Below are 72,089 nucleotides of genomic sequence, written 5' to 3'. Positions count from 1 at the left end.
TAGGAAATTATCCTCTCTAGGACCTTAGGTTTCTCCTGCGCGTCGCTTAGGCATCCAATACATTTGGAATACGATAGGAAGAGAAGGTTAACTATTGCTCTAAGCTTCATGGCACGATCTAGAGTAGAATGAAATGAGACAATCCTGGATGTCTTGGTAGTTAAACATTTATATGAGTGGCCGACACACACATATAAAGGAAACTCCACTGGACATGGCTTCATAGACTCCCTAGGACTCTTGAACCTAGTGCTCTGATACCAAGCTTTGTCATGCCCTGAACATGGGCCTGGACGTAACATGACGCTCGGTGCCTGACTACATGTGACTGAACGAACCAACTGGTTGGCTGAATCAACCTGTGATATCATAACTTACTAAATGCGGAAGATAAATTAACACATGCTAATATACTGAAAGTCTGAATGATAAAAGTCAAAGTGTGGAAACACTAATACAATTCTGAAATATATATGTAGCCAACAAGGCTTAATATGAAAAGTCTGCGACTTTGTCTAGCTGTTACTCTAGTCTATGAAGCCTTTGATGAAGTACTAAAAACAATGACTGTCTGACAATACTGAAGTCTATAAGGTAATGATAATGCCCTGAAAGAATTATGGATCACCAAATAGCTGGTACGAGAATCCTAGCACTCTGAATCATTAACCTGTAAATCATTACCTGTATCGTGAGATACAGACCCCTGGCAAAAGGGATGTCAGTACATTTGAATTACACTGGTATGTAAAGAAACTGAAAGAAAAAAATTATAAATGCTGAAACTGAAACTAAGCTGATAATTGAGAATAGATAATTGATACTGAAATGATAACTCTTGAAACAGAAACTGAAATGGTAACTAATAATTGATAACTGATAACTAAAATGATAATTGATAACTAAAGTGATAACTAAAAGCTGAAATGATAACTAATAACTGAACTGAACAAAGGAAGTAAGGATGTGAATACTCCCTCTTCTGAATGATGAACAACTTGTTTATCTGAATATTAAACTGCGGCCTCAGGCCCAATATATGTATATGTGCACAACTGCGGCCTCGGGCACAAGTATATGTATACATAACTACGACCTCAGGCCCAAAGATGCATAAAACATAAACTGTGGCCTCAGGCACAAACATGCATAAAACATTAACTGCGGCCTCAGGCCTAAATATAGGGGTTCAACATTCAGGGATTTAAAATCAGGAACTGAAAATCATACTACAATACATGACAGTGAAATACTTAATTACACTGAGTTATATGATATTGGAATACTGGATCACACTGAGTTATATAATACTGGAATACTGAATAGGACTAGGTTGAGACATGTATTCTTGAACTAATTATGAACATTGAAACTTCAACTGTTTATGACATACTGATTAATCTATACTAAGACTCGGGGGCATCAAACCCAAGTCTATATTGAATACGCACTGAGCTCACAACGTTCAGAATGAAAGTCATGAATGAGTTATGAAGCTAAAGAATAGAACTTCTATAACTATTCAAGGAACTAGGCTAAACTATATTTCTGAGGCAATTAGTAATGTTGTAAAAGAAACATAGTGTAGGGAGAATCATTAACATTCCCAAACATAGAGAGTTAACCTTACATACCTCAATTTCACCCCTTAGTGCTACTACAATGATCCACAATACTAAGAGCCTTCAATCTACAATAGCAATATCCAATGGAACCAATATTAGTAACAAATTCCATAACTTAAGCCAATTAGGCATATTATCAAACACAATGTAGGCATAAATCTCTACATCTCATCACCATATAGTTAGTTCATCTAGTTACCACCATTCATCAACAATTTATCCCACCATCATGATTAACCAATTTATAACTTCCAACATCACATATATGACCATCCATCCACACCCAACCAATAAAATTCCATCAAATATTCATCTTTCAATCTCTACTATAGTTATGTAATTAAATTGGGAACTTATGGCTTCCAATAACCATAACAAGAGTTCTATTACTTATTCATACTCATATTCCCTTAATAAATCCATACATGTAAGTCTAAGGGTGTAGGATTACCTTTTTGGAAGAAATCTTGAAAAACCCTCCTTTGAGTTCTTGAAGAAATTTCTTGAAGATCTAAGTATTTTATGTGTAGATTTCATCAATACTAGTGTAGAAATAATGGAATTTCACACCAAGATAATGGGTATTGCTTACCTTGAAGATGGGAGGGGTTGGAGGTCTTGAGAGAGTGGAGGAAAACCCTAAAAGTCGTCCAAAAGAAATGGGGGAAAATGAATCCCGAAATTGTATTTATAAGCCTAGATTTCGGACGCGAACGTGGATGCTTTGCATCCGAGCAGTCCTCTGCTCAGGAGCTCGGATGCTACATGAATTCTATGGCAGTACTTCACTGCCAGCCACTCTTTTTGGACGCGGCCTCGGATGCTTCGCATCTCCGTTGTCCTCTGCCAGCCTCCGGTAATAACTTCTTGTAGGAAAGTCCAAACGACAAACGGTTTGAAGCGTTAGAAACTAGACTCGAAGATCTTTCATTTGATAGGTTGTGCACCACATAACACCTTATCTGTAGTTATGCTCGTCCAAAGTGTGGTCTTGTGCTGACCCATTTGGAATTTTAGTCTTTCATGTAGTTTTCAAACTTTGCTTAGACTTAGGTCTCTCCTTGGACCCAAAATTACTTATGATATACCTCATACACTTTTATCATATACAATTGATAACCATCATATAAATAGTCCTCATTCGCACACAGCTGATTCATATTTACGGAGTGTTACATTACCCATACTCATCCCGATAGGGCTTCACATGTCTAAAAGATCACATTAATACTCATCTAACATATCCACAACTAATCCAGATTTACGGGGTGTTACATTATCTCCCCCTTGGGATCATTCGTCCTCAAATGATTATTCTGGTTGTATCTTAGGCTAACTCCGGACCTTAAATTGGTCTAGTGGGAACATGAACTTTCATTAACACTTCCATACTAAACTGAATGAATACACGATTACTGAACTGATGAGATACTGAACTGGATAGGTACTAGAATGAATGACTACTAAACTGGCTAAACACTGAAAGACATGTAGATTGTATTATAAGGTCTGAATGAGAAGGTTAGATACCTTCGACATTTCTCCAAAATACCTATAGCTAACAAAGTATAACACTAGCTCCATAGGGCATAATAATATGCATAATATGATACATATACATGAATACTTGTTTGTTATGGGTACGTGAATTCTGAACTAACATGGATATATGAATACTAAACTGGCACGAATAATCGAGTGTTAAACTGACCTGAATATCTGATCACTGAACTCACATCAATATCTGAGTATTAAGCTTGCATGAATATCTTAGTACTAGACTGACATGAGTATTTGAGTACTAAACTGACTTGAATGTTCTAACATGAGATCTGAATACTGGAAACACAAATTTCGTGACATGAGATTTGAATAGTGGAAACTTGAATGTTATAACATGACATGTGAAACACTGGTGTACAACCGCCAATTTTGGTAAAACCTCTAACTCGTAAGCTACTTGACCGATACTTCATAGGATCTTATATGGCCCGATGTATCTGGTACTGAGCTTTCCTTTCTTCCCAAATCTTATAACACCTTTCATTGGCAAAACTTTAAAAAACACCCAATCATCAGCTTGAAACTCTAGGTCTCTATGTTGCATGTTCGAATAGGACTTTTGGCAACTCTGAGCTGTCTATAAGTGCTCTTGAATCAACTTGATTTTCTCCATAGACTGATTGACCAAATCTGGTCCCAGCAACTCCGCTTTGCCAACTTCGAACCAACTAATTGGCAATCTACACCTTCGCCCATAAAAATCATACTTTCAAAATGAGCGAGATAATCCTATTATAAGGTCCATATTTACCATCTCCCCTAAAGTATGTGTGTGTTCTGAGATAAACATTTGGTTTTCTGCTGCTCGACTTTCACTTGCTGACAATTCAAACACCTGGCCACAAAGTCTGCAACTTTCTTTTCATGTCGTTCCACCACTAAATCTCCTTAAGATCATGATACATCTTTGGGAAACCTAGGTGGATAGAATAATTGGAATTATGGGCTTATAACATTTTCCTCCCTCGCTAAATCTATCTATTGTTAGAACACACAATCTATCCTGTTACCTCAAAGTATCATCATCTCCCCCTTGTTAAAAATCCATCATCTTATGCATGTGAATCCCGTATTTCAGCTACTACAAGTAGGGATCATCAAACTGTTTCTCCTTCACTTCGACTACTAAGGAGGAACATGTCCTGTTCTAGACAACAACTCCACTATTTTGGTGTCCGAAAGTCGAACTCCTACCTTGGCTAAGCAGTGAACTTATTTCAACATAGTTCTCTTGTCTACCTCATTCATGATCCATAGTTCCCACACTTGATTATCTTTTTAAGTACTTCCTTAAACACTTATAGTATTGTTGTGAGCTAAGTCACTGACCACTACTCGGAATATTAGAGTCTCGTGTAATGGCACTACCCTCGTAATACATAAATGGGAATGATTTTATAGTATTTCTGTCCCATGCTAACTATGTGGGTTTCAAAAACTTACTGATGATTTTCACACCTTTCCCTTAAAACAAAGGTTAGGATCTTGTACTTGAGGATCATTCTCTTTTGTTGAGATCTGAATAACTTTTCTTATCTTCTGCAAATTTTTTTTTGCACTTTATGACGATGACGACTCATCTTTTAACTTACTCCTAAGAAATTTTTCTTACTAGGAAAAACTAAATTACTTATATAAGGGAAAGCTAATGTATTCACAACTATCATACACAATCTTAATAATTTAACTCTGCTTACACTGTCAATCTTGGGAAAACCTATTTTCGATAATTATTAAAGGCTATTCTTTTGTTGTTGATCTCTTACTGCTAGTTGATTTTTTTTCCACTGTCACTGCACTTCGGGTTTAACTTAAACTCTTTGGGTTCTAACACATATTTGATCTTTCAAACTCTCACCCACTCACTAGAGTTAACCTGGCTAAATGAATCAAATCTTACCTCTACTAGCTCTGCTGAAATTGCTAATCCACTATATTTACTCAAAAATTATTTACTATTCTTTTAGTAACCACCTGCTAGCATCATGTTTTCTTGCTGTACTTTGAATAACTAAAATGAAGAATAAGGTTATTCCTAACTTCCCTCACCATTCGAACCTATTCAACGGTTGCACACTATTTTTCTTTTGTACTATGTACATGGATCACACTTAGGAAAATTTCATCTATATTAAATAAAATTGGAATATCTAATTTCTATACACTTCAAAATCATGCCAAACTATAAACGTTTGGGGAAAACACTTAGTCACATACCTAAGGGGAACTGTCATATCTTTTATCTCACAATAATACCTACTTCTTATAGTAACTTACGAAGGTGGTACTTTCTAGTTCTAGTATAAATAAATCTGACAACTTAAAATAATTCCCTGAAATACAATATCGGCTGTTGTTGATTCTCACTACATACATCATGTCTTATTAGTCATATGCATGTGTCGTATGAAAAAAAATCTCTGGTAATATCAAACATTTCAGACTACTAGGAATTTTGCCCTTAGTCTTCTTTTCGTACAAAACTATAATGACCAATTCTAGGCCATTCACGGTTAAATTCTTAACCCGCTACACTGTAGGGTGTGACATCTAAATTATCATCATCCAATTTTTGGCTCAATTGCTAAAAATTTAAAATAAAATTTGTTTTGTTGTAAAAAAAAACATACGGATACACTACCACACACAAACATGTCCTTCAGAGTATATCATTATCGATAAATCACTTCCTACGCCATCCGGTGAGTCTTGGTCTTAATCCTGACCTAAAATATACGAAGATTTTGCTACAATCAATGTTATTTACATTTTCTTTTAGCACCCATAGGCATCATTGTATACTTACCAGTTACCAGAATTTTGATACACCGAAAATTGGAGATCTGGTAACTGATAATTGGCATACTGAAGAACCATAAACTTGCTAACTGAAAGACTGTATAACTGGTAACTGAGGTAAACTGATAACCATAAGACATGATAACTGCTTTTGTACTTTCTAATAAGGTTATGCTCTAATCTGTACTACTATACGTTGCATCCCACTTTAAACATCCTCTAAAGTCTCATATTTACCAACCTGTACTCCATATTTATACCCCAATAGGAAATTATCCTCTCTAGGACCTTAGGTTTCTCTTGCGCATCGCTTAGGTATCCAATACATTTGGAATACGATAGGAAGAGAAGGTTAACTATTGCTCTAAGCTTCATGGCACGATCTAGAGCAGAATGAAATGAGACAATCCTGGATATCTTGGTAGTTAACCATTTATATGAGTGGCCGGCACACACATATAAAGGAAACTCTACTAGACACAGCTTCATAGACTCCCTAGGACTCTTGAACCTAGTGCTCTGATACCAAGCTTTGTCATGCCCTGAACATGGGCCTGGACGTAACACGACACTCGGTGCCTGACTACATATGACCGAGCGAACCAACTGGCTGGCTGAATCAACATGTGATATCATAACATACTAAATGCGGAAGATAAACTAATTCATGCTAATATACTGAAAGTCTGAATGATAAAAGTCAAAGTGTGGAAACAGTAATACAATTCTAAAATATATTTGTAGCCAACAAGGCTTAATATGAAAATCCTGCGACTCTGTCTAGCTGTTACTCTAGTCTATGAAGCCTCTAATGAAGTTCTGAAAACACTTACTGTCTAATATTACTGAAGACTATAAGGTAATGATAATGCCCCGAAAGAATTAGGGATCACCAAATGGCTGGTATGAGAATCCTAGCGCTCTGAATCATCAACATGTAAATCATTACCCTCATCATGAGATGCAAGCACAAGGCAAAAGGGACGTCAATGCATTTGACTTGCATTGGTATTTAAAGCAACTGAAAGAAAAAAATTATCAATGCTGAAACTGAAACTAAGCTGATAACTGAGAATTGATAATTGATACTGAAATGATAACTATTGAAACAGAAACTGAAATGATATCTAAAAACTGACAACTGTAACTAAAATGATAACTGATAGCTTATAACTGAAATGAACAAAGGAAGTAAGGATGTGAATACTCCCTCTTCTGAAAGATGAACAACCTATTTATCTGAATAAACTACATCCTCAGGCCCAATATATATATATATATATATATATATATATGTGTGTGTGTGTGTGTGTGTGTGTGTGTGTGTGTGTGTGTGTGTGTGTGTGCACAACTGCGGCCTCGGGCCCAAGTCCAAGTATACGTATACATAACTGCGGCCTCGGTCCCAAAGATGCATAAAGCATAAACTGGGGCCTCAGGCCCAAACATGCATAAAGCATTAACTTCGGTCTCAGGCCCAAATATAGGTGTTCAACATTCAGGGATTTAAAATCAGGAACTGAAAATCATACTACAATACATGACAGTGAAATACTGAATTACACTGAGTTACATGATACTGGAATATTGGATCACACTGAGTTACATAATACTAGAATACTGAATAGGACTAGGCTGAGACATGTATTCTTGAACTGATTATGAACACTGAAACTTCAACTGTTTATGGCATATTGAGTAATCTACACTAAGACTCAGGGGCATCAAACCCAAGTCTATATTAAATATGCACTGAGCTCACAACGTTCAGAATGAAAGTCATGAACGAGTTATGAAGCTAAAGAATAGAAGTTCTACAACAATTCAAGGAACTAGGCTGAACTATATTTCTGAGGCAATTAGTAACGTGGTAAAAGAAACATAGTGTAGGGAGAATCATTAACATTTCCAAACATAGAGAGTTAACCTCACATACCTCAATTTCTCCCCTTAGTACTACTACTACAATGATCCACAATACTAAGAACCTTCAATCTACAATAGCAATATCCAATGGAACCAATATTAGTAAAAAATTCCATAACTTAAGTCATTTAGGCATATTATCAAACACCTTGTAGGCATAAATTTCTACATCTCATCACCATATAATTAGTTCATCTAATTACCACCATTCCGCAACAATTTATCCCACCATCATGATTAACCAATTTATAACTTTCAACATCACATATATGACCATCCATCCACACCGAACCAATAAAATTCCATCAAATATTCATCTTTCAATCTTTACTATAGTTATGTAATTAAATTGGGAACTTATGGCTTCCAATCACGATAACGAGAGTTCTATTACTTATTCATACTCATATTCCCTTAATAAATCCATACATGTAAGTCTAAGGGTTTAGGATTACCTTTTTGGAAGAAATCTTGTAAAACCCTCCTTTGAGTTCTTGAAGAAATTTCTTAAAGATCTAAGTATTTTATGTGTAGATTTCATCAATACTAGTGTAAAAATAATGGAATTCACACCAAGATAATGGGTATTGCTTACCTTGAAGATGGGAGGGGTTGGAGGTCTTGAGAGAGTGGAGGAAACCCCTAAAAGTCGTCCAAAAAAATAGGGGAAAATGAATCCCGAAATTGTGTTTATAAGCCCAGATTTCGGACGCGAACGTGGATGCTTCGCATCTGAGCAGTCCTCCGCTCAAGGGCTCGGATGCTATGGCAACACTTCACTGCCAGCCCCTCTTTTCGGACGTGGCCTCGGATGCTTCGCATCTGCGCAGTCCTCCACCAACCTTGGGTAATTTGGTCATAACTTCTTGTAGGAAAGTCCAAATGATAAACAGTTTGAAGTGTTAGAAACTAAACTCGAAGATATTTCATTTGATATGTTGTGAATCACATAACACTTACATATCTGTAGTTATGCTTGTCCAAAATATGGTCTTGTGCTGACCCATTTGGAATTTTAGTCTTTCATGTAGTTTTCAAACTTGGCTTAGACTTAGGTCTCTCCTTGGACCCCAAATCACTTATGATATACCTCGTACACTTTTATCATATACAATTGATAACCATCATATAAATAGTCTTCGTCCGCACACAGCTGATTCATATTTATGGAGTGTTACATTACTCATACTCATCCCGATAGGGCTTCACATGTCTAAAAGATCACATTAATACTCATCTAACATATCCACAACTAATCCGGATTTACAGGGTATTTTAGTGAGGTTGGTCGTTTCTTAGCCCAGTCGTGTTCTAGCTTGCACAGTCGCTTGTTCTTCATTATTTGAGCGTATCCAAGATCTGCAGTATGATGATCCTTATTTTCTTGTCCTTAGAGGCACAAGACGGCATAGAGGTGCCAAGTAGGTTATAGTCAGAGATGACGGAGTTTTGAGGATGCAGGGTCTTGTTTGTGTGCCTAATGTAGATGGACTTCGTGAATTGATTTTAGAGGAGGCCCATAGTTCCCGGTATTCTATTCATCCGGGGGCCGCTAAGATGTATCAAGACTTGCAGCAACATTATTGGTGGAGGAGGATGAAGAAGGATATTATTGCGTATATAGCTCGGTGTTTGAATTGTCAGCAGGTAAAGTACGAGCATTAGAGACCTGGTGGTTTGTTTTAGAAGATTGAGATTACTAAGTGGAAGTGGGAGCGTATCACTATGGATTTCGTTGTTGGACTTCCACGGACTCAGAGGAAGTTTAATGCAGTATGAGTTATTGTGGATAGGCTGACCAAGTCATCACATTTCATTCCTGTGGTAGTTTCCTATTCTTCTAAGCGGTTGGCAGAGATTTATATTCGAGAGATTGTTCGTCTTTATGGTGTGCCCGTGTCTATCATTTCTGATCGGGGTACACAGTTTACCTTGCATTTATGGAGGGCAGTGCAACGTGAGTTGGGTACGCGGGTCAATTTGAGCACAATATTTCATCCTCAAACAGATGGGCAGTCCGCGCGTACCATTAAGATTTTGGAGGATATGATCCGGGCATGTGTTATTGACTTTGGAGGTTCTTGGGATCAGTTCTTGCCATTGGTAGAGTTTGCCTACAACAACAGTTACCAGTCGAGCATCCAGATGGCTCCCTACGAGGCATTATATGGTAGGTGGTGTTGGTCGCTGGTTGGGTGGTTTGAGCCGGAGAGAGGCTCGGTTGTTGGGTACAGATTTAGTCAGGATGCCTTGGAAAGGGTTAAGATCATTCAAGATAGGCTTCGTACGGCTCAGTCCAGGCAGAAAAGTTATGCCGACCGTAAGGTTCATGATGTGGCATTCATGGTCGGAGAGCGAGTGTTACTTCGGGTGTCGCCAATGAAGGGCGTAATGAGATTTAGTAAGAAGGGAAAGCTAAGGCCTAGGTTCATTGGTCCTTTTGAGATCCTTGATAGAGTGGGAGAGGTGGCTTATAGACTTGCATTACTGCCGAGTTTATTAGCTGTGCACCCAGTGTTTCATGTGTCCATGCTTCGGAAGTATCACGACGATCCATCCCACGTGTTAGACTTTAGCACTGTCCAGTTGTACAAAGACTTTACCTATGAGGAGGAGCCGGTGGCTATTCTAGGCCGGCAGGTTCATCAGTTGATATCGAAGAGTTATCCTTCTGTTCGTGTTCAGTATAGAGTTCAGCCTGCCGAGGCAGCTACCTGGGAGTCCGAGTCCGATATGTGGAGTCGATATCCACATCTTTTCCATGACTCAGATACTTTTCTATGTCTGTTCGAGGACGAACGATTGTTTTAAAGGTGAAGAATGTGATGACCCAAAAGGTTTTAAAAGTCAATTCTGTGTTACGAGGCCTTAAAAATCCCCCGGAAAGCCCTTATGTGAAAAAATTGAGAAAATGCTAATTTTGCCTTTAAAATTGAATTTAAGTTGACTTCGGTTAATATTTTGGGTAAACGGACTCAGACCTATGATTTGACGGTCCTGGAGGGTCTGTAGAAAAATATGAAACTTGGGTGTATGCCCGAAATTGAATTCCGAGGTCCCAAACCCGAGAAATGAATTTTTGAAAGAAATTGTTTAACTGAAATTATAAGAGTTTTTGGAATTTAAAGGTGTTTGAATTTGAGGGTATCGGGCCCATATTTTGGTTCCGGAGCCCGGTACAGGTTTAGCATGATATTTAAGCTGTGCCTGTAAAATTTGGCAAGAAACGGAATTCACATGACGTAATCGGACCCTCGATTGTGAAAATGGAACTTTAAGAGTTCTTGAGATTTTTCTTTGATTTTGATGCTAACTAGTAGTTCTAGGTGTTATTTGGAGATTTGATCGCACGAGTAAGTTTGTATGATGTTTTTAGGTTAGTGTGCATGTTTGGTTTAGAGCCCCGAGGGCTCGGGTGAGTTTCGGATGGGGTTCGGGGTGTTTTGAGACTTAGAGATTCTGCTGTCTTAGCTATTGTAGGTGCACATGGGGTTTCTTCTTCGCGTTCGCGAAGGAACTTTCGCGAATGCGCAGAGTAAAGTTTGTCTGAAGGAAATTCCTTCTACGCGAACGCGAGGCACAGGTCGCGAACACGGAGCGTTGGGGGCGTTACCCTTCGCGAACACGACCTGGCTATCACGAACGCGAAGGCTATTATGGTAGGGACCTGGAGAAGGGGTGAAATACTCATCGCGAATGTGTCACTTGGATAGCAAATGTGGAGGCTGGGGGGAGAATGCCTTCACGAATGCGGTGGGTATCTCGCGAACGTGAAGGCTTTTGGCCGCCGCATCTCGCGAACACGACAGACTTCTCGCTAACGCAAAGAAGGCTTGTCCAGCGATTTTAAAACAGAGGAAGAACGGGATTAAACCCAAAATTTCATATCTCCTTCCCTATAATCAGACCTTAGGCGATTTTTGAAGGGGGATTTCATCACCACCATAGGTATGTGTTCTTAGACTCATTTCTTTCATTTTTCATCAACACCTATTAGATGTCTAGGCCTAAATCTTGTTCCTTAAGGGTAGAAATTAGGGATTTTAAGACAATTGAGGATTTTACAAATTTGGAGATTTAGACCTCGATTTGGGGTCGGATTCCGAAACTAATTACATATTTGGGCTCGTAGGTGAATAGGTATTTGGGTTTTGGTTTGAACCTCGAGTTTTGACCAAGCGGGCCCGAGGTCGATTTTTGGATTTTGGGGAAAATGATGGTAAAGCTATAATTAAGCATTGGGTATGAGTTCTTTCACATTTATTGATGTTAATAAGTTAATATTGTCTAGATACAATTGAATTGGAAGTGGAATCAAAAGGGAAAGCGATAGTTGAGACTTGATTCGTGGCTGTGGAATCGAGGTAAGTGTTTGGTCTAACCTTAGCTTGAGGGAATAGGTGTTGTGCCTTATTTGCTATTTGCTAGTGTAGTGTACGACATATAGGTGTAGTGACAAGTATCTATATGTTGGTGTCAAGCATGCCCGTGAGTCTTAAATTGTAATCGTTGTGATTTTTTATAAGTACTATAAATGCCTAAATTGTTGATTATCCATGTTGAGTAAGACCTATGATCATTTTTCGTAGTATTTGTCTATTGTTGAGCATTGGCTCCGGTTGAGGTTCATTTGTGAAGTTAATTGTTAGAACAAGATTGGTTATAGCTGATTCCCTTGCCAGGACGTATTTAATTCCTATTGTTGATTCCCTTTTCGGGATGTATTTATTCTTATTGTTGATTTCCTTGCCGGGATGTTGACTGTTACCATTGTTTGGGTGAGGAAAGAGTGATAAAGCACGAAGGGTGATGCCGTGAACATTCATACTTATGCATATGGTGAGGAAAGAGTGATAAAACATGAAGGGTGATGCCGTGCACATTTACATTCATACTTATGCATATGGTAAGGAAAGAGTGATAAAGCACGAAGGGTGATGTCGTGCACATTTACATTGATATTGATGCATATGGTGAGGAAGAGAGATAAAGCACGAAGGGTGATGCCGTGCACATTTCTAATATTTATATGATGAGGAAGAGAGATAAAGCACGAAGGGTGATGCCGTGTACATTTTCATTATTGATTGCATGGTGAGGATTGAGAGTAAAAGCACGAAGGGTGATGTCGTGCATTTATTGCCAGTTTGTTATGATTTCTTGTTGTTATCGGTTCAAGTGCCTTAATTGTTTCATTCTATTATTTCTTTGATTCTTTATGTTGGTATCTATAATACCCCCAATATTTTAAATGGGGACATATGCGATATTTAGTAAATAATTTAAGTTTGAAGAAAAAAAAAACAACTAACTAAATAAAAAAAGGAATTTAAAATAAAGGGCCAAGCCCATTAGTGCAATTGAATAACAAAAGGGTTAGAGAGCTTTCAAAAGCTTTCTGAAGCAAAGACGCAGAAAGCAATGGCAACAAAAAAAAGAACAAATAAAGAAAAAGGGGGGAAAGAGAAGAAGAAGAAGAAGAAGAAGAAGAAGAAGAAGAAGAAGAAGAAGAAGAAGAAGAAGAAGAAAGCTTTGGGAAAAGGCCTTAAGAAGAATTGGGAGTTGAAATTGAAAGTATTAAAGCTCTCCTTCGACTCAAGAGGTTAACCTTCTTCCCCTCATCTGTTGAATTATTTCACCGCATCTATGCAATTTTATGTAGTACAAAAGAATTCAATATCAACTTTCTCTTATATAAAAAGAAATATACAATTACTATGGAGATAATGAGGCTATAAAGGTTTAGTTTAAGCACTGATAGGTCTAATTTTAGAGGAATAAATTATACTAAATAGTTTGAAATTGATAGAATTATGGACTAGTTCTATGATTAAATATAAGTCCACAAACTAAGACTAAAACATGAACCCCGATGATTGGGTATTCTAAATTAGTGATGGATTTAGCCTAAATGAGGCAATTAACATGAGATCGATATTATGTAATTATAGATTGATTGGAGGAATTTGTATGAGATGCTTGAGGTGAAGCAGTTGGTATTTCGGCACGAGTACTGTGAGTAGTAACCTTACCTCAATTTGTATTTCTACAGCTAGCATGATTTACATATGATTTTAATATGAGCATGTTACCGACTGATTTGAATCTGCATGTGGGACAAGTCCTTTACTCTATATGATACTACTATATTTATTTTAGATGATTACAGTTATTCTGAATATTCTCATTGTTACTGAATACATTTTACTATTACTTGAGATAAGATTTACCATTATTGAAACGAAATTACATGATTTGATAAAAACCGAAATGCCCTATATTGTTTTAAAATATTTTCTACGAGTATATACGGATTATAAAGACAAGTATAAATGGGAGTAGACATTGAAGGATCCCGTAGCTAACGGCGGGTTCGTTAGACCTGGTGCACCTTGTAATTACAGATTACCATTATAGCCCTCGCTAGTGAGAAGGTAGAACTAGCATACCGTTACCGACTTCCCTCGAGTAGGGACTGCCGTTATATTTGACTTCTTGCGAAGAAGTCCATTGTTATACCGATTACATGATCCGTTTATTGAAACCTCCCAAATGTGAATATTGATATTATACAGTGGTTACCGAGCTTATTACTGAACTGTTAATTGTATTATACTACAAGAAAAACATGATGAGACTGAAAATTATTTATTGTTTCTGAAAGGGCATTTTGATGTTATTTCTGACTTGTCCCACAATAAAAATGGTTTTGGATAAGTGTTATTGCTCACTGAGCTAGCGACTCATTCTCCGCTAATTTTTTTTTTACAGAGACAACAGTTGACGCATGCGAGGATTTCGTTAATTAGAGCGCACAGGTTGATAGTTCTTGGTGAGCCTCGCTCTTGTTTGCGTGGGCGGAGATTTTATTTATTGTTATGGTCTATTCTTTGAATTCTTAGAGTCGCTCCATAGTCATTCTTTTAGTGTCATGAGTATTATTTCTTTATTATAGTCTTATGCTGAGTATCATTCTTTATTATCAAAGTTGGAGATAAATTAGTATTTCTAGTGGTTAGTTGGTGATTTAGTTATGGTGGAGACTTGTATTAGTTAATGGGCAAGTTGTCAATTGTTTGGTATGATATTAGGATGTTTGGTTGTTGATTTGAGACAGGAAATGTTTTTGCATGGTCCAAAAACAGGGGAAACTCTGCCCGATTTTCTGTAAAATTACCGATGAGGCTTACTTGGGAGCACTTGCTCCTAAGCATCGATCACAATCCTAAATTGGGTCGTGACAAAGTTGGTATCAGAGCTTAGGCTTTAAGTCCCGAGTCATGGAGCAATGTTTAGTAGAGTCTTGTTCATGGGTATGTAGACGCCCATACTTATGATCTCGAGGATACTGAACATTTAGGAATGTTTTCCCTTCTTTCATTCTTTGATCGTGCATTGAGATAACTTGAGATTGACTTTGGAATATTTCTTTTGCAGATGGCTAGGACACGCACACCCTCATCTGCTGGACGTGGTGCTGGACGTGGTACTACCCGGGGTGGAGGTCAAGTTGGGGTTCATCAAACTAGATGACACACTGCTCCTCAATCTCAAGTTGGGAACATGGGTTAAACCCAAGCTGTTATGCCAGATCAAGTGCAAGAGCAGGGAGTTCAGAACGCTCCACCACCAGTGCCAACTGTTGTACCTACTGTTGCCTTACCTGCAGATGCAGTGGCAAGGTTATTGAATGTGCTAGAGGCATTGGTGCCTACTCAGGGTGGAAGTTCAGCTCCTCAGGCTACTTTACAAACACAAGCACCTACAAAGACTCAGCCTTTTGGGAATAAGGAAGTATCCCTACATGAGTTCCTGAAATTGAAATCACCAAAATTCATAGGTTCCGATAACTCAGCAGATCCTCAAGGTTTCTTGGATGGGACACTCAAGGCATTACGTGCTCTTGGATGTTCTAGTGAGAGAGTCGTGGAACTCGCAGCATACAAACTAGAGGATATGGCCAACATATGGTATGAAACAGTATTGCTAGGAAGGCCAGCATGAGCACCACCAGTGACATGGGACGAGTTCACTAAGTTGTTAAAGAATCATTTTCTTCCAGACAGTCTGATGCAACAATATGCTAGAGACTTTGAGAGATTGGTTCAGACTCCAGATATGGATGTGCCAACATATAACACTAAGTTCTGTAAGCTGGCTATATATTCTCCTCACTTAGTGCCTACCGAAGAAGCTTGAGTTCAGAGGTTTGTTGATGTATTGGTTGGTCGTCTATACACTGCAGTAGCCCCACAGATGAAGACTTTATCCTACTCTGATGTAGTCGACCTTGCTAGAAAGATTGAAAACAAAGGATGTGAGGAGCGTGCAGCTAGTGATTTACGTAAGAAGGCCAAGACAGGAGGGGCTTTCAGTGGTGGTTTTAGTGAAAATAGAAGAGCAGGAAATCAGGGACAACAACAACAACAACAAGGTTCTCAGACAGGGACACACATGTCTTCACAGTCCACATACAGACCACGTTATAGACAAGGTAATAGGGGACCATCATCTTCTAGACATCATAATTCTGGGCAGATATATGCCACCACTCCAGTCTGCCAGACTAGTGGTATATCACATTTGGCCCAATGTTGTGTTCTAACTGGAGAGTGCTTTCGATATGGCCAGTTGGGACATCACTTAAGGGATTTCCCTCAGCCTACGAGAAATTTCAACCAGGCTTCTATTCAATCAACTGCACCGACTCAGACTACTCGTAATACTTCAGGTGCTACAGGTATAGGAAATAGAGGTTGAGGTGCTAGAGACTGTGCTACTGTGAACCAAGGACAAGGCAATGTTAGTATAGGTCAGGCAAGAGTTTTTGCATTTACTAGACAGGATGCTCAGGCCTCGAATGTAGTGGTTACAGGTATTCTTTCTGTCTTTTCATTTGATGCACTTGCGTTGATTGATCCGGGATCTACTCACTCCTATGTGTCCTCGTACTTTGCTTTGAAATTTAGTAGACAACCCGAGCTATTGAATGATCCTTTTCTAGTTGCTACTCCTGTTGGAGAGTCTCTATTAGCTGAATACGTGTATCGTGCTTGTCAGATTCGGGTTGAGGGTAGAGATACTCTAGATGACCTTATTGTACTCGATATGATTGACTTTGACATGTTGATGGGAATGGATTGGTTATCTTCTTACTATGCTATAGTCGATTGTCATGCAAAGATAGTTAAGTTTGAGATACCAAATGAACCCAGTTTTATTCTAAGAGGGAGTCAGGTTCCAGAGACTTGCAAAATTGTATCTTTTATGAAGGCACAACGACTTCTAAAGAAAGGTTGTTTGGGTCTATTAGCTATTGTAAATGATACAAGAAAGGAAACAGTTAGTATAGAGAATGTACCAGTAGTGAGAGAACTTTCTAATGTATTTCCTGAGGATTTACGAGGATTGCCTCCAATACGAGAAATAGACTTTGGTATTGATTTGCTACCTGACACACAACCCATATCGATACCCCCATATCGAATGGCACTAGCAGAGTTGAGAGAGCTAAAGCAACAGTTACAAGATTTGTTAGATAAGGGTTTTATTAGACCTAGTGCATCACCATGGGGTGCACCAGTACTATTCGTAAATAAGAAAAACGGATCCCTGAGATTGTACATTGACTACAGGCAGTTGAACAAGATAACAATACGCAATAAATATCCTTTGCCTCGTATAGATGACATGTTTGATCAGTTACAAGGAGCTGCCCATTTTTCAAAGATTGACATTCGTTCTGGTTATCATCAACTTAGAATCAAAGATGAAAATATTTCTAAGACTGCTTTTAGAACTCGATACGGGCACTATGAGTTCCTTGTGATGCCTTTCGGACTGACAAATGCTCCAGCTGCATTCATGGATTTAATGAATAGGGTGTTCAAGCCATTTCTGGATAGATTTGTAATAGTATTTATTGATGATATCCTGATATATTCTCGTAGCCAAGGAGAACATGAGAATCATCTCAGGACTGTGTTGCAGACATTGCGAGAACATTGGCTTTATGCTAAGTTCTCGAAGTGTGAATTCTGGCTAAACTCAGTATCATTTCTGGGACATGTTGTATCTAAAGATGGAATTATGGTAGATCCTAAGAAGATCGAAGCTGTGCAGAAATGGCCCAGACCTACTTCTCCTACAGAGATTCGCAACTTTTTAGGCTTAGCAGGCTATTACAGGCGTTTTGTGCAGGGTTTCTCCGGAATAGCAACGCCACTGACAAAGCTAACACAGAAAAATGCAAAGTTTTAGTGGACAGAGGAATGTGAGCAAAGCTTTCAGAAACTCAAAACGTGTCTGACAACTGCACCAATATTAGCCTTACCATTAGGTTCTGGAGGATTTATAGTATTCTGTGACGCTTCGAGGGTGGAATTAGGATGTGTTCTCATGCAAAATGGTCATGTTATAGCTTATGCTTCGAGATAATTGAAAAAGCACGAGAAAATATCCTACACATGATTTGGAGATGGCTGCAGTGGTATTTGCTCTAAAAATTTAGGGGCACTATCTATACGGCGAAACTTGTGAGATTTATACCGACCATAAAAGTCTGAAGTATATCTTTCAGCGGAGAGATCTAAATCTTCGGCAGCGTCGGTGGATGGAACTACTGAAAGACTATGATTGTTCTATTTTATATCATCCTGGAAAAGCCAATGTGGTGGCTGATGCATTGAGCAGAAAATCTATGGGGAGTTTGGCATATTTAGCCCCTGCAAAGAGACTTTTGGCCAAAGATATTCAGAGACTAGAAGATACAGGTATCAGATTTAGTGTCGGAAATTCAGAGGCATTGTTGGCTTGTGTTCAGGATAAGTCTTCATTAGTTGAGCGTACTAAGGCCACCCAATACGAGGATGAACGATTATGCAAATACATGGATGAGGCCTTAGCTGGTAAAAGCAAGGATATGATTGTTGGAAGTGATGATGTTCTTCGAATGGGTGATAGGCTATGTGTAGCAGACGTAGATGGGTTGAGACATGCTATTCTTAAAGAAGCTCTATCCTGGATCCATAAAAATGTACCATGACCTGAAGCAAAATTTTTGGTGGGAAGGTATGAAGAAAGATGTTGCTCACTTTGTTTCTAGTTGTTTGATTTGTCAGCAGGTCAAGGCTGAGTATCAGCGACCCGCAGGACTACTACAACAAATTGAGATTCCAAAGTGGAAATGGGAAAGAATTACTATGGATTTTGTCATCGGGCTACCACGGACCCTTAGAGGTTATGACTCGGTATGAGTGATTGTAGATCGACTGACGAAATCAGCACACTTTTTGCCGGTGAAGACTACAAATGGTGGAGTCAGGTATGCACAGATATTTATGAACGAAATTGTCCGACTTCATGGAGTTCTAATATCCATCATCTCTGATAGAGGATCATAATTTACCTCACGTTTTTGGAAAATTTTCAAGAATTATTGGGTACACGAGTAGATCTTAGTACTACATTTCATCCACAGACAGACAGACAGGCAGTCTGAACGTACTATACAGATCTTGGAGGATATGTTGAGAGCTTGCATTCTTGAGTTTGGAGGTAGTTGCGATGCTTATATACCTTTAGCTGAATTTGCTTACAACAATAGCTTCCAGTCCAGTATTCAAATGGCACCATACGAAGCATTGTATGATAGAAGATGTCGCTCTCCTATCGGATGGTTTGAAGCTGGTGAGACTAACTTATTGGGACCCGACTTAGTACAAGAAGCTATGGACAAAGTCCAGTTGATCAGACAGAGATTGCTTACAGCTCAAAGTAGACAAAAGTCTTATGCTGATAAGAGAAGAAGAGATTTAGTGTTCACAATTGGAGGCAAAGTGTTCGTACGAGTCTCTCCCATGAAAGGTGTGATGCAATTTGGGAAAAGAGGCAAGTTGAGCCCCAGGTTTATAGGACCGTATGAGATACTAGACCGAGTGAGAGCTGTGGCTTATCGTTTGGCACTTCCTCTTGAGTTGTCCTTTATTCATCCAGTGTTTCATGCCTCAATGCTAAGGAAATGTGTATCAGACTCATCTCAGGTGATTGAAGCACCGACTATACTGCTCGATGAGAAGTTATCTTACGAGGAGGAGCCAATGGCTATTGTTGATAGACAAATAAGAAAACTACGGTAAAAAGAAATCGTGTTCGTGAAAGTCTTATGGAGAAATCATACAGTTGAAGAAGCTACTTAGGAACTAGAAAAAGATATGCAAGCGAAGTACCCCCATTTGTTTCAGTCTATAGGTACGTACTTGAGTTAAATTCGGGGACCGAATTTCATAAGGTGTGGAGGATGTAATACCCCCAATATTTTAAATGAGGACATATGGGATATTTAGTAAATAATTTAAGTTTGAAGAAAAAAAACAGCTAACTAAATAAAAAAAGGAATTTAAAATAAAGGGCCAAGCCCATTAGTGCAATTGAATAACAAAAGGGTTAGAAAGCTTTTGAAAGCTTTCTGAAGCAAAGACGCAGAAAGCAACGAAAACAAAAAAAAAAGAACAGATAAAGAAAAAGGGGGAAAAGAAGAAGAAGAAGAAGAAAGCTTTGGACAAAGGCCTTAAGAAGAATTGAGAGTTGAAATTGAAAGTATTAAAGCTCTCCTTCGACTCAAGAGGTTAACCTTCTTCCCCTCATCTGTTGAATTATTTCACCGCATCTATGCAATTTTATATAGTACAAAAGAATTCAATATCAACTTTCTCTTATATAAAAAGAAATATACAATTACTATGGAGATAATGAGGCTATAAAGGTTTAGTTTAAGCACTGATAGGTCTAATTTTAGAGGAATAAATTATACTAAATAGTTTGAAATTGATAGAATTATTGACTAGTTCTATGATTAAATATAAATCCACAAACTAAGACTAAAACATGAACCCCGATGATTGGGTATTCTAAATTAGTGATGGATTTAGCCTAAATGAGGCAATTAACATGAGCTCGATATTATGTAATTATAGATTAATTGGAGAAATTTGTATGAGTTGTTTGAGGTGAAGCAGTTGGTATTTCGACACGAGTACTATGAGTAGTAACCTTACCTCAATTTGTATTTCTACAGCTAGCATGATTTACATATGATTTTAATATGAGCATGTTACCGACTGATTTGAATCTGCATGTAGGACAAGTCCTTTACTCGATATGATACTACTATATTTATTTTAGATAATTACAGTTATTCTGAATATTCTCATTGTTACTGAATACATTTTACTGTTACTTGAGATAAGATTTACCATTATTGAAACGAAATTACATGATTTGATAAAAACCGAAATGCCCTATATTGTTTTAAAATATTTTCTACGAGTATATACGGATTACATAGACAAGTATAAATGGGAGTAGACATTGAAGGATCCCGTAGCTAACGGCGAGTTCGTTAGACCTGGTGCACCTTGTAATTACAGATTACCGTTATAGCCCTCGCTAGTGGGAAGGTAGAACTAGCATACCGTTACCGACTTCCCTCGAGTAGGGACTACCGTTATATTTGACTTCTTGCGAAGAAGTCCATTGTTATACCGATTACATGATCCGTTCATTGAAACCTCCCAAATGTGAATATTGATATTATACAGTGGTTACCGAGCTTATTACTGAACTGTTAATTGTATTATACTACAAGAAAAACATGATGAGACTGAAAATTATTTATTGTTTCTGAAAGGGCATTTTGATGTTATTTCTGACTTGTCCCCCAATAAAAACGGTTGTGGATAAGTGTTATTGCTCACTGAGCTAGCGACTCATTCTCCGCTAATTTTTTTTTACAGAGACAACAGTTGACGCATGCGAGGATTTCGTTAATTAGAGCGCACAGGTTGATAGTTCTTGGTGAGCCTCGCTCTTGTTTGCGTGGGCGGAGATTTTATTTATTGTTATGGTCTATTCTTTGAATTCTTAGAGTAGCTCCATAGTCATTCTTTTAGTGTCATGAGTATTATTTATTATTATAGTCTTATGCTGAGTATCATTCTTTATTATCAAAGTTGGAGATAAATTAGTATTTCTAGTGGTTAGTTGGTGATTTAGTTATGGTGGAGACTTGTATTAGTTAATGGGCAAGTTGTCAATTGTTTGGTATGATATTAGGATGTTTGGTTGTTGATTTGAGACAGAAAATTTTTTTGCGTGGTCCAAAAACAGGGGAAACTCTGCCCGATTTTCTGTAAAATTACCGATGAGGCTTACTTGGGAGCACTTGCTCCTAAGCGCCGGTCACAATCCTAAATTGGGTCGTGACAGTATCCATAGCATGTTACCCATCCCCGTTATTTTTGATTCGCTTCTATTATTGTTATTCTGTTAGATATTGTTTAACTGCAGGTTATGTTATTTGTTGTGTCCTAACCTCATCACTACTTCGCCGAGGTTAGGCTCGAGACTTACTCAGTACATGGGGTTGCTGTAGTGATACTATACTCTGCACTTTTTTATGCAGATCCAGGTACTGGAGCATACGGACTATAGTAGAGGTTGCTGCCTTCAGTCCAGCACCCGAGGTAGTCCTGTAGGCGTCCGCAGGTCTTGGCATCCCCTTCTATTCTGTTTCTTTCTGTTCTTTTCTTTTTCAGAGACAGACATGTATTTTCTTTGTTCTGACCCTATTTGTAGTATTCGTAGATAGTCCATGAGATTGTGACACCAGTTCTGGGTGAAGTATTATTATGGATTTCGTATTGGTATTAGCTAAACTGTTAAATTATGTTCTTCCGCATTTCTAATTCCGTTGTATGCTTACATTAATTTGGTAAATTGTTAAAGATAAAGGCAAAAAGGTAGAATAATCAATAACATTGGTTTGCCTAGCGAGCTCAATGTTAGGCGCCATCACTGTCCCGACGGTGAGTAATTGAGGTCGTGACATATTCCATTGTAGTTCATCCCAAATCAATAAGAATTCTTTTTTTCTACTTTATGAAATACTCTTTTCTTCTTTTATTGTTTTATAACAATAGTATCTTTTTTTTCGGGAAGAATTACATAATAGATCACTCCATAAGGTGACATTGCAGTATTTTATCCCAATTACAAGTTTGCAAATGTGTATCCAAATATCAATAAACTCATATCCGAATTTTTTTTCTTTTCTTTTGATTCTCTAGATCTTCCGGCGTGAATGATCCTTGAGTTTCCATTCTCCCTTTTTCCTCAAGTTTATACATATCTATCCCATCTACAAAAATGCAAAAACAGACGCGAGAAACCTAAAATCTCTTCTTCTTCAATGCTAATCTTGTTAAACTTTAAATATAATTTTATGAGAAATTTGGAGTGGGTACTGTTTGAACTTATTAGAAATAGTCTAAGTAGGTTGTATACAAAGTTTGAAGTCATTTGATGGAGTTTTAAACTAGTTTTGAACAAGAATTGCAAGTGAAATCGTATAAGAAGTTCGTCAGAGATGTTTATACACTTTTATATGACATTGTACACTTTTATACAAAGAAATACATTATGTATATAGTTGTATAAAAGTGTATAAAGATGTATAAACACTGTAAAAAAACGTTGGTGATATATATGTATATACGTGTAGAAGAAGAAGAATATGTGAGAAATTTACCAAATACATGTAAATAATGTATTATTGTGTATGAGAGTTGTTTATACACTATTATATACTATTTATACAATTTTATACATTATTATACAGATGAATCCTATCACTGGACCTTCACATTTTCTTCTTCTTTCTTGGGGATCTTTTGAAATTTAACTCAAATCTAGTTTAAATCTACTCCAAATCACTTCAAATTTAAGTTTTGAACTCCTCTTGATGATTCCAATGTAAAAAAAAAAAATCAATTGGAACAACACCCAATCCAAACAACTAATAAATTAAAAAATGCAATTTCTGAAATCGAAGCTTTGAAACACCTTTAATGGTGACTTATGTTTTCCAAGTTTTTAATCAACCACTGGAATTAGAATTACACATGGAATGAGGATAAGACCGAGACCATGTCAATGCCTTCTTTCTAGTTTGATGATCCAACAACCTACCAAGTGAACCTCTTTAGTGCAAACACAATTCTTTCCACTCCATTGAAGGAAGTGATCTTCATATGACTCCAAAAAACTAATTGTTTTATGTATTATTTTTTCTTCTTCATCTAAATAAATTGTGATTATCGGCTTTAAATCTGGAGGAGCATTAATGGAGAATAATAATGATGAAAAAAGTTTGGGATGCAAAGTTGGGACACGAGGAGAAGAAGAACAGAGAAAAGAAAAAAGAAATTAAAAGGAGTGGGCTAATGGATGAAAAATAATTTTCACATTATATACAATCTTGATCACACTGGGTAAAGACTTCAAACGCGAACTATTTTTTAATGAGTTATTGAGCCAAGTGATAAGGAGTGTAATTCTCCCGTTCTTTCCGGGTTATTTTTGGAATAAATTCTAAAGAATCCGCTACAGCTAGTATGACAATAATTTTTCTGAAGAAACTCCTAGATCTCCGTATAACATCTCATGGCCTGTATATGGTCCCGTTTAGAATGCCGTTAATAGTAGAAGATAGTAAAGAACCAATAAAGCTGGGAGAAATAACAGAATGACGGCTCCCATGTGTCACGAGAACAATACTCTTTATCATTAGCTAGTCACTCGCTATTTACTTTCTACTACTATTCTTTTTTCTTTTTTATTTCTCGTGACTCCGCTTCGTCGACACTTATATTAAGGTTAAACTAAATTTGAATTCAGGCAAAAACATTTCTGGAAGGTAATTAATTAAAAACAAAAAAATATTTACCACCACCATCTATACTTCAAATTAAAAGTCCCATATCGAGGCCCGACTCATCCTTGTTGGTTAGTTTCTACTATTCCACTACTGCACTTCACTGGCTGGGTAGTAGATGATGTCCTATATATAAAGTAAAACTCATCACTTTATTGAAATTATCACTTTTTTGTATCACATACTGCTAAAACTATTTTAAGGGTGAATGAAGTAATAAACTGATATAGTATTTCTTGAAAAAACATGTGTGTTTCTTAAATCATTATGTTCCAAATAAAAGAGACAGAAGAAAGAGCTCGTAGAATTATTAGAAACAAAACTAGTCCAGCATTTAATACGCATTCCAGTATTTCAATCTATTATAACTAATACTACAGAATAATTTGTAAAAATGAGGTTATTTGATTATATTATTAGTAACAAAATAATCATAGCATATAATTGAAGAAATTAAAAAAGATAATTCCCCCATAATTAATAAATCCTAGGTAGCACTCCGCAAAGACAGCCGCCTCCTCTCTAGCCTCCAATTCAGACTATTCGTACAACATCTTCTACCTGTTACTTTTTGTTTTCCAGCTTGCTTTTGATTCCTTCAACTATTTCCTAAAGACTACTTTGTTTTCATTTTTTTTATGACAAATTCTTTTTCTTTTATTTATTCCTCTTATTTTGAGAAAAAAAGAAAAAAGTTATTGTACTGTAAAGAAACAAAGCTGATAATGACAAGAGTAGTTACACTCAAAAGTTAGACGCCTTAATTAGGTTCCTATTCAAAGCTATCACGGTGCATAATTTATGTGGGGGACATGCACTAGCTAACCTTTCTAATTTTTTGGTGAATAACACTGTTAACCATAAAATGAATGAGTGCAGGATAAAATGAGGAGTGAGTGAAAGTAATACTAAATCTTAACAATTTGATTAAGAGCAAAGTATACTGTAACTAGAGGAGTCTTGGGAAAAGTAAATAATTCAAAAGGAGTCTCAGGAAAAGTAAAAAAATTCAAAAAGGAGTCATAATAAAAGTAAATAAATTAAATTAAAATTAAAATTGAGAGAAAAGAGAGAGATAGAGAGAGTTCGAATAGGATACTTAAATTAGAGCACTCTAGGACTTTTCCTTTTGCTTATTTTACGGGATTTAGACCAACCACCGTCGCAATTAGTCTTAATAAATCACTCTTTCTCTATGTTATTAGTACATAAAAAGCAGTCCGGTGTATTAAGCTCTTGTTATGTGCGGAATTTTGAAAAGGGACGAATCACAAAAGTATATTGTACGCAGCCTTATTCTTATTTCTCGAGGAGGCTATTTTCACGACTAGAATCCTGACCACGGGACAACAACTTTAGTATCCCAAATTTTTTCAATCTTTTCATAGTTAAATAAATTGCACCCATTTGCTTTTACGGGGGAATTAGAAAACCAAAGTCGCAATTAGTCTTTAATACCTATTATTTAGGCCCCAACTTTTATTACCAAGTTAATATAGTAACATCAATCCTTATCATAATCAAATCTCAAAAAGCGTGGGGGCATATCAACCTCCGTAATTGAATATAAGAAGAGAATCACCTCCCATTCTCACAAATGCTTCAAATGAATCTCTAAATGCAGATTTTTTAATAGAGAGACGAGAGACGAGAGACGAGAGACGAGAGCACACAGAAACAGAAGGGGTTTTACATGTGTAGAAGAGATACCCTGCTTCTCCGGCCTTATCTCTCTCTACCGCTCTTCGTTTCGTCTACTGATCCTAATCTCTCTGTTTTTGCAAAACCAAAGTTGGATTACTATATATTATTATGACTACTAAAGAGAAAGAGCGGAAGATGTTCGTTGGCGTTGTTTGGAATTGTGCTGCTGAGCTCAAATTCCTCCTCACTGCTCTTCTCTTTCTCTGTTCCCTCATCACCCTTCTTCACTTCCTCCCTTCTCGCTTCTCTTTCTCTCCTTATTCCGATCTTACCACCAACTGTCTTTCTACTCCACTTCACTCCGTTTCCCATTTCAACGCTACTAATTATTCATCTGCTCTACCACCACCCCCTCCTCCGCCTTCCTTGGACAAAGACCGACTGCTTGAAAACGGCGTCGTTAAGAGAGCTTTCAACCCATTTGGCTCGGCTGCCTACAACTTCATTCTAATGTCCGCTTACAGAGGAGGTTATAACACTTTTGCCGTAATGGGTTTAGCTTCAAAGCCCCTCCACGTATACGGCAAACCCAGCTACTTATGCGAGTGGGTCCCATTTAACAAAAACCAAAACTCCATCTCTGTCGCTGGTCACAAAATCCTCCCTGACTGGGGCTACGGCAGGGTTTACACTGCCCTAGTCATCAACTGCACTTTCCCCGTCCCCGTCGGCGATGACGGCGGAAAACTCCTCATTCACGCCGCCACCAACGGCGGCGGCGACACTAAATTTAACACCACCGACACTTTTGAAGCCTTAACGGAAACGGGAGAGGGTTTTATTAACTTTACTTCAACATTCAAAAACCCACCTAAATATGATTTTCTATATTGTGGTTCGTCACTGTACGGGAACTTGAGCCCGCAGAGAGTACGAGAATGGTTAGCATTTCACGTGAGGCTGTTCGGTGAAAAATCTCATTTCGTAATCCACGATGCTGGGGGTATACACGAGGGGGTAATGGAGGTGTTAAAGCCATGGATGGATAAAGGATACGTGACATTACAGGATATTAGGGATCAAGAGAGATTTGATGGATACTATCATAATCAGTTCCTTATTGTGAATGACTGTTTACATAGGTATAAGTTTCAAGCTAAATGGATGTTCTTCTTTGATGTGGATGAGTTCATTTTTGTGCCTAAAAAGAGTACTATTAAGTCTGTGGTTGATTCGTTATCGGATTATACACAATTTACCATTGAGCAGATGCCTATGTCGAACAAGCTTTGTCTCTCTGAGGACCGCGGTAAATCCTACAGGTATAACTTGTTAATTTCTTAGATTTCCTTTTGGCGTTTTATGTTTAATAACATTAGAAACTCAAATTTGGTTAGCATATTTATCAGCAAACATTCGCAATGCTGACTTTCCATTGACCCATATTGGATTGTTTAAGTGAAAATAAGAAGTTTGGTGCTTAGAATAAATCAACCATCCCAATTTGGTGTTAAGTAAGAAATTTGGATATTAAACAATACCAAACATGTTATGTCTATTGCTTCCTCTCGATAGTACTTTATTTCCTCTGTTTCAGAGCATCTGAAATGTTCTGAGGGAAGGTTCTTTTTCCCCTCTATCCTCCCTTGTTGTGATATTTTTGTATTTGTGAGTATTGGATTAACACAGAAATTAATGGGGTTGGATTGTTTGTGATGTGATTTTTATGAGGCATAGTTCAATAAGCTTCATGCCGGATTGGACTATTCTGGCAGGAATAGTTACATGCTTTATAGCTTACATTCATACTAGGCATTTTCATTAACTTCTTCTGAGTTTGTTTCCAAATTTTGAAATGGAATGATTAGGGGGTGGTTAGATATTCTGATAATATTATGTTGTCTGGTGGTTTTGAACTCTACTTATTGATGTCTTGTAGTGGTGGATAATTGAGATGCTTTGATGAATTATTAGACTGTTCATAAGTAGGTATTTAGTCTTGTGATCAAAAATATTAACTCCTTATTGTAATGTCCTAGTGGATGCTAAGCTGTCTTAATTTGTCCATACTCTAATTCCCTTAATGAACCCGTTTTGGCTTGATCAGATGTGTATGTGCATGGTGTTTGGAATTGGAAGCTTGACCAAATTTGTTGCCCTGAAGAAATTTTAGATGCTCAGCGCTCATTACCAATTAGAGTTGGTTTTTCCTATAATAGGAGTCATTACCTGGTTGAACCTGAGCATTTTTCAACTAATGAATTGACTTTGAGGCTCCTCTGATAGTGATTGAAAGTTTAGACCACTGTTTCTTCTATGGTAAGCTACATTATCATGACCCGGGAGGTTGAACAAAAGAATATAATTTGCGAATTTTAACAGATTGTGTTTCTTGTTCGATGCTATTGCGTCCATTCTGATACTGTTCCAACATAGTCGACTCGAGATAGTCGTATGTGTATATATATATATATATATTGCAGAAAGTCATCAATGTGTTGCAACATTTTGAGTCGAAACACTAAAATTGACGATTAAATGGTAATGTGACTGCAGAAAATGGGGGTTCGAGAAGCTAGTGTACAAGGACGTGAAGAGGGGAATTAGGAGGGATCGGAAATATGCAGTGCAACCTCGCAATGTAATAGCCACTGGTGTGCATATGTCCCAGAACACAGTAGGCAAGACGACACACAAGACAGAAGGGCGTATCAAGTATTTCCACTATCACGGGACCATTGCAGAGCGCCGGGAGCCATGCCGACAGCTGGTCAACGCCACTTCAATCACAGTTGAAGGTACCCCTTATATTGTGGATACCACAATGAGGGATATTGCTGCAACTGTAAAGAGATTCGAACTCAAGATGATTGGCTCTACATTACAAAGAACGCGGCAATGAGAGGTCAACATTGCCGCTGCTTTCTTTCATTTTACATGTGTTATTACTTTTAATTTTCTTTTGGTTAGAGCTATATATTCTTCTCTTGATCATTTCTGTATGATAAATATTCTTTTTATTTTGAAATAGAAAAAGGTGGTATAGAAACAACAGAGACAGGCATTAGCATATGATTTGGTATTATATTGTAGGATACAGGGTGTTTTGTATTCTTATGTCTCTAATTATAACACTGTTTTATTCTCCCTCATTCATTGGTATGGGTTCCTTTTGTTATAAAAATGGCTGGGATTCGATTATGTTGTCGGTGTCATGGGACCAGCCAACCTTTATCACCACACAAAGTAGCAAGTAGAAAAAGAAGAATGAATGGTATTAGAAAAGTGATAATCTTGATTTGGTGCTTTCCAGAGAGACATTACCTTCACTTTCTCAGTCTTTCTTTTGGGGTGTGTTTTTGATGATCATAATTCATGGATTGATGCTTTGTGTATGGAAAAGGCTTTTGTTTTTGCTTTCATGGCCCAACGCCTAAGGATTGGTATTTCCTCCGTAACAATCAAAGTTGTAACTTTGGTTCAACTTATAATATAAAAATTGCAGGTCAGATTTGGCATCCAGGACCGGCCAAAGTGTCAAACAGAGCATATGGATGACAGAAGGGTTCTTGAGAGTTTCCCTTGGCCATTTAACTAAACCTAATAATGATTAATGTAGTGGCTATGTTGCTTGGACTTAAATGTATCGCGTGCATATTGGATCCTCCAAAAGTAGTGTAATTTTGAAGTATTTGATAGATGCTGCAATATTTTTGTCCAAGTAATATATTGGATCCTTCAAAAGTAGTGTAATTTTGAAGAATGTGACAGATGCTGTAATATTTTTGAAGAGTCCGAGCAATATAGGTATTGAATATAAGGAAAAAAGAAGAAAAAATCAACCTTTTATTTTTAGCCTAAAGATGAACATTTTCTTGGCTTGGCATATAATAGTGTATCTCCCCACTTCGAGCAGTTGTTTTTTTCTTCATGCCGACTTTGTTTAAATCTTCGTGGACCCGTAATAGATTTAATTGGGAAACTCTATTTGTTCAAAGGCTTGGAGTGCATTTCAACTTCAATCATGTGTATGTTGAGAGGTGTCAACGCCATTAGTCAATTTTTGGCAATTTGTGTGAAACCAACGGCTCAAAATACAGTATCATAATCCATGATTAAGACGAGCTAGATACGCTACGAACTAAATACATTCAAAAACCTCCAGGCATGATGAGATGTGAAAAATACCTTGCATGTGTACAGCTATCCTTTGATTAAGCTCGACTCCAGACACACAAATTTGGTAAAATGTCTATTCATCTATTTTGTTTTTATTCCTTTATTTTTTTGGGGCCCTCCTTTTTGTTTTCCAATTTTATTGACTTTTCGTCCTATACCATAAATGGTTGCATGGTTGGAGATTATTTGCTTACTACATTTGAGTTATTTTAGATACATAATGCATATTTTGTTTCATTCTTAATGGTGAAGAAGACAAATAGAGATTATAATTGAAATAATAAACAGCTAGGAAGAAGGGTGAATAGTAATTCCGTCACTATTCATCGGCGATAATTCCGGAATCCGGCGGTGGATTGACGCAAATTTGGTGTCAAAAGAAGCATCTTCTCTTTGCGCACAATCCCCAATTGGTTTCATCATCAAATCCATAGCCATTTGGGACAGATCTTAAATTTTTCTTCACTGTTATTGTAGCTCTGAGAATTATTTCTATCTTCGCGATGTAGTGTTGCAATTTACTGTAACGTCATAGAAGCTGCCATGGCTACCATCGTCTCTCCCCAGCTTCATGCTGTGGGAGAGTCCAGTCAAATTCCAAAGGAAACAAACTTTAATAATAATCCAAAACAAACATATGCTGAACGATTTGCTGGTAACAAATCTGCCGCGTCGAACTCGAAAATTGAGTTATGTCCAGTTACTCTTATTCATGGAGAGCCAACTGTTGAATTCACCATTGAAGAGGTTAATGCTTTCACCATTGAAGAAGGGCTACACCAAGCAGTAATCCTGAAATTTTCGTACGGGAAACCAGACCTTCAGGAATTGCGACAAGTTATTCCAAAGCAATTTGACGTCAAAGGATTTTATAATGTTGGGCAACTGGAATATCGACATATTTTGGTAAGATTTGATCTATTTGTTGATTTTGTCCAGGTTCTGTCGAGAACCACTGGATATATTACAACAAAAGGTGAAGAATTCTTTTTTAGAACTTTCCCATGGTCGATAGGATTCAATCCTCGTGAAGAAACGTCAAAAGCAGTGGTATGGATCTCGTTACCAGATTTACCTGCAAATTTCTTTGCAAAAAAATCGTTATTATCAATAACTTCAGCAGTGGGAAGGCCATTAGTAGTGGACAAAGCGACTCAAGATAGAACGCGACCAAGTACGACGAAAGTTAAGGTGTTACTTGATCTACTGGACAAACATCCTAAGCGAGTTAGGATAAATATTGTGGATACAATTTCTGGAAGGTTAGTTGAACATTTCCAGCAGATAGTGTATGATAATCTCCCTAAATTTTGTACTTGTTGTAAATATCAAGGACATGATGTAAAATCATGTCGTTGGAAGATTGAGAAAGTTAACGAAGAAGCTACTCCAGTAGTTGAAGTTGAAGGGCTGGGTAGTCTAGAAAAATTAGAAGGTGATGCTAGAGACTATATTAATGCAAAAAGGGCTGAACAAATGGTAGATGATGTCACACCTCCTTTTTGCGCGCCCCGCCCCGAAGGGTTAAATGCGCGGGTGGAGTTTTTCCAATTTAAGTGACAATATTCGAAATGGGATTATTTATTCAATTCAGAGTCGCCACTTGGGAAAGGTTTGGTTTTTGGTGTCCCAAGTCACCGGTTTTATCTTGAATCCCAAATCGAGGAAATTTTCGACTTTTCCAAATGAAGTCTGCGAACCAGAAATTCTAAGTAAGGAATTCTGTTGACCCGAAGGAAGGTGTTAGGCACCCTCGAATCCCGTGGTTCTAGCACGGTCGCTTAAATTATTATAATGGCTAAATATCTGATTTAAATACATGTTATGACTTACGTGCTTTCATTAAGTTTAAACCGCTTTTATTATTATCATTTATTTTTATAGAATTGCAACGTCGTGAAAATGTATCTTGAACTACGTCGCAATCAATGCACCCGTAAATGTTAAACACATTTCGACTCCGTTGGGATTTGGATTCGGGTCACATCAATGCGCACCCAAGTTTAAGAATGTAATTTATTAAAAGCGCGCCTAAAGCAACTAGCGTATTGTTATTTTGGGAAGGCCGTAAAATTCGCTAAAACGGCCTATCCTGAATTCGAAATATTATGATTATTTATTGAGGGCCCCGCAATTTGCATTTTTATTTGGCGAGGCTCGTCTCTATTTTAGAAAGGATATCCTAAAGTGGCTACATTTCTAATGCATTCGTCCCTAAAACTAAAAGAAAAGGGACATGCTAATTTAACTATATGCTTTTGCCTAATCCGGATTCTTATCAATTTCTGATTAATTATTTACAAAGTGGAGGGATGTCATAACTTGTGAAACATACTTTAATTGGACAAAGAAATTACATTCGAGATTGACCCAATGTTATACTTGCGTCCAAACTTTTCTTGAATTGAATTTAACTAGGCTTATTGAGGCTGAATTTAAGGGAATTAACTACTATGTCTCATTACCTGCGGGGATTCGAACGCGCTTCTATATGCTGCCCAGCGGGTTATGATAAAGGAAAACTAAAAATAAACAAGGAACATTTGTGTAAGGTGGAAATATTCTATTCTATGCATGTCATTAGTTAAACGGGAATCCAGTCAAAAATCTATACCAATTCTCCATGCCTTCTATGTATTGTACCATTACATCTTGTACTGACAGACAACTACAAACTAAGATGCAAGAGGCTAAACTTGATTAAGTATTATCTAACTAATCTTTCATTACTGTATCACACTAATCAATTTATACAACAGAAGTCAATATACCACAAGCATTACAAAACAGACATCTAAATTTTCTTCAAGAACTCCTTTCATTTCATGCTTTTGAACTGTTACAGTTAACACCAAAGTGGGATTTGAAATGTGTACCTGGAAACACTGAAAATGCAAAGGAGAAGAGGAAGAAGATGGGGAAATCAGTAGCAGCAGGAAACAGAATTAAAAGTAGCAGCAGGACATAGAATAGCAGCAGCAACAGGAAACAGAATAGCAGCAGCAACAACTCACAAAAACAATTGGAGTGGGATCAACACCCCAACTAGACCAAATTCTCGAGTAGAACAAACAACAACCAAGCAGACTCAGCTGGGAGGAATCAGTGTTGCACAAACAGGTCCAGATTTAGTGAAATCAAAACAACAGGAAAGAATGCAATTTCTAATTTTGTCTGTCTGAGTTATCAAACAAAAATTCTTTTCCAGTTTCTGTTTCCAGAACTTCACTCTCCTGAAAGTGTCTCCTCTCAAATTACTCTGTTCTTGTCAATGTCTGTCTCTATGTGTGTGTGTATATCTCTCAGTGTGTCTCCTTCTCTCTCTTTTCAATTCTCCTGTATGCTCTGTGTGTATCTATTTGTATATATTTCAGCTCTCTCTTTCAAAAATTCCTCACAGTGTGCCTCACTCTCTCCCTCTCCATCTCCTTTTTCTTATATCCTCACAGTCTGTGTATTCCCTCTGTCTGTATCTCCCTGTATGTATTTCCAACTCCCCTTTTATAAGCCTAAACCTCAGCCCTTTAACAGCCTGTTAGACCCCAAAAGAACATCCCTCCCATGTGCCCTCTTCTTTTCAGTTCCACTTAGTTATTTAAGTATTAACCCCCATCAACATTCCCTGGCAGATTTAACCTTTAAAAGGTTTAATACTTCTTAAACTAAAGCAAAGTATGGGCAGTAGAATATATCTGACAGCATATGCTGTCAAACCATTTTTAAATCCAAAGCCCTTTTATGCAGGAAACAGGCTGTGCACAATGCACATGCTGTGCACAAGGGCACATGCCATCAACTCAGATTTGAATTAACAATCTACCCTCAGATTCAAATATAGCAACTATAAGTGAACCTACTTGATCCTTACTTTGATTCAAACAAAGTTGCAGCAAGCAACAAGTGCAATCGTTAACATTTGAACTACTGAAATTAATTGACGACATTTGTCGACTCGACTATACTAGTTATAACTCATACAGTCGTAACCAAAAATCAGACATTTAACAGTATCGACACATGATTCGAATTATACTGACTGAGCAAAGTGGTATTCGAGGAACCAATTGCTCAGTCAACATTTGAAGCTCAATTATTGCACAACAAATACATACATACACGCTTATCAGAACAAGTAGAAGAAGATACTCAATCAAACGACAAAGGTTCAGGCAAAGTGGACAGGGCATAGTTGATAAAATTCGGGGACAACCATTACACAACAACAATAACAGCCTTTCAAACAAACATGGACTAAAGAACAAAGAAAAAAGAACAGAACTCACCTTAAATCTCGAAAAATCAAAACCTTAAACTCGGACTCGGTCAGGCCTTTCTTAAGGCTGAACGGACTTTAATCGAAGTGTTTCTCAGATGAGAAACACCTCGATTAAGGTCCATTAGACCTTAATTTCTTTGGCTCGAACAAGACACGGACCAGTGATGAGGAACCCTAAGGTTCGAAAACTAGATCCGGGATTCATGCTTCCCTGGTCAGATTCGGACCAAACCAAACCAAGTATGGTTTGGTCACGAGGGGGGTCTGGGGAGTGTCTGGTATGAATTTAGGGCAGATCGGTGTAGATTAGGTTCCGACTCGAATCTTCAAATGAAGATTCGAGAAGGTGGGATAGGATTCGAGGTGTGTGGTTGATAGATTTGGGTTCAGGACGGCAAGGGGGTTCTATGGTGTTAAGGGCGAGGTCACCGGCGTTCATGCCGCTGGCTTTCATGGCGAAGGTATGCAGGGGCGGCTAGGGTTTAGAGGATTGGGGTCTTGGTGAAGACGACCTAAAGCAGGGGGGGGGGTTTGGATTAGGGCGCGGGGTAAAGGGGGAAGGGTTTATATACGGGGTGGATGCATTGATCTCAACCGTTAGATCAATCTAGATCTACGATCTGGATCCGAGGGCTTAAGTGGAACGGTGTCATTTCGAGGGTAAAGGGTTTGGGTTGGTCCAGGTGGCAACGGGTCGGGTTCCTCAGTGGGTTATGGGGAATTGATCTTGACCGTTGATCAATTTGAGATCAACGGCCTAGATCGACCTGGATTAACACGACGTCGTTTGGAAGCTCTGGTGTTTAGCTGGGACTGGACCGGGTAGGCCTGGTTTTTGTGCATTGTTTGTTTGGGCCAATTTTAATAAATTGGCCCAATCCGGAAGAAGAAGGGATCTTTTTATTATTTTTATTTCTTTTTCTTATTTATTTTAAAAACAAAACTAAGCAAAAATCAAATTAAAATTAAATACACACTCAATACAATTATTTGCACACACACTAAAATATTTCAAAACAGGTAAAATCAAACAAAATAAAATCACGGACGAAGATGCCTATTTATGATTCTTTATTTAACGACCGGATTACGGTTCGAATTATGCATGACACACACATTTTTTGTATTTTATTTTAATAAAGTAAAAATGGGCAAAAATCGTAAATAACCAACAAAGTGCCATGTAAAAATCCAAAATTTGTACAGCAGGGCCAATTATTAATATTTTTTATTTCTTTTGGAGCGATTGTCGTGCGAAACAAAAATCACGTGCTCACAGCTGCCCCTCTTTGTTTGGAAACACGAAGAGTTTTCGTGCAAAGATAAAGTGAGCGTGTATGAGCGATTTTTGCCTATGGACCACTCCGTATGAAGCATGTTTTTGAAAGATCTGACCGAATCTTGCTTCAAAGATTTCCTACATATCCTGGGCTAAACAGGAATCAGGTCAATGTAGTTCGAGAAGTTTTGGTAGCTGGGACTACCATGGGATTGTAATGCTTGCTGCTACTGCTGTTGCTGTTGTCACTGCTGCGTCACTGACCGCCTTATTACAACCAAACGAAAATTGGAAACTGAACTAACTACTTATATGCATGTCAACTGCTAGTTACAAGATTCCTATCTATGATTCTTTTACGACTTGATCTTGGGTCTTAGCTGATTCTGCTTGTAGACTCCGATCTGAATCTTGATGCTTGCGAGTTGCGGCGACTTGTTTAATCTCTGGGATACTGAGTGAGACGCGATTGACAGGGTTCAGGACCTTAACCAAATGTTGGAGTCAATTTGCCTTCCATTTACTCCGATATCTCGGGACATCTTCTCTCTTTTTTCTTCTTTTTCTTCATTGATTCCGCCCCAGGACTCATCTCGTGGGTCATTTCGATCCATGTGGCTCGAGGTTAGACCTACGGGAGAAAACAAACAAACGAACGAAATTTTCTGCCCCAGTTTCACTAGGAAAATTTCGTTAATTATTCGCCAGGAAGTTCATAAAATTGATGAAGGAAGATAGAAATGTTCAGTTCAGGATTGGAGCCCCAATACCGACTAGCTGGGGAAAGGTTCAGCTTAGGGTTTTAAAACCCTAATGCCGAACAAAGGAAAAATTCAGTTTAGGGTTTTAAAACCCTAATGCTGATTGCATGGAAAAGCTCAGTTTAGGGTTTAAAACTCTAATGCTGGCTGAATGGAAAAAAATTCAGTTTAGGGTTTAAAAACCCTAATGCTGACTAAAGGAAAATTCAGTTTAGGGTTTAAAACCCTAATGCTGACTAAAGGAAAATTCAGTTTAGGGTTTAAAACCCTAATGCTGATAGCATGGAAAAGCTCAGTTTAGGGTTTAAAACCCTAATGCTGACTAAAGGAAAATTCAGTTTAGGGTTTAAAACCCTAATGCTGATAGCATGGAAAAGCTCAGTTTAGGGTTTAAAACCCTAATGCTGGCTGAAAGGAAAAAGTTCAGTTTAGGGTTTAAAACCCTAATGCTGACTAAAAGAAAAATTCAGTTTATGGTTTAAAACCCTAATGCTGAATGCATGGAAAAGCTCAGTTTAGGGTTTAAAACCCTAATACTGGCTGAAAGGAAAAAGTTCAGTTTAGGGTTTAAAACCCTAATGCTGACTAAAAGGAAAATTCAGTTTAGGGTTTAAAACCCTAATGCTGATTGCATGAAAAAGCTCAGTTTAGGGTTTAAAACCCTAATGCTGATTGCATGAAAAAGCTCAGTTTAGGGTTTTAAAACCCTAATGCTGGCTGAATGGAAAAAGTTCAGTTTAGGGTTTAAAACCCTAATGCTGACTAAATGAAAATTCAGTTTAGGGTTTAAAACCCTAATGCTGATTGCATGGAAAAGCTCAGTTTAGGGTTTAAAACCCTAATGCTGGCTGAATGGAAAAAGTTCAGTTTAGGGTTTAAAACCCTAATGCTGACTAAAGGAAAATTCAGTTTAGGGTTTAAAACCCTAATGCTGACTAAATGGAAAAAGTTCAGTTTAGGGTTTAAAACCCTAATGCTGACTGGCTGGGGACAAAATTCGAGAACAACCACTGACTTCTTTTTTTTTTTGAATTTTCTTACTTTAGTACAAGAAATAAAAGGGAGTTTCGTGGAAACTTACCTTTCGATTGAATTCCTTATTGCCAAAATGTTTCTTGCACCCATGTACCTTCTTCTTTGGGCGACACCTGCTTCTTGCACGGTTGTCTTGGATTAAACCTGTTTGAACTTTTCAGACAAAGAACAATTGTTAGTTCGGAAATGACGGTCGGTTTGGTGACCTTGATCGTTCCCAGTTGCTTTCGTGCGTCTTTATTTCTGTTGTGAAATTCCGCTATTCATTTGATTCGAATGGCGAAACCCTTTAGACTGCTCAGGCTTGTATTTCCAGATTCTGCGATGATTTGCCTCGTAAGACCTCCTTTTCTTTTCTCTCTTTTTGTCCCGTTTTGATTGAAGGTTCTCAACGGGGATTTTATTGGAGGTATTCTTGTGGGAATTTGTACAAAAGGAAGCTTTGTGGGGGGATATTTACAAAGTGGATTCTTTGTGTGGAGTTTGTACAATGGGGGATGCTGGGTATTTATTTCAAAACGAGTTTCCCAGGGTTTGTTAGGGTAAGTTTGTTGGGGAATATTTACAAAGGGACTCGCTGGGGATGTGCTGAGGAAATTCCAACGGGGATTTTTTTTTTTTTTTTTTATATTGGGGAGACTCTGTGGGAAATTGTACAAAGGGAGACTCTGTGGGGATTTGTACAGAGGGAGACTCTGTGGGGATTTGTCCGAAGCGGACTCGCTGGGGAAGATTTCTCTCTTTCCTCTTTACCATCAAACGTCATGATTCATCAGGCTTGGGCAATCGTACCAACGAAATGAGGCGTTTTCCCTCATGAGACGGGATTCCGTGCAAACAAACCTGTCACTTGCCCTTTCCGGTGTATCCTGAACTTGGGGTTAAAACACAAAAGGGATTCGAAGAGAAATAAAGAAAGGAGAAAACGAATTTTAGAAAAGGAGTGCCCCCTTCGGGATGAGGAAGACTTATCTGAGGAAGATAATGCTGGCTTTAAATGACATGACACGCTCTTTGGACTGGACGCCTGACTTTCCCTGAGCCTGCGTTTCCCTCAAACAGAACGGATCTGTGATTCCAAATCTGGTGGAACTTTGCCGAAACCTCCTTGGGGTGGAGTCATTCTTTTTCGGCCAACAGCGCCCTTTGCGGGTTTTCGCTGGCTGACCTCTCTCATATCTCTTCCTGTCATCGCTTGATAGCACTCTTTGTGAGTTTTTACTAAACAAGCTCTCTCATTTTGGTTTCTCTTCTCCCGTCGCCTCGTGGTGCCCAAAGGTTTTCACCGCCGAGACTCTCTCATTTTATTTCTCTCAACTCAGAGTGTGCCGGTTTCCATTTGTGATGCTTATTGGTTTCCCACTATCTTTGGTAATTGATTTGAAGGCTTGTACTTGGTGAAGCGAGGTAGCTGATACTAACTTCTAAACTGCTCGACGTGCCCCGGTTTCAATTTCAGGGTGAATGGGATTTTATTGTTGGTGTGACTGAACCTCAAGGAAAGGCTGCCTACGTATCCTTTCGGAATCAAGTCAAACGTAGTTCAGGCCTCAATCAAATTTTGTTTTGTTTTGTTTTTTTTGTTTTTTCTTTTTCTTCTTTTTTCTTCTTTTTGTAGAGAGGATTGGGTAGTGTTTGGGAGTAGTGGGGGATAAAACCTTCGCCATTTTCAAATGTGTCAGGACCACTTGGAGTATGATCTAGACGTAGTATCTCTTGACTGCATCTGCATTCACTGCTGTGTCGGGGTCATTTCCTTTGATATCACCTAAATACAGTGCTCCTCTCGGCAATATCTTCCTTACGATGTATGGGCCTTTCCAATTTGGGGCAAACTTTCCTTTTGCTTCTTCATGATGCGGCAGAATACGCCTTAGTACCAGCTGACCTACTTCGAAATTCCGGGGTCGGAATTTCTTGTTGTAAGCACGGGCCATCCTTCGTTGGTATAACTGTCCGTGACAAACTGCGGCCATTCGCTTTTCATCAATCAACGTCAATTGCTCTAACCGAGTCTTGACCCACTCGTTGTCCTCGATTTCTGCTTCGACAATGATTCGAAGCGAAGGAATTTCTACCTCTGCCGGTATTACAGCCTCGGTCCCATAAACCAAAAGATAAGGAGTCGCTCCTACTGATGTGCGTACCGTAGTGCGATACCCCAATAATGCAAATGGTAACTGCTCATGCCACTGTCGGGAACTTTGGATGGTCTTCCTCAAAATCTTCTTGATGTTTTTGTTTGCCGCTTCCACAGCACCATTGGCCTTTGGCCGATAAGGCGTGGAATTCCTATGCGTTATCTTGAATTGCTCGCATACATCTCCCATCAAGTGACTGTTCAAGTTTGCTGCATTATCTGTAATGATAGTCGTAGGAATACCGAAGCGACAGATAAGATTTGAGTGTACAAAATCCACCACAGCTTTCTTAGTGACCGACTTGAGAGTGACAGCCTCTACCCATTTTGTGAAGTAGTCTATGGCAACCAGTATAAACCTGTGTCCGTTCGAGGCCTTTGGTTCAATTGGTCCAATGACGTCCATGCCCCAAGCGACAAATGGCCAAGGTGCGGACATGGGATGCAGTTCCGTGGGAGGTGCATGAATCAAATCACCGTGCACCTGACACTGATGACATTTCCGAACGAAGCTAAAGCAATCCTTTTCCATGGTCATCCAGTAATAACTTGCTCTAAGGATTTTCTTCGCTAAGACATACCCGTTCATGTGAGGTCCGCACACACCTGCATGTACTTCGTGCATGATCTTTCTCGCTTCCTCGATATCGACACATCTTAGGAGACTGAGGTCCGGGGTCCTCTTATATAACAATTCACCGCTAAAAAAGAAACCACTTGCATGTCGCCTAATGGTCCTCTTTTGATCTCCAGTAGCGTGCTCGGGGTATTCTTGCGTCTTCAGGAACCTCTTGATGTCATGGTACCAAGGCTGCGTACTTGATCCTGCCTCGATTACACTGCAGTAACCGTGTCTTTCCTTGATTTGGATTTCCAAAGGATCGACGTGGGCGTTGCCCGGGTAGGGTAGCATTGAAGCCAAAGTAGCAAGTGCATCTGCCAGTTCATTGTGACACCTCGGAATGTACCTGAATTCTATTGATGTAAAGCGCTTGCTGAGGTCCTTCACATGTTGTCGGTATGGGATAAGTTTGACATCCCGAGTTTCCCATTCGCCTTGAGCTTGCCGGATGATCAGGTCAGAATCTCCCATAATCAGTAAGTCTTCGACATCCTGATCGATTGCCATATGCATGCCCGTAATGCAGGCTTCATAGTCAGCTGTATTATTTGTGCAAAAGAAACGAAGTCTAGCTGTGGCGGGATAATGCTGACCGGAAGGCGATATCAATATTGCCCCAATCCCTACACCCTTGGCGTTCACGGCTCCGTCAAAGAACATCTTCCAAACATGAGCTTCCTCCGAGATCACTTCTACGGTGTTTACCTCTTCATCTGGAAAGTAGGTATCCAATGGCTGGTATTCCTCATCGACCAGATTTTCGGCCAAATGATCTGCTAACGCCTGGGCTTTCATTGCCGTGCGAGTGACATAAACTATGTCGAATTCCGTAAGCAAGATTTGCCATTTAGCCAGTCTCCCAGTAGGCATTGGTTTCTGAAATATATACTTCAAAGGATCCAACCTGCTTATGAGGAATGTAGTGTGGGCTTGGAGATAATGTCTCAGCTTTTGAGCAACCCATGTGAGAGCGCAGCATGTCCTTTCCAGCAGAGTGTATTTGGCCTCGTAGCCGGTGAATTTCTTGCTCAATTAGTAGATTGCTTGCTCCTTCTTTCCGCTTACGTCGTGTTGCCCGAGGACGCAACCAAAAGAGTTCTCCAAGACTGTCAGATATAAGAAAAGTGGCCTTCCCGGTTCTGGAGGGACCAAGACTGGGGGATTCGAAAGGTATTCTTTGACTTTATCAAAGGCTTCTTGACACTCAGTTGTCCATTTGATCGCCGCGTCTTTCCTTAACAACTTGAATATGGGCTCACACGTGCTTGTCAGCTGGGCAATAAACCGACTGATGTAGTTCAACCTGCCCAACAGACTCATCACATCTTTCTTTGTTCTCGGGGGAGGCAGATCTCTGATGGATTTTATCTTAGTTGGATCTAGCTCGATACCTCTCCTGCTTACGATGAAACCCAAAAGTTTGCCCGACGGAACTCCGAAAGCGCATTTGGCTGGGTTTAGCTTCAAGTCATACTTCCTTAATCTCTCGAAGAATTTCCTCAAGTCTTGGATGTGATTATCCCGCGTCCTGGACTTGACTATCACGTCATCCACATACACCTCTATTTCCTGATGCATCATGTCATGGAAAATGGCAGTCATGGCCCTCATGTAAGTAGCCCCCGCATTCTTCAAACCAAACGGCATGACCCGGTAGCAGTAGGTGCCCCAAGGCGTGGTGAAGGCAGTTTTCTCGGCGTCCTCTTCATCCATCAGTACCTGATGATACCCGGCATAACAATCTACAAAAGACTATATCTCGTGCTTGGCGCAATTATCAACGAGGATGTGGATGTTGGGCAGCGGGAAATTATCTTTAGGACTTGCTCTGTTCAAATCTCGGTAATCTACACATACTCGAGTTTTCCCGTCCTTTTTTGGTACCGGGACCACATTCGCCAACCATGTTGTATATTGGACTACCCGGATCACTCCTGTTTTCAGTTGCTTGGTGATCTCCTCCTTAATCTTGTCACTGACCTCAGTTTTGAACTTTCGTTGCTTCTGTTGAACTGGAGGACAATCAGGATGAATCGGCAATTTGTGAACCACTAGATCAACACCTAGTCCCGGCATGTCATCATATGACCAAGCAAACACGTCTTTGAATTCAAAAAGAAGTTGAATTATCGCCTCTCGCGTCTTCTTGTCCGTGTGAATGCTTATCTTGGTCTCCCGGATTTCTTCCGGGGTTCCTAAATTTAGCGGTTCAGTGTCATTCAGATTTGGCTTAGGTTTATTCTCGAAATATTCCAACTCTCGGTTTATCTCCCTAAAAGCCTCTTCCGCATCATATTCTGGTTCTGGGTTCATTAATTCGCAGTTAAATAACTCATTGTGATCTGGGCGTGAAGTCCGCAAGCATGTCATATTTAAAGCCGCATTATTAGGACTGAAAAGAAAGATAAAGGAAAAATAACAAAAAATTAGAACAAAAGAAAGAATGGGAAAGCAATGACGATTTTTTTTTATTTTCTTTGGAAAGTTGGAAGACAACAATGTTTACAACTAGGGATTCAAAACAACAACAAAAAAGAAGAAAACGTTCAAGTTATGTCCTGGAGATAACTTGTGACACAGGAAAGGTGGCAGGACAGGTCTACCCGGACTTCCGTCTAGTCGGGAATGGCGTGGCCTCCCAGTTTTGAAGTTGGGCGCTCGGCCCCATGTACAACATCTCAGCAGTGCTTGCGCCTTCACCTGGTTGAACCATGTGGACCTCGTAGAGTATCTCTCTCATCGCCCCACATATCTCCTCGATTTCCTCAGCTGTGAAGATCTCATCATCTTCTTCTTCAGCGTACCTTGGCCTGATGAAAGTTGCATATAAATCTGGCAGTGGTCGAGGCAACTTCCAACCCTCATTTTTCCTTTTCTTTGCCCACTCTTCGTCTGCTGGAGTAGGTTTGAAACCTAGTCCAAAAGGTTTCTTGGTGACTGGCAAGGTAATGGGTTCTGTTATTCCCTGAAGGGTTCGTCCAAGCCCCTTCCCTGGCCTAAATCCATGCCGGATCATCTCTTTGGCCACCATAAACGAGGCATTAGACAAGAAAGGCTGGGGGCAGGGTATTCCCTCTTCGTGCTGCTCTGCCAGTACAATCTCGAAAGCTTGATAGACCGTATGTTCACTTCCTTCTCTCGGTTCAAGGTACGGGATGGATGGGTCCCGATAAATGGCATGCTCATCTTCCCCGTGGACCACGATCTCTCATTCTTCATACTCGAACTTTACCATCTGGTGAAGAGTGGAAGGCACGGCTCCTGCCGCATGGATCCAAGGTCTGCCAAGGAGAAAATTGTAGGATGTGTCCATGTCGATCACCTGGAAGGTTACTCGAAATTCGACTGGTCCTATGACCAACAACAGGTCTATTTCTCCTATGTTATCTCTCTTGATGCCGTCGAAAGCTCTTACGCAGACATTGTTGGGTCGGATTCTTCCGGTGCCAATTTCCATTCTTTGTAGCGTGGAGAGCGGGCAAATGTCAACGCCTGAGCCTCCATCCAACATTACCCGCTTGACATAATAGTCTTCGCATTTAACTGTTAGATGCAAAGCCTTGTTGTGTGCTGCTCCTTCCGGGGGTAAATCATTCTTGCTGAAAGAGATTTGGTTGACGGCGAAGAATCTTTCTATCATCCGCTCTAGTTGCTCCACCGAGGTTTCAACTGGTACATATGCTTCATTCAGGGTTTTCAGCAGGATCTTTTGATGCTCGGTTGACCTCATCAATAATGACAGCATGGATACTTGCTCAGGGTACTTGCGCAGCTGATCTATCACTTCGTAATCCGGCATTTTCATTTGTTGGAAGAACACTTCCGCTTCCTCAACACTCGCGGGCTTCTTTGGCGGGAAGCGCCTTTGTGTGGCGTTGTTCAGTTCTTGGGTATTTGAATACCTTCCAATGAAAGTATTTTCTGGAAGTTCTCCCATGACCTCTTTACCTTTGTACATTACCAAAGTCTTTTGATAATTCCACAGCACTGTGGACGGGTTGGTCATTGGCTTTTGTGGCACGCGTCCGATAACCACTGGCTCATTCAGCCGAGGTGGTTGAATCGTCCCCCGGACCACATAGGCCCCTTTCGGCACGTACACAGGTTTTGTCTTTTTGATTCCAAAGTTCTGCGTCTTCTCAGCTCGACCTCGTGGTATGTAAAGAATTTCATTTTTTACAGGTACCACTTTATTCTCCACCTTCTTTCAGGCACTTTCTTTATAGCTTTGACCTCTTCCCCCTTTTCTGGTTTCTGGTCCATTTCGGGCCTCTTCCCCGTGTCGATAATGGCAATTATGGCTTTCAGAGCAGGGTCGAACTCTTTGTCTTCACAAATCATTCCGATCAGCGGCCCATTATTGTGAGCGGGCAATGGATTGTTAGTCACATTTGGGATCTCTTCGCCCCTTAGCACTATTTTCCCCTGCTCTATCAAATTTTCGACCACTCTTTTCAATGACCAGCAGTCGTTTGTATCATGTCCCTCGGCCCCTGAATGATAGGCGCATCTGACCCCAGCTTTGTAAGAAGGCGATGTTGGGTTTTGCCTCGTTTGGGGGATTGGTTGCAAGAAACCCAACTGGACTAGCTTAGGGAACAAAGTAGAGTATTGTTCACCGATGGGCGTGAAAGTCCGCCGTCGAGGTGGCTCCTGGGGGCGGAAGTTATTCTGCGGGGGTTGTGGGTTATAGTGGTTGCGGTAAGGAGGCTGATTTCTGGGAGGTGGAGCTGGGCCTCGGTTGGCTTGTTGTGGTAGATGGTTATAAGGTTGGGCATTCATGACCATATAAGGTTGATGAGCATATGCCAAAATTTGAGTGGGGGTAGTAGTGTTGTGGGGCTCTTTCCGGAAAATGGGGCCTGGGATGACGATACTCCCTTGCTTCAGAGGCTGCCATAGTCGTTTCTTCCTTCTTCTTCCCCCTCGTCGTTCCTCCGGACCCGCTTTGGACGGCCTGGGAGGTTGCCCTTATGGCTGCTTGACTCAGAATCCTACCTGTTTTCAAACCATTTTCCACCATCTCTCCAATCTTGATTGCTTCCGCGAATGGCTTACCCATGGCTGACATCATGTTTTGGAAATAGTCAGACTCTTGAGCCTGGAGAAAGGTAGTGACCATTTCCACTTCATCCATGGGAGGCTTCACTCTCGACACCTGTTCACGCCACTTAATAGCATACTCTCTAAAGCTTTCCGAAGGCTTCTTCTTCAAATTCGACAGAGAGTTTCGGTCTGGCACAATGTCGATGTTATACTGGAATTGTTTTACAAAATCTCTGGCGAGATCATCCCATATATGCCATCAAGACATTTCCTGATCCATATACCATTCCGAAGCTATCCCTACTAGACTTTCCCCAAAATATGCCATTAGCAGTTCTTCTTTTCCGCCGGCTCCCCGCAATTGGTTGCAGTATTTCTTAAAATATGTAATGGGGTCACCGTGCCCATTGTATTTCTCGAACTTGGGGGTCTTGAAACCCGTTGGCAGGTGCACGTGAGGGAACATGCACAGGTCGGCGTAAGAGACGCTCTTTTGTCCGCTCAATCCTTGCATATTCTTCAAACTTTGTTCAAGGCTTCTCATTCTCTTGGCAATCTCATTTTGTTCTGCAATTCTGGGGTTCTGATCCTGCCCCGGTGCAAGCTCGCACTGAGGCGGTAGAGGATTAGTACTGGTAGCGAACCTAGTTGGTTCCATTGAGAACGATGGTTCTTGGAATGTAAAAGAGGATGAGTCAAAGCTTGGTTTGTACGTGGTAGGCTGTGCCGTAATCGGGCAAGGCGATGTAGTAAAGATGTTCATGCTTGCATCAGTGGATGACATTCGGGGATGAGGCTCAGAAGGCGATCCAGCAGAGAAGGCTGAGGTGGCTGGGTACCCAAATGGGGTAGCAGGATAATTTATGGGGACATTAGACGTCCCACTTGACCTGGAGAATAATTCAGGGAATCCGGGGACGACACTTGGCGGCTCTTTCCCATTATTCCAGTCGTCCAACATTTCCAACATGCGGAGCCGTAGGATTCTATTTTCCTCCGCAGTTGCGGATTCAGGTGTGAGGACGGCTGAGATTGAGCTCTCCTCAGAAACCGGGATCGTTTGCAATGGGATTTCTAAAGACATTTCCACACTTCCTTTTGACCTGGTGAAGTAAGTGTGAGTACTGCTTCTGGCCCTAACAACAGGTAGTTGAACACTTCTCTTTGACCTCGTGAAATATGAGTGCGAGGCCAGACTTTCACCAAACCAACCGTCTTTTCAAAAACCCTAGATATACTCAATGACAAACGCACGGTTAATTTGTAGCAAATAACAGATAGTTAATCTCACGTTGGGCATGATGCACCTATACAGTTAAGTGGATTACTATATGCTTGCTACGAGAGCATGCGTCGTTCCGGTATTTTCCTCTTATTAGTATTTCCCTTTTTTTTTTTATCTTTTTCTTTTCTTTCTTTCTCTTTTTTTTTGTTTTTCTTTTATGTTTTTTTTTATTTTTGCAGTAAAAGAAATGCGACCGGATCCGATGAGGATTGCCTACGTATCACGATGCCTACGTGAATCAGATCATTACGTAGTTCGAAAAACACAAATGATCGTAAAAGAAACAACCTCTTTATTGTTGAAAAATGTTCTATTACAAACTACATTTTATAAAAGAAAAAGCGAACTTTGAAAAATAAACCTAGATTCAAAATAGACTAAAAATCAACTTGATGGGAAAAACAAGCAGAAGATGCTAAGATACAGACTTGACCTATGAATGCATTATGGCTTTGAAAATTGGTGTCCGCGGGGCATCGTTCGGCCTCACCGCGGTCTTAGGCGTGAGATCCCTCTCAAGTTGCTCCAGCTCATGCATAGTCTGCTTGACATAACCCATCACTGCCGAGAGGATGGTACTGCTGGACATGTTCTCACATCGTAGACATCGTCTGGTGATGGCATGGGCAATGGCCTTGATCCTATCTCTGGTTTGCTTCTTCTCTACGAGTAGGCATTTTATCTGATCGCTGCATATCTCGAAAACTTGAACATCTTGTACATGCTGATGCTTCAATCGCTGTACTTCCAACTTCATCTGGGCTATTGAGTCGTACCAGTATCTGCTCTCTATTTGGAAATCCTTAGCCTGATTAGCTGCTTTGATCTTGAGTGTAGCCAGCTCTCTCTTTATTTCAACAACAGTATTCTCGTGGTCGCCTTCCAATTGATTCAGGTATTGGCGATGCTTATCTGCTCTTGTATCCCACTGTGCCCTGAGCTCTGCTATGATGTTTTCAGATTTCTCCAAACCATCTCGCCATTCCCTGATTTCACCTTTTAGCCTTTTTATCAGTTGCTCGTCTGGTCGATGCCTTGGCTGTTTATCCGCATCCACCCTTATCTGTTTGATCTGGGCTCTGAGTCTTTCGTTGTCCTGAATTAACCTGTTCCGCTCTCCCAGACTGGTAGCATCTTGCACGTTGTGCTCATATTTCAAACTTTCCACTTGTTGCTTTAACCTGTTGATTTCGGCGCAATAGCCTCTTTCCTTTTCTAACCAATCCCACTGCTTCTGCGATGATTCGGTGAAATTCCGGATGTGGGGCCTCTTAGCTGGCCTTTCATGCTCAAGTTCCCTTCTGTACCATGCAAGGTAACCTGGCGCCGTTTCTCCTTTGGCTCGATCCCGCACGCAAGTATCTGATTTCAAATATTGACACTCACTCCAGTTTTGACGAATCTTTGCTTCTGGGAATTGTCCATTAGGACTTATCTCAATTGCTTGAGTGCTAAGATCTTCCTCATGAGGTACTGTTTGGCATCTTCCGAACTGTCTCAAAACTTGGCAGGGTGCGTAAGGTTGAATGCTCTTAAGCCCCATTAGTAAGAAATGAGTTTTAGCTGCAGACATATATAGGATCTCATCAACAGGCAACCATCCCAACGTCCATTGTATTTGGCTGGCAGTAAGAGCTTGAAAGAACGAGGTCCATGCCAGGACTCCTTTGGGAAAACTGATCTCTTTGGTTCTCGTGTAAGATTCTTCTATGCAGGTCTTTTCCGGGGAACCATGGCTCAAGATCTCGGAATGATGGCAGAGGTGCTCGGTCATCCATAGCTGTAGGAGCAAGTTACAACCTTCGAAGAAATTTCCCCCAGCTTTACAAGCTGTAAGAGCTCGAAATATGTCGGATACCACCATAGGCGCGAGAGTACTGTCACTTTGCGTGAGTAAAGTGCTGACGACCCCGGATATCTTCAGATCAATGTTTCCGTCTTTCCTTGGAAATACCAGAAGGCCTAGGAACATCACCATGAAAGCTACCCGTCTGTGCTTGTCCCACTTCTGACGAGCTCCTTTGCTGCACAGTTTGTTGATTGGATTATTGAATCCCCCCTCCTGACCGTACCTATCATATATGAAGCATGAAGTACAAAATCCGGCTGCCAGATCCGGGTTGTGGACTGTTCTAGGTATCTTCAATGAATCTAGGAACCGATGTACCGTGACGACTCTTGGGGCGACCAAGTATTTTTCCCTCAAGGGAAGTTCAGTATTCCCGATGTATCCGGTCATTTCTTCCAAAGTTGGGGTGAGTTCAAAATCAGAGAAATGGAAAACATTGTGCGCCGGGTCCCAATAGGTAACCAAAGCTCTTATGATATCCCCCGAGGCTGGATTTCCAATAAACCTACAAGACCTTTCAGGTATTTCTTAACCTCATTTTGTCCTTCAACACCTAGATCATTCCACCATAGCCGTAACTTGACAGGGATTTTGGTCATTATTGAAAAATGTTCATTTCGCATCGTGCTCATCCTGCACATTTATTAAGGTGATTTTAACAAAACGAACTGACTCAATTTTTTTTTTTTACAGAGGGGGTCGAGTTTTAAACACGACCTTTAAACATTTTGGGGACGAAGATTTTAAGGCTATGTGGGTCTACTGGATAAAAATGCTAAACAAGACCCAAAGGTGGCTATTTATGCAAAGTCAGCCTTCCGGCGTCCCTTTCGGGAACATTCGGCTATTTATGACAAAATAGCGTCACCCGATTTATTTACGACTTTTTTTTTTAAAGTTTGAAACGCATTTTAATGATTTTGGCTATTTTAGCAAAAATGGGGTTGAACCCGACGAGGGTTGCCTACGTATCTCACATCCGGTGAGAATCAAACCGGCGTAGTTCGGGCATATCATGAATAGAGAAAATCAAATAAACCTAGAAATCAAGAATAAGTATTTTTTTATTATTTTTGAAAAAAAGATAAAGACTAAAGAAAAATATTTTTTTAGGCAATATTTGGACTATTAGTCTGAATTTATAAAAGGGGTACTACAAAAGAAACAACACATTTTTTGAATTATGAATTTTCCATTTTTTTTACTTTTAAATAAATACCTTCTTTTTTTTTGATTTTGGACATGAATTTTTTTTTTGCTTTTGTATTTTTTTTTTAATAATTCAAACTAAGAAGACAAGTTTTGTTTTTATTCTTTTTTTAGAAAAATTCCGGCGAGGTTTTGACAATACTTGAACATTGGTTTTATTTTTCCAAAATAAGTAATTATCTCCCTACGCTGCTATTTTCCCTTTTTTAGAAACCGGTCAGCATGCGGAACCGAAGCAAATAAATGCACAAAACAAATAGGATGCAGCAGGGTGGTCTTTTTCATTTCAGGTTGCCTGTCCTAGACGGACCCAACCCCTGTGTTGAGTCCCCTAAGTCAAATGCAACATGATGCAAATAAGCGTTCCTACTAGGGATCCGGCATGAAGTCAAGTTATTCTAGGTTCGTAACCTGGGTATTTGTTCTAGACTGTGTACCCGAGCGGACAACTCGAGTCGAGGAGGGGCTACGTACCGGGGACCCGCGAGATCGTCCGGCTTTGTAACTTGTCCGACCTCTTTCTTATTTCAGGTATTGACACTAACAGAATAGGGAGTCTCGACCAGCGAGCTTCTCCCCGGAGGTAAGAAGAGAAGGGTTTCGGCACAGTTTATATACAGTTCAGACAATATCAAAGCGGTAAAAGACAACATTTAGCACGTTATGCAAAAAACATGTAATAAATATCAGATAATAAAGCCAAATATAACAATTATTCTAAGCTCGAATTCTTGAACCCTGAACCAGTGGTTCTGGGTTTAAATCCCCAGCAGAGTCGCCAGAGCTGACACACCTCCTTTTTGCGCGCCCCGCCCCGAAGGGTTAAATGCGCGGGTGGAGTTTTTCCAATTTAAGTGACAATATTCGAAATGGGATTATTTATTCAATTCAGAGTCGCCACTTAGGAAAGGTTTGGTTTTTGGTGTCCCAAGTCACCGGTTTTATCTTGAATCCCAAATCGAGGAAATTTTCGACTTTTCCAAATGAAGTCTGCGAACCAGAAATTCTAAGTAAGGAATTCTATTGACCCGAGGGAAGGTGTTAGGCACCCTCGAATCCCGTGGTTCTAGCACGGTCGCTTAAATTGTTATAATGGCTAAATATCTGATTTAAATACATGTTATGACTTACGTGCTTTCATTAAGTTTAAACCGCTTTTATTATTATCATTTTTTTTATAGAATTGCAACGTCGTGAAAATGTATCTTGAACTACGTCGCAATCAATGCACCCGTAATTGTTAAACACATTTCGACTCCGTTGGGATTTGGATTCGGGTCACATCAATGCGCACCCAAGTTTAAGAATGTAATTTATTAAAAGCGCGCCTAAAGCAACTAGCGTATTGTTATTTTGGGAAGACCGTAAAATTCGCTAAAACGGCCTATCCTGAATTCGAAATATTATGATTATTTTTTGAGGGCCCCGCAATTTGCATTTTTATTTGGCGAGGCTCGTCTCTATTTTAGAAAGGATATCCTAAAGTGGCTACATTTCTAATGCATTCGTCCCTAAAACTAAAAGAAAAGGGACATGCTAATTTAACTATATGCTTTTGCCTAATCCGGATTCTTATCAATTTCTGATTAATTATTTACAAAGTGGAGGGATGTCATAACTTGTGAAACATACTTTAATTGGACAAAGAAATTACATTCGAGATTGACACAATGTTATACTTGCGTCCAAACTTTTCTTGAATTGAATTTAACTAGGCTTATTGAGGCTGAATTTAAGGGAATTAACTACTATGTCTCATTACCTGCGGGGATTCGAACGCGCTTCTATATGCTGCCCAGCGGGTTATGATAAAGGAAAACTAAATATAAACAAGGAACATTTGTGTAAGGTGGAAATATTCTATTCTATGCATGTCATTAGTTAAACGGGAATCCAGTCAAAAATCTATACCAATTCTCCATGCCTTTTATGTATTGTACCATTACATCTTGTACTAACAGACAACTATAAACTAAGATGCAAGAGGCTAAACTTGATTAAGTATTATCTAACTAATCTTTCATTACTGTATCACACTAATCAATTTATACAACAGAAGTCAATATACCACAAGCATTACAAAACAGACATCTAAATTTTCTTCAAGAACTCCTTTCATTTCATGCTTTTGAACTGTTACAGTTAACACCAAAGTGGGATTTGAAATGTGTACCTGGAAACACTGAAAATGCAAAGGAGAAGAGGAAGAAGATGGGGAAATCAGCAGCAGCAGGAAACAGAATTAAAAGTAGCAGCAGGACATAGAATAGCAGCAGCAACAGGAAACAGAATAGCAACAGCAACAACTCACAAAAACAATTGGAGTGGGATCAACACCCCAACTAGACCAAATTCTCGAGTAGAACAAACAACAACCAAGCAGACTCAGCTGGGAGGAATCAGTGTTGCACAAACAGGTCCAGATTTAGTGAAATCAAAACAACAGGAAAGAATGCAATTTCTAATTTTGTCTGTCTGAGTTATCAAACAAAAATTCTTTTCCAGTTTCTGTTTCCAGAACTTCACTCTCCTGAAAGTGTCTCCTCTCAAATTACTCTGTTCTTGTCAATGTCTGTCTCTATGTGTGTGTGTATATCTCTTAGTGTGTCTCCTTCTCTCTCTTTTCAATTCTCCTGTATGCTTTGTGTGTATCTATTTGTATGTATTTCAGCTCTCTCTTTCAAAAATTCCTCACAGTGTGCCTCACTCTCTCCCTCCCCATCTACTTTTTCTTATATCCTCACAGTCTGTGTATTCCCTCTGTCTGTATCTCCCTGTATGTATTTCCAACTCCCCTTTTATAAGCCTAAACCTCAGCCCTTTAACAGCCTGTTAGACCCCAAAAGAACATCCCTCCCATGTGCCCTCTTCTTTTCAGTTCCACTTAGTTATTTAAGTATTAACCCCCATCAACATTCCCTGGCATATTTAACCTTTAAAAGGTTTAATACTTCTTAAACTAAAGCAAAGTATGGGCAGTAGAATATATCTGACAGCATATGCTGTCAAACCATTTTTAAATCCAAAGCCCTTTTATGCAGGAAACAGGCTGTGCACAATGCACATGCTGTGCACAAGGGCACATGCCATCAACTCAGATTTGAATTAACAATCTACCCTCAGATTCAAATATAGCAACTATAAGTGAACCTACTTGATCCTTACTTTGATTCAAACAAAGTTGCAGCAAGCAACAGGTGCAATCGTTAACATTTGAACTACTGAAATTAATTGACGACATTTGTCGACTCGACTATACTAGTTATAACTCATACAGTCGTAACCAAAAATCAGACATTTAACAGTATCGACACATGATTCGAATTATACTGACTGAGCAAAGTGGTATTCGAGGAACCAATTGCTCAGTCAACATTTGAAGCTCAATTATTGCACAACAAATACATACATATACGCTTATCAGAACAAGTAGAAGAAGATACTCAATCAAACGACAAAGGTTCAGGCAAAGTGGACAGGGCATAGTTGATAAAATTCGGGGACAACCATTACACAACAACAATAACAGCCTTTCAAACAAACATGGACTAAAGAACAAAGAAAAGAGAACAGAACTCACCTTAAATCTCGAAAAATCAAAACCTTAAACTCGGACTCGGTCAGGCCTTTCTTAAGGCTGAACGGACTTTAATCGAAGTGTTTCTCAGATGAGAAACACCTCGATTAAGGTCCATTAGACCTTAATTTCTTTGGCTCGAACAAGACACGGACCAGTGATGAGGAACCCTAAGGTTCGAAAACTAGATCCGGAATTCATGCTTCCCTGGTCAGATTCGGACCAAACCAAGTATGGTTTGGTCACGAGGGGGGTCTGGGGAGTGTCTGGTATGAATTTAGGGCAGATCGGTATAGATTAGGTTCCGACTCGAATCTTCAAATGAAGATTCGAGAAGGTGGGATAGGATTCGAGGTGTGTGGTTGATAGATTTGGGTTCAGGACGGCAATGCGGTTCTATGGTGTTAAGGGCGAGGTCACCGGCGTTCATGCCGCCGGCTTTCATGGCGAAGGTATGCAGGGGCAGCTAGGGTTTAGAGGATTGGGGTCTTGGTGAAGACGACCTAAAGCAGGGGGAGGGGGTTTGGATTAGGGCGCGAGGTAAAGGGGGAAGGGTTTATTTATGGGGTGGATGCATTGATCTCAACCGTTAGATTAATCTAGATCTACGGTCTGGATCCGAGGGCTTAAGTGGAACGGTGTCGTTTCGAGGGTAAAGGGTTTGGGTTGGTCCGGGTGGCAACGGGTCGGGTTCCTCAGTGGGTTATGGGGAATCGATCTTGACCGTTGATCAATTTGAGATCAACGGCCCAGATCGACCTGGATTAACACGACGTCGTTTGGACGCTCTGGTGTTTAGCTGGGACTGGACCGGGTAGGCCTGGTTTTTGTGCATTGTGTTTGGGCCAATTTTAATAAATTGGCCCAATCCGGAAGAAGAAGGGATCTTTTTATTATTTTTATTTCTTTTTCTTATTTATTTTAAAAACAAAACTAAGAAAAAATCAAATTAAAATTAAATACAAACTCAATACAATTATTTGCACACACACTAAAATATTTCAAAACAGGTAAAATCAAACAAAATAAAATCACGGACGAAGATGCCTATTTATGATTCTTTATTTAACGACCGGATTACGGTTCGAATTATGCATGACACACACATTTTTTGTATTTTGTTTTAATAAAGTAAAAATGGGCAAAAATCGTAAATAACCAACAAAGTGCCATGTAAAAATCCAAAATTTGTACAGCAGGGCCAATTATTATTATTTTTATTTCTTTTGGAGCGATTGTCGTGCGAAATAAAAATCACGTGCTCACAGATGACATAGCTAAAAAAAGTGTAGTCGGACAGCAGGAAATGCAAACAGCAGGGGAAAAACAAATTGCTAATTTGACTATTGTTGATGGGATCAATCGAGTAGTGAATATGGTTTATCATACTAATCTTCGTGATGGTATTCATGCAGCTAATGAATTGGATGGTGTTTCACAGTTTGGGAACCCAAATTTGGATACTAATGCTGTAAATGCAACTGGTGTGAATGGTCTTGTTAATGAAAAACCAGTAGTATATTTTGGTGATACTGATGGTGGGATTAAGGATGTTCAGATTGAGAGGAAGGCAACAACTCTAATAGCTGCTACTGTAGTTGCTAAACATCATGCTGCACTATTTGAGAATTCCAAACGTGATGTGAATAGAGATGGGAGTTCAGCTGAATGGAATGGGAAATCAACTGGTGGTGTTGAACGACAGGAAGGTCAAGGTACAATTGATCGACACGATGGGCAATCTCTAGAAAATGCTGGGGCATCAGATAGAAATCATACACTAGCTGGCCGAGCTACAGTAATGAATGGAGCAACTAATTTTGGTTCATCAGCTGTGCAAGCTGCTGGTTTTGGATAAGATGTTGCAGGTTCTCCACAAATTCGCAAGGGAGATACTCATGCATTTGGTGAAGTATCTGGTAATATCATAGCTGCGGACTATGTCGAATCAGTGGTACAAGCAACCAGTTTTGAAGTAGGTGGAACATCTGCCAACAAGAACACTACTGCTATGGTGGAGACAGGATCTCAGCATGGACAACAATCAATTGCTAAGGGCCGCTCTATAGCGCAGCAATCACACAGGAAGAAGGCATCGTCAGATGAAAAACAACTGGAGGCAGCAACAGAGTTTAAATGTTCTAACTCTTTTGATGCCTTAGTGTGTGCACATGAACATGGTGAGAAAGATCTGTAGCACCAGGAGGTGAGTGCAAAATCAAAAAATATTCAAGAGAGGTCTTCACACAGAACAAAATCCAAACAGAATTCAGGTGTACCTTTGGACATTGTTCTAGTTGTGAGGGACCTAACGGGTAATGTGGTATCCAAGGAGTTAGTATTATGTGCCAACAATGACAAAGAAGGTCAATACACGGACAATTTAGCTAAGGTTGATGATGTTCGAAATCTGGGCAACCAAGCACACAACTCAAATATTCCAACTTTACACTTTTCAAGCCCTCATGTAGAACAAATCATTAGAGAAGCCCAGAATGCTATGATGGTTAATAACATAGTTAACTATCCATTGGTTACATTGAATACAACCGTCTTTGAAGTACCATCACAATCGTTTGAGTTTTGTGTTGAACATGGTGGTGATCAAGGACAGATGGTGGTATCCACTGGAAACAACATTGAGGTTATTAAAGCAAATGTGGGGGAGAAGGCTCTTAATGCTAATTCATGGGTTGAGCAACGCGAATACGATTACGAAGAAGACTGGGGGGTAGATTTTGTGGATGACTCTTCTGTTAATGAGGAGAGATATAGTGGCGATGAAGAACTGGTATCAGTAGTGTCTCCAACCTTTCCAAAAGCTGAGCAGAAGTCAAATGGGTAGCAACATACTCCAGTTGTCCGTAAGGATAGGCAGCAACATGTTACTGGGAAGCAGCAGATTTTGTCGAGCAGTCCATCTGCTACTCTCTCAAAATAGCCTGCGCATCAGCATACTCCAGTAGCTACTATAGGTGATGATCAACAGTTCACCACTTCAAATCCTGGACAGCAGCAACAGATTGCAACAATGCCAAATTTAGTTAATGCAACAACAAGTCCTGGGCAACAACAACAGGATCTACACAGTTCAAAAGGAGCAGTCACAGGTTCAATTTGTGAACAACAGCAGCAGCAGAATGCAAGCATTGTAGGACCTGCTGTAACACATTCAATTACTGGACAACAACAGTCGAATGCAACAACTAAGCAGCAGTCGCATGGGCATCAGCTGGTTGCAAAGAAGTCTGGAGCGAAGTCACCTGCACAGGAGCAGAATTTTATGACCAATTCAAATGCTATTTGTATGGCTGATCAATATGCAGTAACAGTTTCAAAGCAGGAACATCAGAAGTATGAATTGGCGTCGACCTCAAAGACAACACCAGGGAAGAAGAAGAAGAAGGTGAAGCAGAAGCAGATTGCAGCAACTGCTGTGCATTGTGAGCAGTTCATTGAGGATCCCATAATCAATCAACCTTTGAGCTCTTTTTCAAATAAATTCAACTGCTCAAATTTGAAAAGGGAGCAGGAATATGGTCTTAAACTAAAGTTTCAGTTTGTGAGCCATCGAGTGGAAAGAGTTATCAAGGATGAACTTCAAACGCTAAAAGTTGAAAGTATTATGACTGGCAAGTTAAAGGGCAAGTTGGATGCTCCAGATTTCATTCCAAGCAAGCCTTCCTGTGGCACATGCCTTCACCACCTAGATACCCCACCAAATACTATGGAGGAACATATTGGAACAAGCAAAACAGGTGCTATCTGGATGAAAATTGCAACAAGGTCCAACAAGGAAGCAATTGTTAGGCGACTTCCAATGAGAGTTGCCAAACAAAAGCAGGCTGCCCCAACTACATCAATGAGGTCAAACCGGTCAAAAAAGAAATCATGATTTTTGAATAATTTTTGAACAAAGTTGTTGAAAACGACAAAGAATTACAAAGTGAAGATTTTATAACTTTGGAAAAGAAGGGACAAGAATCAAATTGGTACTACATTTTATTCTACCATTTTCTTAGTATTATCATCTGTAATATCATCACAGAGTATGTTATAAACTCTGTGATGATCATACAATACTTATTCCTTTCAAGTTCATATTTTTTACATGCTTGTTAGTAGGCGAGGTTTGCAAACCTCAATAGGATTAGTAAGGTAAGGTTAGACCGGTTTGTGTTATATGGGTAACAAGACCGGTGCTATTGTCCCCCTTATTTTTACTTTTCCTAATTGTTGTATTTTTACTTTTTGTTATAAATAAAAACTAGCCCTAGGCGCTTGCCTAGCGGATTGCCAAAAAAAAAGAAAAAGAAAAAAAAGAAGACAAATAGAAAATAGAACTGAATTTGACGAGCTGGGAATGATAGGGAAAAGATGAAACTATCAGTCAAAATTTTTGACGTGTTTAATACACCTGTAGATTCAATTAAAGCTCCATGTTCAAGTTTGGGAAGGTTAGCAGTTTAGTCTGTTCTCAGTTTTCCTTAGGCCATCTTAATCAATTGAGTAAAATATACTTGAGTAAAACCAGTTATAATCCATCTTAATTGGTTGGCCTTTTTATCAGTGAAGTACTTATGTATAGGATAAAATATGTTCATATTAAATGCTCACATAATAAAACGACACATGGAGCCGGAGGCAGTAGGCAACCAGGTCTGAAGGCGACAATCTCGTTTATCCCCGAAGGGAATGATGTTCATAAAGGCGAGATAAATGTCTGTCACCTGGTGACATTTAATGGAGAATATTCTATAGCATTAAGTACGTAGTCCGTTACAGAGAATATGATATTTACTATCTACCATTACACATTCTTGACCCCTATAATTGTCATTTAAGAGGGGCTTGATCCTCAGACCTTGTTCCCTAGGTACTACTATAAATAGGGATTCCAACAACCACTGTGGGGAGAATTTTCTGACAAGCTTATTCTATATACTGTTCAAAGCTCAATAATACTTTATCTTGTTGCTTATTAATATCGTTACTACTGCCTCCGAAAGCTCTGCTCCTGGAACCAAGATTTCTGCTGTCTTATCTCGATTTCAATGCTAAATCTTATATTCTTGTTTAATTTTTTTATCATTTTGGGATCAAATTGATTCACTTGTCTATAAACCACGTACAAATTCAATTGTACCATTTTACAGGTAAAGAGTTTGCCGCCCACCGTGGGGCTTAGACAGTTGTGTAATTGAGTTGATCCTTGCATCTATTGCTAACCTATTTGATTCTTTATTTTTAGTAAAAATTATAGAAAATAGCAGATAACGATGTCAACATCGCACACAGCGTCGAGGCCTAAGGAAATTAGCCTCAGCACGAAGATTCAATCAGTGAGTTCGATTCAATCAGTGATACCCGCAACGAGGGGAATGAAGCTACGCCGGTCCACGACGGGCAATATCCATAGCATGTTCGAGAGGAAACCCCTGATGATGTCGAAGACAAACACATCATTGAAACATTAAGGATCCTAAGGGAGCAACAAAAAGCCATTATTGGCTACCTCTCCCCACAGGATCAGGTCATGACGGAGTTGAAGCAGGCATTGTGGGGTACTTCCCAATAATGCGAATGGACAAGGTCCAGTTCCTCCTGGTTGCAAACCAAACAACGTAGAGAGTCGACAACAACACCCCGAGGGGCAAAGTTGGCTTCGACAGGGCCAGGGGAATAGTAGCAGATTCGGTAACAACAGCGAGAATGATCCCTTCAAAACCGAACTCATGCGGTTTATTAGGGAAATAAATACCTAAATAGATCAAATTCCAGGCACACCACCAGTGTTGAAAGTACCGGACTCAAATAAGTACACCCAGCTATCGTTCAAACAAAGCATGGCACCAGAATTGATCCTGAAGCGGTTCAAAATGCTCGATGTGCCGAAGTACGATGGGACTTCAGACCCTTAGGAGCACATCACCACTTATACAACAGTGGTGAAGGGGAACAATTTAGCTCCCCACTAGATTAAGACAGTCTTACTGAAGAAATTCGGGGAGACCCTCACGAAGGGGTCCCTGACATGGTATTCGCTCTTGCCCGAGCACTCAATATATTCCTTCGAGATGCTCTTGGATTCTTTTATCAAGGCCCAAGCTGGGGCCAAAAAGGTACAGGCCCGAAAAGCCGACATATTTAAGATTGCACAAGGAGAAGCCTAATTGTTGCGGGAGTTTTAAACCAGATTTCTGAAGGAAAGGATGCTGCTACCGACTATATTGGATGAATGGGCAGCTAAAGCATTCACTAAAGGTCTGAATCCAAAAAGTTCTAACACTTTCAGAAATTGAAAGGAAGTCTGCTAGAGTTTCAGGCAATAACATGGGCAGATGTTCACAATCGGTACGAGTCAAAGATAAGAATTGAGGATGACCAGCTCGATTTCCTGGCATTAACCAAGGGTCGGGATCGGGATAAGAATAAGGAGAAGTCAAAGGATGATTTCGACATAGATCAATGGTTTTTAAGAGGTCCGTTTTTGCCCTATGAAAGGGACGAAAGACGTGGTAGAGATTTCTGTTCGGGGGATAAATTCACATCTGATAGGAGAGTTGATCACGGACGGAATAGCAGATCATTGCAGGACAAAAAAATATCGGGTTCCTGGGACTCTTCCTACCCCAGGCTTTCCGAATATAACTTCAACATCAGCATAATGGAGCTAGTATCGGCTATGAAGAGTGGTAAGGAAGCACGGTTCCCGAAGCCAATGAGATCCGATCTTAGTCAAAGGGCTCCTAATTTGTGGTGCAAATACCATGGGACCAATGGCAACCGAACAGGGGACTGCCGGCGTTTGTGCGAGGAGGTGGCGATATTGCTGAAAAATAGAAATCTCAGAGAATTCTTAAGTGATCGAGCTAAAAATAACTATGATCGTAATCGTGATAACGCGAAACCTTCAAAATCAAGAGAAGATCATCCACGTTTGGTGATCAACATGTTCTTTGGAGGGAACGAGATTAATGCTGTGACATTTTTGGCGGCAAAAAGACGAAGTGACCCACAGTAAAATACTCCGGGAAGTCGCTGAGGATGACATTACTTTTACGGAGGAAGACGCAGATGGACTATTGTTGCCACACAATGATGCTTTGGTAATCTCTTTAAATGTCTTAGATTTTAAAATTAAACGTGTTTTGGTGGACCCAAGAAGCTCGACAAATATTATCCAATGGAGAGTGCTGGAGAAACCCAAGCTCACTAGAAGTATCATTCCGGCCACAAAACTCATCGTCGGGTTCAATCTAGCATACGTGACAACCCGAAGAGAGATCTTGCTGCCCACAAATGTCGATGGGGTGATGAAGATGACCCTTTTCGATGTAATAGATAGCGATATGGGCTATAATATTATCCTGGGGAGACCGTGGTTGCACGAGATGAACGTTGTGCCGTCAACATATCACAAATTTATGAAATTTTCAAATACCGAGGGAATTAAACAAGTAAGAAGTGACCAACCGACGGCAAGGGAGATAAGCGCAATCTCAATTTTCAATAGAAAAGGAAAGGAGCATGCAACATAGCCATTATAGGAACTGACTCCTGCTCCCATGTCGAGCGAAGTCAACCGGTATAGGAGTCATCGGAATCCTAATAGGTACCAAGATATTTTCAGGTACCAGAAGAAACAGACGCAACACAGTCCACAACGGAAGAACTTGAGCAAGTTGCATTGTTCGAAATTTTTTGGAGAGGAAGTTCCACTTGGGGACGGGTCTAACCCCAAGCTCAGGTAAGGATTTATAGAATTTCTTAAATTTGACATTGACTATTCTGCATGGTCGCATGCGGATATATATGACAAATATCCCGCCAAAAGTGGATGTGCACAAATTGAGCCTAGATCCTAACATCCCCCCGATAAGACAGAAAAAAGTCCTAGTGCCGAGGTTAGAAACAAATTCATCAAAGAAGAGGTAACTCGTTTGCTCGATATCGGTTCAATTCAAGAGGTAGAATATATTGACTGGCTAGCTAACGTAGTAGTAGTAGTTCCAAAGAAGAATAATAAATTTCGCATGTGTGTAGACTATAAGGATCTAAATAAGGCGTGTTCAAAAGACTCGTTCCCATTGCCGAACATTGATCAAATGATTGATGCAATGACTGGGCACGAGTTAATGAGTTTCCTCGATGCCTACATCAGGTAGAACCAAATCGATATGAACCCGGAGTACCAGTAAAAAACTTCGTTCATAATGAACTTCGACACATATTGCTATAATGTATTGCTTTTCGGGCTAAAAAATGCCTGAGCCACTTATCAACAACTCGTAAAAAAAGGTTTGAAAAGCAAATAGGGAAGACCATGGAAGTTTACATAGATAATATGCAGATCAAGTTTTTGAATGCAAGAAACCTTTGGCATCTTAAGGAAGCACAACATGAAGCTTAACCCCGAGAAATGTGCATTCAGAGTAAGCTCCGGTAAATTTTTGGGATTCCTGATGTCGCAAAAGGGGAACGAAGTTAACCCCGATAAAATTAAAGCCATCAAAGATATCCCTGATCAACTATCAAGCGTGAAAGAGATTCAAAGGTTGATAGGAAGACTGGCTGCTTTAAGCAGATTCATTTCCCAGTATTCGAAAAAATGCCATCACTTCTCACTCCTCAAAAAGAAGAACAACTTCGAATGGTCTCCAGAATGTCAGCAAGATTTGAAGGATTTGAAAATGTATTTGTCAAGTCCTCCACTACTGTCAAAATCAGAGGAAGGCAAACAACTGCCGATCTACTTAGTGGTCTCGAATAGCGGTGAGTGTCGTTTTAGCCCATGAGGATGAAGGTACACAATCTCCTATCTATTATGTTAGTAAACTTTTAACGGGAGCAGAAACTCGCTACCCATATCTGGAAAAATTGGCCTTAGATCTCGTAGTCGCCGCTCAAAAGCTTAGGCCTTATTTCTAATGTCATCCGATAGCCATGGTGACCACTTTTACCCTACGGAATATCCTTCATAAACATGAACTTTCAAGTATGCTGGCCAAGTGGGTAGTCGAAATGAGTGAATTTTACATAGGGTATAAACCTAGGACTGTGATTAAGCCACAATTTTGGCCGACTTTGTGGCTGATTTTAGCCTGGGACTGTTGCCTTTGGTACCAAAGCAGCAGGAATGGTGTCAGAGCCAACATCAAGAGTTTTGAGGTTGTTCATGAACGGGGTTTCCAATATGAACGGGTCCGGGCTCATCTTAGTGCTGGTCACGCCCTCGGTGGAAACCCTAAAGCAGGCTATAAGAACCGTTCCTCTCACTAACAATGAAACAGAGTATGAAGCTTTAATTGTAGGACTCGAGCTGGCCCGGGGACTAGACTCCGAGGTCATAGAAATTAATTACGACTCCCAATTGGTAGTCAATCAAGTCTACGGGATATTCGAAGCCAAAGAGGAACGCGTGCAACAATATATGTTGTTGTATTTCTTATCGCCTCTTTTACCTCGTTTACATTCTTAGACTGTATTATATATCTTCAATTTCTTATTATTTGTCACGACCCAAACCGATGGGCCGCGACGGGCACCTGGTACTTTACTCAACCGAGTACCAACATAATGTATCTTTTCATGTCATACTATCATAGGTAAATGGGCTAGAGAGGCTATATTGAGATAAGTAGAATAAAATATGGTGAGATACTCGACATTGGACGATCCAACATTTAATCCAAGCTTATACATATGACGTACGGGCCTATAAGGACGATATGATCCTTTATATACTCAAAATATAGGCCGAAAAGGCCATACAATAATCCGTATACATGACATCTGTCTACAAGCCTCTAAGAATACATAATATCGTAAAGGTCGGGACAGAGCCCCGCCATACCAAACAATACACATCTAAATCATACTAACCAAACAAGCAACTCCGGAGCAAATAGAGTGCACTAACATCTTCCGCTGAGCTAATCGCCTACTTGGAGGACTCTCGACCTGTCTATCGGGGCCTGCGGGTATGAAACATAGTGTCCCCAAGCAAAAGAAATGTCAGTACAAATAATGTACCGAGTATGTAAAGCACATAAATAAGTACGACATGGAAGAAATATAGAGTAAATGACTCAACTTGTAAGTCTGGATAACTCTGTAAATCATGAAATACTTATAGTGTCATGCATATGCGTATGAATGTCATGTCGTGCATAGGTACATATGTTCATAACATCATCAAGCCTCTGAAGGCATCCCATCATATCATCTTGCCACTGTAGGCAAATTATCAACGTATACCAGCTGATCAGGTGGTGGTGCGTATATAACACCATAACCTTTCCTACATCCCATACACACACACACACATATATACGCGTATATAATGCCATCTGGTCATGGGTCAATGTGCATATGTAAATGCATGAAATGCATATGAAAATATGTTAATAAAATCTCTCGGTTTGTCATAAGACCATTATGCCTTTGATTAATATCTTGAAATAAATTTTACCAACTTACGTATTTTTGAGACCCATGAACAGATGATAGAATAATATGACACATAGGGAATCAAGAACATCGACATCTCTAGTATTTCTATGAATAGAGTTATTTACAGAATTTGTGTGTTTGCTCGTTTCGTTCATGTCATATAGATCATGCCAAAAAGAAAGAAGGGATAGCCTTAACATACCTGAGCCAATTCTCTTGACAATCCCTCTAACCCACGTCACTTGCGACAACACGTAACAGCGGATTGAAGTAGGGGAAAATCCGTATGATATTCTTGAGAAATATTGCACCGTACTCACTTAGAATCGCAAAATCTTGTCCCTATTATGCATTATAATTTCGTATGAAATTATTTTGCTTAAGATCGTTACTTTCTTTGCTGGTCAAGAAATTCTCAAGAATCATCTCCCTTTTCAATTAGATGAGTTATTAATATTCTAGTAGTAATAGAGAAAAAGAACTAATTTCACTTTGTCTTAAACAAATAGTATGAATACGTGGAATCTATTGATCACACAAGGTGTTACATTTTAGATAAAATGAGTTCACAAGCCTCCACCTAGCTAATGATAAGATAACCCATGCAATTAGCTAGCTACTTACACGTAGATAAATGCCCATGCAATTAAGAATCATCTCAAATTACTTAAAATACTTCTCGCTTTTAATACACTTTTTTACCCTATTATCATAGTCATGTGGTACATTGTATGGTACTAGTCCATAAATACCAGATATTTTAGCTCGGGCCGTATTTCATCCCAAAATGTCAAACTTCGACGAAATTCATTTTCTTCTATTTGCTTACCCTCTAAACTTCACGAATTTACTCATCACTTGTTTGAAATAGAATAATGCTTATAATCTCAAAATAATCTCATTCCCGAACTTACGTTGATTAACTTACGACAAAACTTTAACGTACGAAAATGCGGGAGGTAATATCTCATTTCCAAGATTTTATCAATTCGCTTATGGCGTACTTTTATGTACGAAAACATGGGGTGTAACACTAGCCAATCTAGGATCATCCACAGAATGAAGGGATCAGACTCAAGTATGGTCGTGCAACTTATGAATTCAGTATTGGATGCAGACAACTACGACGAAGTAAACACGACCAGTTTGGTCTGGGATTGGAGAAATGAGATAATTGACTATCTCGAGCACGACAAACTTCGTAAAGATCCCAAGACATCTCGGGTGCTGCGCACTAAAGCAGCTCGATACAGCTTCAAGGGAGATCAATTGTATAGAAGATCTTTCCAAGGCCCATTGGCCCTATGTTTGGGGGCTTCTGAAGCTAACTTTGTCAAGAAAGCAAAAGCCCTGATAATGTAAGATTTCTTTTGATTTTAACTGACTCTTTTTCTGAGTGGGTTGAAGTAGGTCCTTACTAGAAAATTGGCAGCGCAAAGTGGTAGATTTTTTGTGGGAGAATATAATTTGCAGATTCGAGATACCAAAAAAGATAGACCGCAACAACGAGCCATAATTTATAGGCGTAAAGGTCACATAATTCCTCGAAGACTTGAAAATCAATAGAATCACATCATCACCCTATCAGCCGAGTGCAAACAGTCAAGCAGAATCAACAAACAAGGTGATTATCCAAAATCTCAAAAAGAGAGTGGAAGCAGCCAAAGGCAAATAGCTCAAAGAACTACCAGGAGTACTATAGACATACCGAACAACGGTTAAATCAAGCATGGGGGAGACTCCTTTTTCTCTTGTATACGTGGTGGAAGCCTTAATCCCGATAGAAGTAAGGGAACCTACATTGAGATATTTTCGGGAGGACGAAGAAACAAATAACAAAGCATTATTGGTCAAGTTGGAGTTGCTTGACGAACACAGGGACTTGTCACATATAAGGATGGCAGCCCAAAACAGAGAATCGAAAGATATTACAATTAAAGAGCCAATCTCTGTTATTTCAAAGTAGGAGACTTGATCTTAAGGAAAGTAACCCATAATACACGGGAGCTCAAGGTAGAAAAGTTAGGTCCGACATGGGAAGACCCTTATTGATTTCAGCTGTCACCGAGAAAGGATCATACAAATTGGAAAATCAAGACAGAGTAAAATTGTCGAGAAACTGGAATGTGGCACACCTCAAAAGGTACTAGTGTTGATGAACATCACCTATACTAAAAGTATGTGCTGCACCTTTTTTCCATTCGTCCATTTTTTGTCCCAATTGAATTTTTCTAGCAAGGTTTTTAACGAGGCAGCAAAGGAAAGCATACTACAAAGGAAACTTCGTTAGCAAAAATAAGAACTTAAAATGACAAGGCACATAAACAATGGATTACTAAGGAGCGGTTAGATAATCTTTTGCTCGGTATCAAAGTTCCTACTGGAAGTAAAATTCGCTATCGGGCCAAAGATTACCCAACCGTTCACGAGTACAAACCATTGGGGATAGATAGTCTTTGGCTCAGTAGCAAAGTTCCTAAGGGGAAGTGAAGCTTTCTATCAAACTAAAGAATATCTAACCATTCACTAGTGGAATCCTCAATGGAGCAAGACTTCCAGTGTTCCAATTTGCATTCTTCACATTCAAACACTGGGGGGAATGATTTGAGATTACGGCAAACTGCCATATCGACCAGGACTACGAAATTTGGGAGCAAAGTTTTATTATCGGGACTAGGGACCGCATGGCCAGCCATGTAGAAACAAGTTGTACAAGTAAGCCACAGGTAATAGCAATTTCCTTTTAGCACTACGAATGCTTATGTACTTTTGAAACTGGAAGGAATAAAATAAAGTCCTATTATTTTTATCTTGTTTTTTTTTCTTAACGATGAATTAATTTTATCATTTGAAAGTCAAACAAGTAATTCAAATGCTAGTGACATAATGAACAGGAGACGTCCTCTTCAAGAGCAGCATAAACATAAGAGGGACATCTCTTATGAAACCCTCATGGCAAAAGGGTTGTTCCGGAAGAACTTATGCCTGGAATCCAAATGCTATCAGGGAAAAATGCACCCGAAGCCTCGCATAACTCGACGCAAAAAGAAAAACTTGTGCAATACTTAAATAAGAAAATACTTCTATATATAACAAATGTGCTAAGAAGCATGAGTAAACGAGTATGAAAAACAAAAGAAAGTGGAAAGAAAGCAAAAGCTAAGCTACTGCATCCCCGGATTCCGGAGGAAGAGAACCCCGGGAGAAGTAGGCGGATCCATCGCCAGCTCAAAAGCTTGGCCTTCACCATCTTGGCCTTCTCCATCATCCCTTTCGGGTTCTTATTCAGTTCCCGAGAACTCAGAACCGAAACCTGAAGGGTCAGAGGTATCAAGTCGGATCGGGAGACCCTTTCGAGCACTTGACTACAGCTCACGGGCCTTGGCGATTTTGGCATCAAAATCAATGATGCCCGCTTTGGCTTATTCCAAGGTTTTTCTCCTCATGCTATATATAGAATATGTTTTTTCAACAATGAGGGAAGCCGCTCGGTGCTGAGTTCTTCATTAATACGATGAACCTCAGTCAAAAGGTTATCCCGCTCGGATCTAATGGCCCGGAGGATGACATTAAGGTCATGGACAATGGAGTTAAAAACTCCATTATGCTCTATAATTCTCTTATGCCTCTCTTCTAACAGGGCATACTTCTCCTCAACAGCAACAACCTTTTCAGCTTTGGAGTTCAAGGATACCTCCAAATTATTTAGTCGTTTAGTAGAGGCAGCCTCAAGATTGGCAGCAGCGAGAATGGCATTTTGGACCTCAACCCAATTTGTCTTAGCTTCTTCAAATTGTACCCTTAACAGGGCGGCCTCTTGGCTAAGTGTCACTATCTCTTACTCATTTGCTGCAACTGAGCCTCCAATTCAGCAGCCTTAGCAGCTCGTGCTTCTAGTTCGGGGATACGGCCAGCAATCTGATCCTGCTCAACCAACAGTTGATCCCGTGTAGAGGTAAATTTTTCTTTTTCAAGGATCAATCTTTGAAGGCCCTCGAAAGCAAGGAAGTTAGCCTGTAAAATAGAAGTACAATTTAAAAATTCTACCATAACAAAGTTAGAAGGAACAAAGATTGTACCACCGTAGCATTATTCATAGCATTGTTCATCAAACATTTTCCCAAGAGAGACTATATTTTATTCCTGTCCTTTTCTGAAGCTAGAGGCTTCAGATAATGAGCAAGTTCCACTGAACGGGACAACAAATGGCATCCGGTATAAACTGAGAGGGAAACACTCATCCTTCTTTGGGGATCATCGGATAGGGACCGAATAATTATGTCCCAAATTCCCATGAACTAGGGACTGGGGAAGGGGGATCATCCTCCCCTCGGACGACTGCGGCCGGTGGAGATGACGTAGAAGTTGCTGGCGGCAAAGGCAATGTTGCGAAGAAGGTGATGAAGTTGATGGCTTTGTAGGTTGAGAAGTAGCTACGGCAAAAGTAGTGTCGGTTATTGGTTGCTCATAAACCAAAGATGGTGAAAGACCCGGTACCCAGCCTCAAGGTACCGGGAATATCGACTGGACTCAAAAGCGAGAGTTAGCATTTTCCACTACATCATATTCCCCCAGAGCATTGGGATGTCATCTTCAGTTGGCGTATCTAGCTTAATAGATTGAGCACTATGTTGAGCTGATAAAGGTTGTCGTCTTTTATGTAGAGAAGCCCCCTCATCTCTGGCCTCTCTTCTTCGTCGATCACCATGGTGTCTATGACAGGCTCGGGTTCAACGCTCGTCACCATAATCCCCACGGTTGGCTCAGGTTTGATGCTCTTTGCCTTCTTATTTTTGCCCTCGTCTGTAGAGGAACGTCGTCTTTTTGGTTGCTTGTTCTCCAGCCGGTGACTCTGAGAGGAAGAACTTGCAGTTGCATCAGCAGGATTAGCCAAAATGTCCTCTTCGGGGATGACAACAGAGCCCTGTGGAAGACCTGAATTCAATGGGAAAGAAGAGTCAGCCAATTTTCCTATACAAACCTTCCAACCGTATTTGAGATCCAGTTCTTTCCACTTGCGAGTCTCAGGCGTAGTAACATCCAAAATCTTTTAGACCCACTGGTCCAAGTCTTCAACCCTTGGTGGTGTCCATCGAGTTGCTGAAATAGTTAAAGAAGAAAGATTAGTAATAGCATAGGACAATCTTTAACTAGAAGGAAGGATATATGATGAACTTACGCGTACGGTTCCATGATTCAGGAAAAAATGGAGTTATGGATGGGATAATGTCCCTGGTGGAAAGTGCAACGAACCACTCCATCCATCCACGGTCGTTGTTATCATACATGCTGGTTAGCAAAGCATGATGACCACATTTGTTAAAATTTATCATTCCCCTATGGAAAATCTTGGGGGAATAAAGGTTCATCAACTGATTTAGGGATAACTCTTTTCCGGTATCCTAGCATAGACTCCAAAGACAAATAACTATCCGCCACACAAAAGGACTTAACTGTGCCAAGCATACTTGGTAAGGGATGCATAATGGATGCAAAAATCCATGATAACAGAGTCAAGCTCCCCGCTCAATGAGAACGGACCCAAAGTGAAAGGATACGTGTAAACTTACATAAAATCCTGTTTGGGTAAGGTTACTCGCTCTGCCAGGTCATGAGCGATGATGTTCAAATCATGACAATGACAGTCTTCCTTCACCACAGGGATACTAGAAGGACGGATGTAAGAAGGATATACACCAACATCTCATGTGCGAGGGTTAGCAGAAGGGTACTTCTCTTCGAAGTTGATAAATGACTAAAAATGCACATTTTCTAGTGTAGTTTCATATCATTTTGTATGTGAGTTGTGGGAAATCACATGTTTATAAATATGAAATATATTCATTATGTGTGTATCATGTGTAGGAGTGAATTTGGATGGAAGTTGGCAAAAATTTGATGATTTGATGCAAAAAAATAGAGTTGCAAGAGCTGGAAGCATGCCACAATTGGTGCATTGCGTGAAAGTAGGCGCGAAATGGATAAGAAAATAAATAAATAAAATAGCAAAGTATGGAGGTCAGTACTAGACCTGGCACCCGAAAGAACAAAGAAAAAGAAGAAATAACTGGGAGCGTTCAAGAAGTCGCACGTTGCACCAACTTTGGCACGCGACTCAGTGTGTCCTTTTTGAATTAAGGGAGATCAAGGACGCCCCACATCAACCCTATTTGGTATAAATACAACTTCAAGCCATATTTGAATGGTTAGACAATACTTGGGAGGCAAGAACATACAAGGAGCAAGATGGATAATTCTTCTACGAGTTTTTCATCTTCTTCTTCTTATTTGCATTGTTGGTTATGACTTTCTATATTGTAATCTTGAGTAGTATTATGAGTTGCTAAACCTGTTATGCCCCGCAATATTATGATGATGTTATGCCCGGTATTATTATATTTTGATGATGTTACACCCTGTAGTATTGTACATTGAATTTGTCGTAAGATAACTGACATCAGTTCAAGGACAAGATTATTTGGAGATTATAAGTATTATGCTATTTCAAATAAGCGATAAGCAAATTCATGAAGGTGAGAGGGTAAGCGAATAAAAAAAATAAGTTTCGTCGAAGTTTGACAATTTGGGATAAAATACGATCCGAGCTATAATACCCGATATTTATTGACTAGTACCCTGTAGACATGTAAAATTTATTGAATTTAAATTCAATAAATAATTTGGACTATATTTTAAGTATACTAGTCCAAATAAATATTATGAGCTAATATAATTAGATTAATTATATAAGTCCAATATAATTGGGCTAAAATGATGAGCCCACTTCATTAGCCCCAAGATATCATCTTCCTAGAGGCCCAGTTTAGTGCCACAAGTGAACTGACGTGGCATGCCAAGTCAAATGGGAGAGCCAATAGGATCATGCCATGTGTCAAAATGACAAGGCATGCCAAGTCACATTAAAAGGCTAATGGAACAGCGCCACGTGTGCAAGTGACATGTTCTGGCCAATCAAAGCCTTGTCATACTTCAATTTGATTGGTCGGAAAGAGTTTGTTCTTATCATAACTCTTCCCTCCCCCAACTATAAATAGGGACTTCATAACCCAGAAAAGACACCAGAAGTCATAACAAGAAGCAAGAGAGAGCTCGTGGATCAAATGCCGCAAATTTCTCTACAAGTTTCAAGCTTCAAGCAATCAAGTTCAAGTACAAGATCAAGAACGAAGAACAAATCAACATTCAAGGACTACGAGTTCAAATCAAAGTTCGTGCTAATTGAATTCAAGATCATCTTTCGTGGCAACAACTACATATTCAAGATCAAGATCAAAGGCCCTTGAATTTATTTACTATTAAGAAGAAGAATTAGAGAATTCATTGATATTTTACACTCATATTATTTGAAATCAATTACTACAATTGTTGCAATATTTTTGGTTTTGATTTTATTTTCTCGATGCAAATTTATTGTCTACAAATTTTGGCACGCCCAGTGGGACAATCTCTACCTCTCATCTCAACTTTTCAATCACCGAAATTCAAGAACATTGAAATGGCCTCAAATAAAATCAACTCCAGTTCAACTTCCACCAAGGCTACTAATTCTAGGTTCTATGTTGATATGAAAAATATACTCGAAGTTAAATTTGGAATCTTTGGACTAGTTACGAGGAGCAAACCAAGCTAGTTAGGACAACAAGCACCCCAAGTTCCATCCGTATCTACCTCTATTTTCAGATCTTCATCCTCAAAAGGAGCAAGATCCTTCACAAACGCATCCGAAGGAGGAAGCGATGTTGCTGAAAAGATCAAGAAAACTCTTGCTCTGCTTGACCTCTCCGGATCCAAGCACTCTGCTGTGAAGGAAGATTATGATGCTTCAAGTGATGGATCCTCCCCACTACCACCACATAGCATGAGCCAATCAAGGATCAATCTGTGTGACAATCCATGCTACTCTCTATCGTCCACAACAATCATGCAAGCCATGGTGACAAACACTTCATCTATGGAGGAGCTGTTGGAAAACTTGATGGAAACAATCGCTGGTTTGACCAAATAAATGCAAAATCAAGATGCTAGAA

The 72,089-nt window shown here is 39.7% G+C and overlaps 2 protein-coding genes across 2 annotated transcripts; both read left to right on the top strand.

Moving 5' to 3' along the window:
• The first annotated feature begins 19,537 nt into the window (after positions 1-19,537).
• On the top strand, positions 19,538-20,050 carry LOC142176710 (uncharacterized). Its single transcript, XM_075244906.1, has 2 exons — positions 19,538-19,778; positions 19,908-20,050. Exons 1-2 carry the CDS (start codon positions 19,538-19,540, stop codon positions 20,048-20,050), a joined length of 384 nt encoding a protein of 127 aa, XP_075101007.1.
• A 6,215-nt stretch (positions 20,051-26,265) lies between these two features.
• On the top strand, positions 26,266-29,480 carry LOC107770814 (galactan beta-1,4-galactosyltransferase GALS3). Its single transcript, XM_016590144.2, has 2 exons — positions 26,266-27,650; positions 28,885-29,480. Exons 1-2 carry the CDS (start codon positions 26,497-26,499, stop codon positions 29,228-29,230), a joined length of 1,500 nt encoding a protein of 499 aa, XP_016445630.1. The 5' UTR covers positions 26,266-26,496; the 3' UTR covers positions 29,231-29,480.
• The last annotated feature ends 42,609 nt before the right edge of the window (positions 29,481-72,089 follow it).

Source organism: Nicotiana tabacum, chromosome 3 (assembly GCF_000715075.1).
Source record: "Nicotiana tabacum cultivar K326 chromosome 3, ASM71507v2, whole genome shotgun sequence".
In the NCBI taxonomy this organism is placed as follows: Eukaryota; Viridiplantae; Streptophyta; class Magnoliopsida; order Solanales; family Solanaceae; genus Nicotiana; species Nicotiana tabacum.
The sequence above is the reverse complement of the archived record's forward strand: the minus strand, read 5'-3'. Positions and strand labels throughout refer to the sequence as shown.

What these genes read in the sequence shown, in the direction of transcription:
- LOC142176710 (XM_075244906.1), top strand. Translation starts at nt 19,538, where the DNA reads ATGGCACCATACGAAGCATTGTATGATAGAAGATGTCGCTCTCCTATC. An exon ending in ACGAGTCTCTCCCATGAAAG is followed by an intron (nt 19,779 to 19,907) that starts GTGTGATGCAAT and finishes TTATTCATCCAG; the next exon opens with TGTTTCATGCCTCAATGCTA.
- LOC107770814 (XM_016590144.2), top strand. Translation starts at nt 26,497, where the DNA reads ATGACTACTAAAGAGAAAGAGCGGAAGATGTTCGTTGGCGTTGTTTGG. An exon ending in GACCGCGGTAAATCCTACAG is followed by an intron (nt 27,651 to 28,884) that starts GTATAACTTGTT and finishes ATGTGACTGCAG; the next exon opens with AAAATGGGGGTTCGAGAAGC.